This window comes from Panicum hallii, chromosome 6, assembly GCF_002211085.1.
Source record: "Panicum hallii strain FIL2 chromosome 6, PHallii_v3.1, whole genome shotgun sequence".
Classification (NCBI taxonomy): domain Eukaryota; kingdom Viridiplantae; phylum Streptophyta; class Magnoliopsida; order Poales; family Poaceae; genus Panicum; species Panicum hallii.
In genome coordinates, this window is record NC_038047.1 from 31,342,482 (window position 1) to 31,414,570 (window position 72,089).

Consider the following 72,089-nt stretch of genomic DNA (forward strand, 5'->3'; position numbering starts at 1 on the left):
CACGTATCCTGTTAAATGGAGAAATTGGTCCTTTCTTCCAAACTAGAAAAGGATTTCATAAAGGTGACCCTTTATCAGCGATTCTCTTAAACATCGTTGCGATATGCTGGCAATTCTAATCAATAGAGCTACGACAGAAGGTCAGATAGGTGGAGTGTGGTACCTCACTTGATAGATGGCAGCTTATCCATTCTAATATGATGACGATACTATCCTTTTCATAGAGCTTGATCTGGAGAAGGCTTATAACACGAAGCTATTGCTTTGTGCCTTTGAGCAGTTGAGAGGAGTAAAAATTAATTTGCATAAGAGTAAAATCTTCTACTTTGGAGAGGCTAAGAAATTTGTGGATCACTATAAGGAGCTTTTTAGTTTTAATTAGGCGCCTTTTCCGAAGGAAGCAGATGGGGAAGCCGGAGGTCTAAATATACTCGGGTCTTGGGTACCAGTCTCTTAGCACTCGGCAACCCCTGCCCACGTTTAGGGAAAGCGGGACCAGTCGTCAGCAAAAGTGCAAAACCACTTGGCCTTAGGGCTTTCTAGACTCTGAGGTTATCAAATCGGTGGATTAGCCAGGTAGAAAGGCAAACTAATTCTAGGAATCTTTGACCCTCAAACCAATTATACTAATTACTTCGGGGCTCCGGGGCTACAACCTATGTATGCACTTCTTTCAATGCAAACCATACATGATTCGGAGGCACATCTTATTGATCCTCAAACCAATTATACTAATTACTTTGAGGCTCCGTGGCTACAGCTTGTGGAGGCACCTTGCGGTGTAGACCATTTGGGTGTATGATGGTCAAAGATTTCAAGGAGAGCAGTTCATGACTTAGTCGTAATATAGGAAGGAAAGCCCTAGGATAAAATGACTTGAATCATGTCAAGATATTATGATGCAATCTCGAAGTGCTCGGGGGCTGCTGTGGGGGATATACACCCGGATTCAACAAGGAAGTCCTATTACCGTATGAGGTGGGAGGTCGGACTGACTGGTGAGGAGAGTATGATACCAATAAGGGTATCTCCAAGAATATAAGGGAAGATTCTAATCGGCATGATTTGTTATAATCTATTTGGATTCTTTGCTTTGTAACCGACTAGGAGTTAGGTACGATAATGATTGTAGCGCTACCCCGAGGCTATATAAGAATGTAGGGGCACCAACAGAAAATCCCAAGTTACACAATAATCAATAAAATTCACAGAACACATGACGTAGGGTATTACTTCTATCTCGCTAGCTCAAACCTATCTAAAGGCTTGCTCTCTTGCTCTTGTATCGCCATCAATCTCAGGTCTCACCATTCCCCTCCTGATCAATCTACCACCGTGGGTATCCCCTTGGTGGATTGCCGGTATAAACACCAACATTCACTACGTGAAAACATGTATATTGGTAACGGGCATAGATGACCTTTGGTCACGGGCAAACAGCCGTTACCGATCTGACGTTACAAATGATCGAACAAAGGTAACGGGCAACTGCCCGTTACTGATAACACGTGTTTGTAACGGGCATCTAACAAAGACCGTTACCAGATGTAGTTACCGGTCATCCTAAATGGCTGTTTCTCTGGGCCCACAGGGACTTTTTGTAACGGGCAGAGACACTCAGCCCGTTACAGAACCCAAAGAAACGTAACGGTCTTTTCCATGCTACCCGTTACAAATACATTTTTCCACGTCTCTTTCTGGGCCCACTGGTCAGTATTTGTAACGGTCTGTAAGTAATGACCATTACCTTTAAGAAGTATCCGTAACGTCCTTAAGCTAAGCCCGTTACAAATGTTACACATAACGTGCCCTGAATCGAGGCCCGTTACCTTTGGACCATATCTGTAACGGTTCTTTCAGTATGTATCGTTCATTAGTTAACGGCCGTTACTCTCGGATCTCACTATGTATCGTGCTTTAGTTAACGCCCGTTACTCTCTGATCAGTTATTGTAACGCACTTTAGTTAACGCCCGTTACCTATACGTAGGCCACCCCTACAGTAACCAGTTCTTTTCTGGCTGCATCTTGGAACCAGCTAGGATTTGGCAGCCACCAGCAAGTACACATCACAAACACATTCTCATCGCATATATACACAAGCAAGTAGATATCACGAATATACACAAGATCACATCATTCCTCATCAGACATGCAACAAGTTTGAAGCCCTGAATGCAACAAGTTTCAAGTTTGTGGCTAACAATGAACTCACGGTGCATCATAAATAGAAGGCGCTATAGAAGTTGCCCTTTGGGTCGAGGGTCTCCTTAAGAATGAACTCGCATAGCATCTCCCGGACCGGCTTTAGATCTTCTATAGAAACCGTTAGGGCAGCGTTGAAATCCTGCAAAATACAATCATTATGAGAATACAAGTACAAATCAGTTTCTAAAATCAAATGAACAATATGAGCAGAGACAAGGCTGAGCAGTATATACTTACAGCAGCCTTTTTCATTATAGGTATGTCACCGACTAGTTTTAGCATATTGAATGCCACATAGAATCCACACAAAAAGGTCCCCGATGGCTGTTGAGCGCACTGCAAGAAGGTACCAAAATGACAAGTTAATGCAGTAACCAAATAGGTATGAAGGGACCATAAAAAAACCTCAGTCTTACTTTAACATCTATCCTGTGCGTGAGTTTAGGTTTGGTTTTTGGCCTTTTCTTATTTGCTTTCACCATTTCTTCCATGCGCGCATCAAAGGCCCTGCATGATCAGCAATACCGATTAGAAACAGTAAGAGATCGATATTTCGTGAACAAAACCTACAATATACTGACCAATTCACAATATGTCGGACGTCCGTGAACTTTCGACCGGGAAATAGTTTAGCAGAATCTAAATACCAAACCTCTTTGTACTTCATAGAGATGATCACTGTTACCCAGTGGCCACAGGTGTTGTAGGCACCCACCACATAGTCGTTCTTCATAGTATTTTTAATTGCTTGTGTTACAGTGCTAGGCTGGTGAGAAATCACTGTGGCGGTGAAAACCTGTGGGTCCAAAAACGCAACACTGCACTGCATCTCTGCTGCATTCTGCATCATTTTCCTACAAATAATCCAATTGTTAGCATGCATGAACTTTGTGGTCAAAATTAAAGAAATATATTTTTTTATTTGAAGGGACTTACAATGTCCACAACCTCAAGAAGCTAACATCCAGAGCACCTAGGGTTATAAGGTCGTACACGTCATCGAATGCAATGTTTAACATTAAATCACCATCACCTTCAAAGTAGGCTTGAGGCACCTTTGCTGGAAAGCCAAGTTTATCCTTACTGTTTTCCATGACGTAAGCATGCAACCTGGCACAATTTGGTCCAGCAGCATCTAAATCCGCTTCTGACAACATAGGCACACCAGGCTTGTATTTTGGATTCTGTGTTGTCCAAATAGCGTTAACAAGCTCATCTTTAGGCAGAGGTTTCCTGGCCTGCTTCTCCTCCCGTGGTGACTGCTGCTCAGGCTGAGATTGGCTGCGCTCTCCCTCCTTCTGTTGTAGAGGCTCCGGTTGTGGCTGATGCTTAGGCGGAGATTGCCTAGGCTCCTCCTGTCGTCGAGGCTCGTGTTGTGACTCCTACTTCTCCTGCTGCTGCTGCTGTTGCATTTTTTTGCTGATCTGCTGCTGAGCCTTCTCTTGCGGACACTGAGCTGCAGTACCTGCATCTGATGCTGTACCCCTGCTACCTGATGCGGTTACAGAGTTGGGCTGTCTCGTCCTGGGTGGTATAAGGATCCTGTACTTTGACCATTGGATCCTTGTACCGAGAGCCTCACCTAAGGTTGTTATCTCATCCCCCCCTACTGGCACAGGCAGACGGAAGTGACTCGTATTGGACCACACATAAGTAGGTTGCACCACTGCATACCCTTCCTGCACCGGTACACAATGGCAAGTCTCTTGATATGGATAGACAGTGGCTACTGCGAGCTCCAAGTTATGCCCGGTGCCATCCAAAAGGCTGCACTTGGTTGGCTCTGTCAGCTTATCTATTGTGTCCAGCATAGATGATCAACTGTCAGCTTCGTTCTCGTTGAATGGCCCATGGTCTTCCCCGCTGCCATGCACATCTTCTTCCTCACTGACACTCGCATCTTCTTGCTCGCTGCTATCGATGTGTGTTGGTTGGGTAGGATACAAAGCATCCGGTATAACCACGCCTGCTTGTCTTAGCATGTTGATTACTCTGATGGCTGTTTCACCAACTATCTTTTCCTTCTCCGCATCAGACCTCTCCTTCGTCTTCTTCCTCTTCTTCCTGTACATTCCAGCAAACTCTTCACCAAACCCTTTACCCCAGCCAACTGAACTAGACACGCCTCGGACCCGACCTCGATGCTCTGGATTCTCAAGTGCCGCGGTGAGGATATCATTCTCCCTAACCCCAGTGAAAGAACCATCACTAGCCTTAGATGCAAGGTCTTTCATCTTATTTGCTAGCCCCACCACCGCAGGGTTACTGAATGTTATGTCCCCGCTTCCTTCACTAGTGCCTTCACTAGTGGTCATCCTCTTCGCCGCCCTTGCCCGCAGATATGACCTCGAACGTCCAGGAAATTGGTCCCAACTGCTTCCTTGTCCAACTTCAGATCCAATGAATTGTGGGTTCCATGTGTACATGCAACAAGAGGATAAAGCAATCACTTAGTATGATTATCACAGCAAAAAACAATGTACACTCTAAATAAGCTTCAAACAATTCCATGGCCTGATGATTGAGTGGACCATGTGGTGCCACCACGCCGGGGATTACGGGGCACAAGCGATATGAAAGAAAATCGCCCATGCCCAAACCACTCAGGTGGATTTTGGTTGGCTATGCTTACACGGTTCAACTGATCATTAGGCCATGCTACCATCGAGACCTTGCATACACACATCATGACACCAACAATAAGAATATATATGACAACACAGCATAGGAAAGTATCACTACATTATAAACCACTGCGATACATTTCGCACTGACTGAATGTGGCCATCAACAATCATCCATCAAAACCACGGTCCATCAAATAAAAATGAACTATTAAGGCATGCTCAACTAATGCAGGTAATTCCAGGAGAATAATTCTATGTGCATTGACCCTAAACAACAACAAAGTAGCATATCTCCCTAATCCAACTTGACAGGAAGAGCACATTGCGTGGCCGAGCAGAGAGAGGGCGTTGGGGGTTCAAGCAGCAGTAACCTCTATCGCGAATGGTGGTTGGGAGGGGCTGGATCCGCGTCGCCTCGTTGCCGAGCGAGGAGAATGGCGGCGACGGCGAGCGAGGACAGTGGCGGCGGCGGGCTAGGGTAGGACCGTCACGGCGAAGGCGAGCGAGGACAATGGCGGCAAAGGCGAGTGAGGAGACTGGCGGTGATGGCGGGCGAGGAGAGTGGCGGCGGCGGGCGAGGGTAGGAGAATGGCGGCGACGGCGAGCGAGGAGAATGGCGGCGAAGGCGAGCGAGGAGACTGGCGGCGACGGCGGGCGAGGGCAGGATGATGGCGGCGACGGCGAGCGAGGAGAATGGCGGCAACGGCGAGCGAGGAGAATGGCGGCGACGGCGAGCGAGGAGAGTGGCGGCGGGCTAGGGCAGGAGAAAGAGCGGCGAAAGGGATTTCTTTGAAATATGTATTGTCCCCTGATGACCACTTTGTAACGGGCTTTGTGGTAACGCCCGTTACTGATGTCAGACCATAAGTAACGGTCGTTGTAGTAAAGCCCGTTACTGACGTATACCTAGTAACGGGCTTTGTGGTAACGTCCGTTACTGATGTGAGACCATAAGTAACGGTCGTTGCAGTGAAGCCCGTTACTGACGTATATTTAGTAACGGGCGTTTTGGTAACGTCCGTTACTGATTGCAGATACAGAATTCAGCAGACTACAGCTCACTTGCTGAACTGATGCAGAATATGTACAGAATTTATATATATCTAGTGCAGAACATATATAGTATGTCAGGAGAATATATAGACATCATATATTACAAAAATCATTCAAATTCCACCAATACACAACCTATATTACAAAAAGGATTGAACTTCCACCAACACACATCCTACATTACAAAATTAGGATTTAGCAGACATCACTCTGATGGCTTTTTCTTTGATTTCTGGATATGGATTTTTTCATGATGGTCGGTTCGCAAGTACGGTGTTTTGTCAGTTGCCACGAGTCGGGGCATGTATGAAGTGTCAAAGGATGGAATTTCATCAAACTGGTTGTATTCCTCCTCCTCAACAACATTGGCAATCCCAACAATCCTTTTTTTCCAGGCATAACCACACACCAGTTCTTCCTTGCAAGGTCAGGTACATAGAACACTTGCTCAACATCCTTGGCGAAAACAAACGGTTCATCTTTGTAACCAAAGACCCGCAGATCAACACTAACAAACCCATATTTATCCTTGCTCACACCTCTCTTCCCATTGACCCATCTGCACCGAAACAAGGCTACCTTGAAACCTACATAATCAAGCTCCCATATCTCCTCTATTTGACCATAATATGTGGCTGCCTGCATGTCATTGTCGACGGCCCGTACACGCACACCACTATTTTGATAGACGCTCTTGGCATCCTAGGCCATGGTGTAGAACGTGTATCCATTGATATCCATTGCTTGGTATGTTGTAACAGTGAATAATGGCCCCACTGCTAGTTTCGTTATCAGATTGTCGGTTACAGCTGCGCTGCATCTCTGGACATAATCTCGGAGCCACCAGCTGAAGCATTGCATGTGCTTCTTTGCAACCCAAGCCTCACTACGGGTAGGGTTTTCTTCACGTAGTTGTTGGTTGTGCTCGTTGGCAAATGGTGTAATCAGGTCAATCTGTTGTATCACGGTGAAATGAGCCTTGTTGAAGGCATCTGGATCCGGAGTGATTGACTTTTTCCCCATGGTCCCAACACCTGCAAGCCTACCTTCATGCCGTGAATGAGGCACACCAATGGGGTTTTGGGGGTCCATATAACCCATGGCCCACTCCACTGCTTCGATGGTCCCATAGCCACGAACCATGGCTCCCTCCGGAAATGACCGGTTATGTACCAATGATTTGAGGAATCCAAAGTACCTCTCATATGGAAACATCTGATGAAGGTAAGATGGGCCAAGGAACCAAATCTCCCTCGCGAGGTGTGCTGTTAGATGGATCATGAGATCAAAGAATGTTGGTGGGAAGGTAGCTTCAAGCATGCATAGGGTCTCGAAATGCCTCCTCTCTAACTTCAATAGTTCTTCCTCATCAATCACCTTCTATTCTATTGCATTGAAGAATAAACACAAGCTCGTGACCGCGTCGCGAACCTGTACTGTCTTGATACCTCTAAGTGCAACAGGAAGAAGAGCTGTCATCAACACATGGCAATCATGAGATTTCATCAAGTTGAAATTCATTTTCATGTCCTTCACCAACACTAGCCTCTTGAAGTTCGATGAGTAGCTTGAAGGTACTTTCAAACCATGCAAAAACTCACAGAATTCTTTTCTCTCTGTCTTTGACAAGGTGGTTGCAGCGACGGGAAGGTCCGTCCCCGTGTCTGTTTCCTCTGCATAGAGCTCCGGCCTAATGCCCATATCTTTAAGATCCTCCCTTGCATTTTTATGATCTTTTCCTTTCAACTTCTGTTGCAGCAATGTTCCACAAACGCTACACACATTCTTCTTGACGTGCATGTTGTCAATCGAATGACGCACATCCAACAGCTCCCAATACTCTAGCTCCCATAGAATTGATTTCTTGTTCCAAATTCCTTTCCCATCTTCTTCTTCTTCACCATCTCGTTTCTTTCTTTTGCCAAGGATTTTTTCAGTCATTTTGGGTAACTCCTCGATAGTTTTGATGTCCTTGACTTGCAAGAGGACCAGATCTCCAGTCACATGCAGAGGCGCCGCTCGATGCTCCTTTTCCCCAATAAATTGACAATCCATCTCCCGGTAGGGATGTTTCTTGCTGAGGAAACGATGGTGCCCCATAAATGCGAATTTCTTTGAATTTCTTAGCCACAATGAGCAAGTTTCTTCCAAGCAGTGCGGGCAAGCTGCACCTTTCCTTTTACTCTGGCCGGAGAGGTTGCGATGAGCCGGGTTGTCGTTGATGGTGGTGAACAACATGGCGTGCAATATGAACTCCTCACGCCCGAACTCATCCCAAACCTCCTTCACACCAGGCTTCCAAAGTGTCTTCAAGTCATCAACTAGTGGCCTCAAGTAGACATCAATACGGTCGCCAGGTTGCTTTGGCCCAGAGACCAATATTGTCAGCATCATGTATTTCCGTTTCTTGCATAGCCAGGGTGGAAGGTTGCACATTGATAGCACGACAGGCCAGGTGCTATGTGTTGAACTCTGGTTACCGAAAGGGTTAACGCCATCTGTGCTCATAGCGAACCGAAGGTTTCTGCAATCATCAGCAAACCACTTAAAGTGGGAATCAATGTTACCCCATTGTGCTGCATCTGCGGGGTGCCTAAGCTTGTCATTTTCCTTCTTTCGGCCTTCCTTATGCCAACGCAAGAGTTGGGCCTCCTTTCTTGTGGCGAACCATCTTTTCAACCGGGGAATGATGGGAAAATACCATGCCACCCTCACAGGACCCCCTCTGTTAACCTTCTTCTTGCCTCTGATCTCCACGGGCACGTTCCCGTCATCAGCATTATCATCTCCACCATCTTTTTTCCTCTTGTACCGATCACACCCACACTTGGGGCACTTGTCAAGGTCTACATAGTCTCCATGGAACAATACACAACTGTTCTTGCATGCATGAATTTTTTCAACCTCTATTCCCAGAGGACAGATTATCTTCTTTGCCTCATAGACAGACTCGGCTACTTGGTTTCTCAGGTAGCATGTCTCTAAGCAGATCCAATAGTTGTTTGAAACTTTTGTTGCTCCAACCATGATCTGCCTTAAGCTGCAGAAGTTTTAGATCACCAGAAAGGCGAGAGTACTTCTGGCAACCAGGATAGAGGGGTTTCTTTGAATCTTCAATGAACTGCTTCAGCCTCGCTAATTCAGAAGTTGTGTACACTCCTTGAAACTCAACATCCCGCACCATTTGATCAACATTGTGCACACGTTGCAACACCTCACCATCATCGAAGCTCGTAACTTCTTGATCAGTCATATCATCAGGCCTCCTAACAAAGGGTGGGAATGGTTCATTTTCCTCAAAAACTCCACCTTCATCAAGGGCTTCATCATGGCATCGCGCTGCCCCTTCATTAAGGCCTTGACCATGGTGTCGCGCTTCACCTTCATTTAGGCATCCTGCTTCGACTTCATTAAGGCCTTCCTCACCATGTTTGTTCCAACACGTGTAATTTTTTGTGAAACCACGTGTGATCAAATGATGAAAAATGTTGTCCCGTTGTCTGAACTTCTTCTGGTTGAGACAATCTATGCAGGGGCAATACATTGACCCCGGTTATGAAATTGTCCCAATCTCGGGGCTGTCTGTACATCCAAGCCCGATCAGCAGCTGCCATCCACAAGTTCAATGAACAAGGGCAATTTCCATACATCAAATGAGCATAATTCATCACCAAAACCGATGAGTAAGAGGATTAGGACAGCAAAGTTCAATAAAAGGGGGCAATTTCCACCTTAAGGAGGACTGTCTATGAGCGCGTCCGAGGAGGAGGCGGCGTCGCGGCCGCGGCCGCGGCGACGGAGTGGAAGAAGGTATGCTGCTTTGGACGACGGCGACGGCGCGGAGGACTCCGCGGTCGACGTCCGCCGGCACCTTCGGTGACGCCGGCACGGAGGCAGCAGCAGCAGGACATGTCCAGCAGCAGCACCGCCGCGCTCCAGCTTGACGGTGGTGGAGGAGCGCGGCCGAGGAAGCGCCGGTTGCGGCGACGGCGCGGGAGGACGCCCCCCGGCTGCTGCGCCAGTCACTTCGGTAATGGGCATCAACGGATCACACAAGTAACACCGCTCTATCGGTAACGGGCATCAAATGGTCATCGGTAACGCGCGTTACTAAAGGCGACAGGTTGGTACGATCACTGCCCTATCTGTAACGGTCCTTAAACGACCGTTACCGATACGACAGTGATCGGTAACGGACACTAAGAGACCGTTACCGATAGTACACTTTTCGTAACGGACGCACTTTAACGATCGTTACAACATTTTGGTGTAACGGGCCTTCATCACGGCCGTTACCAGAAGACATCATCGGTAACGGGCGTTGTGGTGGCGAGTTCGGGGTCAAGCCTGCAGCGCTTATGGGTAACGGGTGCCAAACAACAACCGTTACAGATGTTGCGTGTTGTAATGGGCTACAAGGGTCCGTTACAAATGCTGCGTGACCTATTTGAGGTTTTCACGTAGTGATTATTTTTTTTGCTATACAGGTGTAGCCCGTGGTTTAAACCTGGTAGGGATATAATATTATCCTTACTCATTTTTAGTTAGGGACGATGGAGATACATAAAGAAACTATTATTTAGAGTTGACACAAGTATCTACTTTTGCTGCCAGTTGTGTAACTATATTGGCAAGTACGTTACTGCATGTTAGTGGTTTCATAGGTCGTCTCATGCATGCAGGATTTTTGCTTATGTGAAGGAGGAAGAGTGAGGTGAGAGAAGAAGGTTGTTGTTTCGTGCAAAAACTGCCTCATCGGCTAAATTTTAGGAGTACGAGACAACTCCATTATTTTACCATTATTATTTCCATGCAACTCAAAATTTTCTTTTTTATGCACAAACTAAGGAATAATAGTAATAGTATAAGACTACTTAGGAGACATCTATTGTACAAGTTGTCAATTGAGTACTGTCAAAATTACATGTGACATTAATGTAGTTGCCCTAACAAGGATATTTAATCCCTATATGTATCTTTAGACACTACACCAAATCCGGTCATTTTTGTCGGCCATTTCTATTTTCGTCGGCCCAAAGGAAGCCGACGAAAATATATAATTTATTTCGTCGGCCACAAAAGGCCGACGAAATTAAGGAAAAGTGACATTATTTTCGTCGGCTCTGTGTGGCCAACGAAACAAAAGTTCCTAATTTCGTCGGCAGGAATCTGGCCGACGAAACAAAGGGACCGTTTTCGTCGGCCAGTTACTGGCCGATGAAAATAGATCTAATTTCATTGGCCTAGCGGCTGACGAAAATATTGGTGCCCTAATAGCGCCGTTGGATCTCTATCTAGCTCCCACACGCACAGTAGATCGAGTACGCGTCTTCAATTAGATCTCCATCTCCCCCGGGACTGAGCCCCCAGGCCCACCGCCCCCGCCGTCACCGCCGCCGCCCCGCGCGGCCGCCGCCGCCTCCGCCTCGGCCCCGCGCTGGCCCCGCCGCCGCCTGCGCCGCCCCCACGCCCGCTGCCGCCTCCACCCCGCGCGGCCGCCTCGGCCCCGCAGGCCCCCGCGCGGCCGCCTCGGCCCCGCAGGCCCCCGCGCGGCCCTCGGGCGCGCAGCCCCCGCGACCGCCGCCGCCGCCGCCGGCTCGTGCGCGCGGCCGCCGCGGCCGCCTCGGCCCCGCAGGCCCGTGCGTGGCCCTCGGGCGCGCGGCCCCCGCGGCCCCCGCGCGGCCCTCTGTAGCAGTATTTTTTACTCTGCACATTTTTGGCTCAAGATCATGTTACTAGCTCCATACATTATATCAGAACATCCAATTAGGCAGATCAATGCACCATAGATACATTTACAAATTAAATATTTTCACAGATGCTCCCACAAATTTTTAATATTTGGGTCAATATTTCAGCTTTTTCAACCTAAAGGAAAGATCAAAGACACTAGTCTGGCTAGATTGAGTATAATAACATATATGAAACTAAGTGAATTGGCACAATTTTATATCTCCATTACTTGTTGCAGAAGGTCGCCGCCGCCGCCGCCGCCTGCCTTGCGCCTACCTTAACTAGAAAAAGGTCACTGCCGCCGCCCCCGAGGCCCCACGCCGTGCCCCCGTGGCCCGCCACCGTCCCCGAGGCCCCATGCCGTGCCCCTGCGGCCCACTGCCGCCCCGCAGGCAACCGCTGCCGCCCCCGAGGCCCCACGCCGTGCCCCCGCGGGCCACCGCCGCCCACAGGTATGCTTGCCCGTTCTGTTTCATGCTAGTTTTGAACTGACCGAATAACTATTAAATTTAGTGATGCATTGTTGTCCATTACTCTAAGGCCAGAAATTGTATTACTCTTAAAATATTTGTGTTACATTTTCTTGATAATTATTGTTTGCTTAGTATCGTTAATGAAGTAACATTTCTCACTTTCATTATGAAGTAGCTAGTTTGAGAAAATGAGAGACGATCGAAGTTGGATGTATGATGGTTGGACAAGTAACGGAATGCCTACGCGAGAGTGGATGGTCAACACACAAGCTTTTGTTGATCATGTACTTTTCTTGTCTCCTGGCGGTGGTTTGGCAAAGTGTCCATGTAACAAGTGTCAGAATTGTTCTCATCAAGTCAAGATTGATATGGAGCGTCACCTATACAAGTGGGGTTTCATGCCGAATTATGAGAGGTGGTATGAGCATGGGGAGTCACAGGAGCAGGAGCCATACAACCTAGTTGATAGGTTTGAAGAAAATGAAGATAGGATGGATGCAATGATGGATGATTTTGTCCAACAGGTTGAGAATGCTGCTGAGGTACCGGAATATTTTGGTCTGCTTGCGTCATCAAAAGAACCATTACATGGGGCCACCACTTTATCACAGCTTGCTGCTGTGACACGGTTAATGGCTATAAAGTCCAAGTACAACTTTTCAGTAAGTTGTTACAATGATCTTGTTGACTTAATTTTGGACATGCTTCTGAAACCTCACAAGTTCCCGAAAGACTTTTACTACTCAAAGAAGTTGTTAGCTGGTTTAGGGATGCCGTGTAAAAAAATCCATGTGTGTGAGAGCAATTGCATGTTATTTTGGAAGAACAATGAAAATATCAAGTACTGTTCGGTTTGTAAGAAGTGCAGATACAAGAAGGTGGTGAAAAAAGATGGAAGTGTGCAGATAACAAGTGTGCCCGTTAAGGTGTTACGGTACCTACCATTGAAACCAAGGCTTCAACGGCTGTACCTATCTTAGAAGACTGCAAAACATATGAGATGGCACAAAGAGGGAATTCGTAATAATACAGGATGCATGAGCCATCCTTCTGATGGTACGGCTTGGAAGGTCCTCGACCATTATGATCCAAGTTTTGCAAGTGACCCCCGGAATGTGCGTGTTGGGTTGGCCACTGATGGCTTCACTCCCTTTAACTCAAATGCTGCCCCCCATTCATGTTGGCCAGTGATAACAATTCCATACAATCTTCCACCATCATTATGCATGAAAGATGAGTATGTGTTTTTGACGCTCATTATACCTAGCCCTGACAATCCCGGTAAGCGTTTGAATATGTTCATGGAACCATTGCTTGATGAGCTGCATGACTTGTGGAATGGAGTTAGGACATATGACAGCAGTCGGAAGGAATACTTCAATATGCGAGTAGCATTTCTTTAGTCTATTCATGATTTCCCTGCATATGGAATGTTCTCGGGATGGAGCACGCACGGTCGTCTATGTTATCCGATATGCATGGGTGCTACAGATGCTTTTCGTTTGAAATATGGTGGCAAATTCTGCTTTTTTGACTGTCACCATCGGTTCTTGTCTCATGATCACCCGTTCAGGACTCAACGAGATGTCTTTCGCAAGGACACAATCGTTACTAAGGGTCCACCCAAGCGTTTGACCGGTCAGGAGATTGTAGCAAGCCATTGTCGGTTAATTGCCACAGATGATGGGTTTGAAGGTGTCAAAGAGGAGCATAATTGGACTCATATAGCTACTATTTGGAGCCTTCCTTATGCTACTGCTCTGATCCTTCCGCATAATTTAGATGTAATGCATCAAGAGCCCAATGTTGCTGAAAGTATAATTAGTATGGTTTTTTATTTGAAAGATAAGACTAAAGATAATTTCAAAGCTCGGCAAGACTTAGCTGAAATATATGTTCGGCCAACCCTTAATCTGAGACCCAATCAAGCTGGCCATATGGGGAAGCCACGTGCTAAGTACTATCTTAAGCCTGCGGAGAGGAAAGAGGTTCTTTTATGGCTGAAGAACCTTAAATTTCCTGATGGATATGCAGCTAATCTGAAACGGGCGGTGAACATTGTAACTGGAAAAATGAATGGTTTGAAGAGTCACGATTACCATATCATCATGGAAAGGTTGTTGCCTATGATGCTGCGTGGGTATCTCCCTGAAGACGTTTGGATAATGTTGGCCGAGTTAAGTTTTTTCTACAGGCAATTATGTGCAAAAGAAATTAACAAGAATACAATGAGAAAACTGAGTAAGGAAATACCTGTCTTAGTATGTAAGATGGAGAAGGTGTTTCCCCTGGGTTTCATGAATGTAATGCAACACTTGTTAGTGGATTTGCCTTATGAAGCTGAGGTGGGTGGCCCCATACAATACAGGTGGATGTACTTTGTTGAACGAGACTTAAAGAAGCTCAAATCAACCATCGGAAATAAAACACAAGTGGAGGGATGCATTGCCGAGGCATTCTATCTTAAGGAGATCTCACACTACACGAGCACAAATTTTGCAGAAGAAAATAACATTAATGCTCATATACCGTGCTACCACACCTCGAATGAGACACCGAGGAGCAATCTCAAGTTGTTTCAGTGGACTGGCAAGGCTGTCGGTGCTAGTTCGGTCTATGAAATGTGCATACAAGAATGGAATACTACATTATTGTATATGTACACAAATATGGAAGAGATGGAAAAATATTTTGTGTAAGTATCATGATATATATATCTCATATGTGAATCACGTTTAGCGATGTACTTGTGCTAAATAAATAATATGTAGGTTGTTTGATCAAGAACAATGGAGATATTCACGACAACCAACTGCTAAACAGCTCGAAACCTTAAGGCGTGAGGGTTTACATGGTGGTCCTAATTTTGTCACATGGTTTAGAAGACATGTAAGCATCCTTACTCTAACTACCTTATTTATATAACTCGTTATGAGTTAACAAAATTTTAAAACTTGTAGTGCATGAAGGATAGCAGTGTCCATGATGATCTAAGACAGTTTTCACATGGAAGCACGACTGTAAGGAGTTATGGTTGTTATGACATAAACAGATTTCGGTTCCGTTCAACCAAGTTTGAAGCAAAAAATCCACATGCTGCCACAACAAATAGTGGAGTTGTGACCACCGCGAGTACCTTAGATGGTTCTGTCACGGAGTATTTTGGTGTCATTCAGAATATAGTGGAGCTGAAGTTTGAAGGTTCAAAAGATTTAAGAGTTGTGTTATTTTACTGTGATTGATTCAATAGTAAATTAGGTTCTGGCGTAAAGCATAACAAAAAACTTGGTTTAGTGGAGGTGAACCATAAATTGCGACTTTTTGGTTACAATCCATTTGTCCTCGCACATCAAGTTGAGATGGTCTATTATATATCGTATCCATGCCATTCGGAAAGTTTAGAACCATGGTGGATTGTTCAGAGAGTATGTCCTCCAGGTCGATTGCCTATTCCTGGAGATGAAGGTTACGATGAATGTGAGCTTGATCGTACTGTTCCTGAAGCATTTCAGGAAGATGAGTGTAATGGAGCATTTGAAGTTGATATTGGGATGGCACTTGACAGATTAGATGGTGACACCGGTGATGTAATAGTTTCTGAGGTCGGAAAGAAAAAACGGCCACGTCGTCCTAGTAAAGTATTGTTCACAACATATGAAACGCGGCATGGTACTACACATGGTGGCTCCGTAGCTGAAGAAGATGACCCCGAGGAATTTTAACATGTAATGTGATGTCATATGTAGTTTTTCTTAATAGTGTTTTATTTGCTAATTGTTGTTATGAAACTTGTTATTATTTATTTACCATTGCTTTATATGATATTAACTAACCATATTTTATTTTTTTAGGATGAGGTCATTTGTGCACTCTCTGAAGGGGAAGGAAAAGAAGGATGTATCCTCATCTTCAAGGAGTCAGGGAAAGAAGAATGATGGCTCCGCATCTTCGGATAGGCCTTCTCTCTTTAGAGGCGGCAGTTCTCATCTGAGCCGAAGAGGTGCACTTCAGCGATGTCTAGATGAGGCTATGCAAGTAAGTCATATGTAGTTTGCATGTGTAATTTAATTTTTTTAATAAAAATAAATACATACTTGTATTTGAACAGCAAGAAGAAGAAGGTAGGGGTGCGGATGAGGAAGAATATGTCGCGAATGTGGATGGCGATGGAGATGGAGGTAGTGGAGAGGGACATGGGTGCTCGGACAGAGAAGAGGTAGAGGAGGAGGAAGAGGAGGAGGAGGAGGAGGATGAAGAGGCGGATACTGCTGCACAACCTGTGTTCAGGTACTTACGATCATTTCATGAAAAATTTTGTATGAGCTAGCTAACTAATACACCACATTTAGATTTAGAGGCAACAATATGATGACTCCTGCAGCAACCAATCCGGCAAATCGTCGACAGATTAGGCCACATGGGGATTGGTAAGTAATATATTTTATTGTTGTGATTGTTTTTATTTAATATATTATATAGTTCAAGTAAGAAACATGATGGATATCATGTTCTAATTGCAGGCAGTGGGACGATATTTGTTGTGAGGGGAGAAATAGGTTAAGACCTGTGAATGCAACATTGGGAACACTTTGTCGGTTTCACTACCCAGGAATGGTCACAATTGGAGGTGTGCTTCAGCCTGCATTGAAGTGGGAGCATTATAAGCTGCAATCGGATGATCAGGGCGTCACGACGGTAGCGAGAGTTTGGAATGAGTTCTGGGTACTTTTTTATCATAACTTGTCTAACTTGTATAACTACTATCTATTTGATTCATTTATGAGTTGTCTAATGAATTAATTTTTCTTTTTAGCAGAGGTATCGTTTGCCGGAGGGGGAGGAGCAGTGCCTAAAAGATAGGGCTCGTTCTGTGTTTGAGAAGGCAGCGACGAAGGTGGTAAGGGACATGATGTCCAATGCTCTTATACAGTGCGTTTGTTTATACTACAAGAAAATAAAGCTGCAAGACATGAACAAGAAATTGGGTGCTTCTGAGATAAATCTTCGAGAGGATGAGTACCTTGAAGTTGATATTAGCGGTTTGCCTTGGTTGAGAAAGTGTCCGGATGCTTGGCGAGCACTTTGTGCTTATTGGGCTTCACCTAGCTTTGTGAAAAAATCTAGAATGAAGAGAGCTAATCGTCAAGCAGGACCACGGGTTACACAAAGATATGGGGCTGATGGACATCTTCGTTTGGCTCGTCGAATGGTACGTGTTTATTATTTCAATTTGTTTATTATGTGCTTACTTGCAATATCACAATTTCTTCTTTGTTAAGAGGCACAAAGTGGGGTGGCACCAAGCTATATTGAAACATACATTCGAGGCCACCACGGCGCAGATCCTACACAGCCAGAGTTGCTTTGCAGTGAGAATGCCACACAGACTCTGGTTAGTAAAATAATTTGATTTTAATTAAGCGATGATTCGAATATAATCTTATTATTGGTTGCCTGAATGGTAGATGAGATATGGTGATGAAATGGTGGCACATCATGGGGATGAGTACGATTGGAGGAGGAGTGATGTGGATGTCGGTGCCTTATACTCAAGCGGGGGAGGGAAGAAACATGGCAGGTTCAGCATGTTGAATGGCGTTATTGATACAAGTGGTGCTTTGAGTGAGGCAAGGTGTTACCAGTCCACTCAGAATTCTCGGGGCTACCAGCGGGAAAGTCAAAGGGAAAGTGTACTGCAGGAGGAGATAAGACAGCATAGAGAGGCGATGCAGAGGCAAGAGGAGTGGGCAAGGCAACAACACGAGTACATACAAGGTTTTTTCGCTGAGCAACGACAGATTTAGGTACTATGCAAGTTTGATATTTTTTCAAGTCCTTATGCACTTTTCATGGCTATAAAGATATTTAATCTACTATCGATTTTTAGGAAATGCTAGCGGCTACCCTTGGCTCATAATTTAATTTGCCACCTCTTCCTTCGCCTCCTCCTCCACCGCCGACTTTTGTACCATATGTGCGTGTACCGTCTCCACAAGTGGTAATTATATCGTATAACTAGCAATGCTCAAATTGTCTTACGTATGCGTACTAAATAGATTTAACTTTTTCTATAATCAGGGTTCGACGAGTACTCATCCTCGAGGAGTTTCTGCCAGCCCGTCCACGCCACCATCGGCAGCGCGTAACATTTCTGGAGGTGACTGCAGCAGCGGACATAATATTACCCCTCCTCCTTGATTTGTGTTTTCGCGTTGTAGGCTCTTGCACTTGCCATGTAGGCCTAGCAGGGGAGCGTGTCGAAAGTCTAGACATCGCATTACTTTCGGTGGATAACTTGCTTTACTGTGCTTATAGATATGTTATGGATATATTATAACTGTTTATGGATATGTATGTTAAGTAACTGCTTTGGAGGTTATCGACATCACGTGACATCGTTTCTCGTTCTTTAATTGTATTTATTGGATGTATTTGGTAATTGTATGTTGATGTATTTCATAATTCTGATTGTTTGTTGATGGATTATGGATATGCATAAGCAGTTAGCTGCATCTGCTTTTTGTCGATAATTTTGATATGTATCAGGTAGCTGCAGCTGCTGTTTGTAAGAGATGTCAGTATTTTCGTCGGCCATGGCCGATGAAAATAATTGACACTATCCAGTATTTTCGTCGGCCAGACTGGCCGACGAAAATATCCTCAGTATTTTCGTCGGCCGCAGCAGCCGACGAAAATAACTCTGAAGATTTTCATCGGCTCAAATGGCCGACGAAAATAATACAATTAATTTCGTCGGCCAGTGGCCGATGAAAATACGTGATATATTTTCGTCGGCCCAGAAAACCGACGAAAATAGTCACAGTTATTTTCGTTGGCTGCTTCGGCCGACGAAAATATGACCTTCTGACGAAAATACACTTATTTTCGTCGGGGGCCGACGAAAAAGAGCCTATTTTCGTTGAGTTTATTTCGTCAGCCTATTTTCATCGGTTGGCCGATGAAAATAGCTATTTTCGTGGGCAATTGGCCTATTTTCGTCGGCTAGCTATTTTCGTCGGCAATTGGCCTATTTTCGTGGCTTCTGGTCGACAAAAATATCCTATTTCCTGTAGTGAGATTACTATTTGTATGGAAACGGGTAGGAACTTACGAGCTAGCTGTGATTTAGTTCTGTAGTAGTGTAGGTGATTGATTAATCGATGAAACTATTGTCTTAGAATTCGCAGTAGGAAGTGTAGATGACAGGAACAGAGATAGAGATTCTCTGCATTATAGTAACATGATAAAATAGTTCTTAACTACATGGGAATATCAATTTTGTATGCACAAATTGAAGCGTCAGAAAGATGCCGTCCCATATAAACTGATACAAACTGGAAAGGAAAACTGAGGTAAAGAAAGGGAGAAGATGGGCGTTTGCTGAAAGCCTGAAACAATCTACAAAACAGCAGTTTTATCTCAGATCCATACATCTGTTGAGACTACCTGCATGATCTACTCCCTGGCATCTACGCAACATCGCAGCTATCTACGGCCTACGAAGCAATACTATTTATTCAATTCTGGAAACCTGGGGGGAGATGCCGCTGAGGAGGAGCTAGGACTCAAACCCCGGCCGGTGCAGTGATAGCACAGCCGGTGTGCAGATACCAGATAGCAGAGAGTCCTCTAAAACTGGTAGTACCATGAGAGTCTTTACAGCACCCAGCAGCACTCTTCATTATCTGATGGACCTTCTGGCCCTTTCGGCTGAACTGATCTGCAAATAGCTCAGTCACCGCAACAGAAGAGCCTGACGACGCACCATCTGATGATGCACAGCCTAGCTCGGCTCTCCTTCAGAGATCTGATAGACCTTCTGCCCCTTTCGCTCCTCCTATTCCCATTTCCTGCCCCCATGTCTAATCGTAGGAGTGTACAGCTAAACAATGGATGGTGATGATATGCGGATGCTAAGTTCCTTCTTTACGTTTCTCTGAATTGGACATGGGACTATATATACAGCCATGTACAGGTACGGATGCTGCAGCATCGTCATGGGAGGAGGTCAGCTGAGGAAACAGTGTCCTTGTTGATGATACGAAGGAGCAAGAAGATCTTGAGAAGAGCGAGATTGAAACGGGTGCCGACGGTTCATTTAACCTGGCTAATGGCTCCGTCGAACAACCCGTACCAAACGTACGGATCATGGAATTTTCAGATCCCGACGACTCTCTCTGGCCATGCGTCTGTGGTATTGGTCGCGAGATTCATCCGTACCCGACAGCAGCAACGACGGCTCTTCTCGGATGACGATGCTGATCGTATCAACAGAATCAGTGTCAGGTCTCTTGCTTTTGGGAATGCACATGCTGTTGTGTTGTTTTTAATCTTTTAAGGGATACTTCAGCCTGTGCCCGCGTTGCTGCTGCCGTTGTTTTGATCATGTCTGTGGTTGCGGAGAAGGAGACGATCTCTTGTTGTCTACTTGGACGGGTCGATCTGTACGGTACTGATAGTGCTGCTCATGTGGACATCCAATAGTTGGAGGCACCACGTGCTTCCGTGAATCATTTGTGTCTCTTATCTCTTAACGACCTGTAGTGGGTGCTCTATGCCTTTTTCCAGTTACAAGGAAGATGCACAAACATAGGCTAGGAGACAAAAGATCCGTATATACTACATTTATGGAAACCACAGTTTGGTTTTCAATAAAATAGACGTATGGTCGGTGCAGAGAACCGACGGAAATATCACAGTCGGTTCAGAAATGTTGCAGTGAAATTTACGCTCACTATAATAGACCCCTTTGTGACCACCATCATTTTCTGGTTGATCATAGACGACTAGCTTAAACTGTTTAGCGATGTGTACTGAGAATATTTCAGATGGTTTTTTCGTTGATCATAATTTATTATTACTTAATGCATACATCAATTTCACCGTCTACAGCGTTTGCGATATGAGGCGATATCAGCAACTTTATCCGGTGGACTATTAGGACATAGTCACCAATACGAGGATTGGATTAAGTCACTACAAGAAAATATTATAATTTCGTCGACCAGAAGCCGACGAAAATAGACCTAAAACCGTCAAAAATAGCTATTTTCGTCGGCCAACCGACGAAATTAGGCCGACGAAATAAAATAGACGAAAATAGGAGCTTTTTCGTCGGCTGCCGACGAAAATAATGGTATTTTCGTCGGCCCAGGTGGCTGACGAAAAAAATGTCACTATTTTCATCGGCTTTAGCGGCCGACGAAAATATATTATTTTCGTCGGCCATCAAAGCCGACGAAAATACTGGTTCTACTTAAAAAAAACAGCTGCATCAGCCCATCTCATTGGGCATCTCATTGCAAATACATTGAACAGATGATGAGTGATGCAGGAACTCTCGCAGACGATTACCACTGCCATCTCATTGGGCAAGAGAGCCATTCGCAGATCCTGTCCAGATCATCCCATCTGCCGACATTGTAAATGCTTCTATTCTTCGAGTGTCATCTCCAAAACCTGCTTTAACAGCAACTCTCCGGACTGCATCAGCTGCTCCCAACAAAGCATTTCGTGATCTCTGCAAGAAACAAACAGGACTACGAGCTTTCTCTTTCCTTGGAGAGGAGAATAAGGTTTGCTTTGTTTCATAGCTATATGGATCCTGAGCAGATAAGCTGTCAAAACGGGTATCAACTTGGCCGTCAATATTGAACACTTTTAGAAGCTCCTTAGTGCGAGAATCCCTGCACAGCAAAATACATAACAGTATTTTATAAATATAGAATAGCTGGGCTAATATCAACCAAATGCAACAAGATAAATGAACACATGAAGAGTATCAGAGTGCAAATGAGAGGTCTTACGCTTTTCTTCTCTCTGTGAAACGAGTGACTTCTCAATCGCTTCTCCATACCATACTTTGATAACTCCCCCTTCAGATCCAGACCACAAATCACCTATAAAACAAGCATTAAAAATCAGCATAGATAATGGCCGTGCAGCATCTGCAGTTGGAAACAGAAGCTGTAGAAAAACAATGCAGAACCAGATTAGTTGATGACGAAACGGAAGAGATTATTGACAAAGACAGTTCACTAACAACAAGCACTGACCTTTATTGGAGCATCAAAAGATTTAGCCACACTGACCATAACTGGAGTGAAGAACACCCAGAATGACCGAAAGAAGCTACTGCCCCAGATGTCAAGCACACCAGTACACATCACCAAAAAATTAACAGGCGGCACGAGGCACCACATGGGGGATCAGATCAGGAACAGCAGTTGGCAATTTGGGTACAGTTCACTTTTTCCATAGCACAACCTTGCAACCAGACCATTACACAATCATCTCAATAACAAAGGAGAAAGCACCAAGTAAAAAGAAGGGCAGAGAATAGCTACTTAGCTAGGTATCACCAGTGCTCTTCCAAGAAGAGGAACCGATGAGTCCATCTGCAATTAGCAGGTGAACGATTTGCAGGAGCAGTCCATGGGCACGTGCAGGTTACAACCCCGGAGCATACTTGGAGGGGTCGTCGCGGCGGGGCGGCGAGCGGCGGGCGCGGGCGCGCGGGGCGGCCGCTGGGGTGGGGGGGGGGGAGGGGCGGAGGGCGCGGGGGCGCACAGGGGCAGCGGCCGCGGGCAGGGGCGAGGCCGGCGGCAGGCGCGGCGGGCCAAGCCTAGGGGCGGCAGCGGAGCGCGGGAATGGGACGGCGGCCGACCGCGGGGCGGCGGGCGCGGGCGCGCGCGCGGGGCGGCCGGGGGGCGGAGGGCGCCGCGGGCGGGGCAGTGGCGGCGCAGGAGGCAGGGAGGAGGCAGCGAGCGAGTGAACGAAAGGATGAAGTCATAAAGGGCGGCGGCGGCTGATAGGGTAAGTTATTTTCGTCGGCCAGGATGGGACGAAAATAACGGTAGTTTCATCGGCTTAGGTCAAGCCGACGAAACTACTGAACACTTTAATTTCGTCGGTCCACTGGGCCGACGAAAATAGAGATAGTAGGCCACTATTTTCGTCGGCCAGGCATCTGCCGACAAAAATAATTAATAATTTCGTCGGCCCAGTAAAGCCGACGAAAGTATACATTTATTTTCGTCGGTTAGCCGTGGGCCGACGAAAATAAATGTGGCCGACGAAAATGATCTATTTTGGTGCAGTGAGTTATACTCATCATCGTTAAAAGATCCTATTCACCAACGACACCATAATCACTAACTCACGCCAAGAAGTAGTAATATTCTATCTCACATACATACACATGCAAGCTAAGCATAGCATTTCATATCAAGTATAAAGCGTGTAATAGGATAAACAAGGTAATTAAGTACAAGTAAGACTATAAAGGTGTTATCGCTATAATTTGACTGGATCAAGGGATGGGCCGAGAGCAACATGGGCTGAAGGAAATCATCGTAATGGTCTGCAAATAGGCTTCTGTGCGAACATGTCAAGGGCCAGGATGACCATTTATCTAGTAAGGATAGTTTAAATATAGTAAGTTAGAGATTGTATCGTAATCAGTTAGGGTTAGTTAGAAGAGATCAAGTCTCCGGACTATAAATATGTATCGTGAGATTCAATAAAGGAATCAATCAAGCATTCACAACAAACTCTCGGCGTATCTGTCACACCCTAAAATATTTAATTTTAGGATGTGACTATCTTTTACAATATGTTCATCTATCAATAGAATTTTCTGAGAATTTTAAAGATTTTTCTGGCAATTATTCTATTTATCTGAGAGCTAGATCCATTTATTTTATTATTTGGAAAGCTCTAAAATTCTTTTTCATGAGTCCCAAATATTTTATTGCGAATCCTCATGAATATATTTTTCGTGGTTTGAAATATTTATCTGGACTTTTCTAGATTTATTTTGAACTTAAAAATATATTCTGGAAAATATTTATATTTTTTATTTTCATCGCAGTCGGACCGAGCCGTATCTTTGTTGTATATCCTTTTAACCTTGTCCTCTCTGAATCTTTAAGATGTCCCATCGAGTTCCTGATCCTCTAACCATTCTTCTCGATCAGATCATGCTTAAAAACGACGTCTCGTGGCTCGTCTTCGGTATTTTTCCGACGATGTTCGATCACCATCAGCTCCAACGACTCGGCCTGATCCTTTTCTTCTCTTTTCGCGCTCCCGAATAAATGGTTCACGTTCAACCAGCCCTGTCAGCTTGTTTTCGCGTTCGGCCTTTACCGGAACCTGTTTCGGCCCATAACCGAACTCATTCAGCCATTCTTATTTCCTCTCTCCGTTACCTCTTCTTTCCTCTCTTTCGTTAAATCGTGGGACCCGCTAGTCAGCCCAATCTCATTTCCCATGGCCAATCCGAACTCAAGAATGAGTCCCAGCCCGATGCGCCGTCGCGTCCTTATCCTCGTTCGAGTTGGAGCCCAGCACGATATCTCCAGGCCTATTTAAACGCGTCTTGCACCTCCTGTTCCCCGGTAGCCGGCCCTAATTTTCTCCCCTGCGTCGGCTCCTGCGTGCCCTATAAATTCGCGCGTAACCCTAGCCTCCTTTTTCCCTGTTGCCTCTCTCTCCCCGGGTGCCCCTGTTGCTGCTGCCGGCCCTAGCCCCCGTGCATCCTCTCCCTCCTCCTGCGCATCCACGAACAGATGCCGTCGCCGTTGCCCCTGCCTCCCTGCTGCTCGTGCCCCTGTGCAGCTAGCACCGCACGTCGCCATGCCCCTCCTTGTGCAGCCTGCAGGCCGGTCCTGCCGTGCGCTGCACCCCCTGCTGCCGTGCTGCTGTGGCCCATTGCGCACACCAGAACGCCGCCAGCTCCCGTGCGTCCCCTCCCCTCCAGCGCCGCCCCTGCCCCTTCCCTCTCCTGGCGCAGCACCGCCCCCTCCTGCAGCTGCAGCCCCCCTGCCCAGGTGCGTAGCAGACAGCCACCAGTGCAGGAACGGAACAGAGACAGCAGCCAGAAACGAAACAGACAGCCGCCGCCCATCTTCTCGAGTCAAATTCGATCTCTACGATGCGTCCCCGCGGTAAGTAAGGTATGGAACGGAATCCCCTCGTCGTCCTCTTTCTTTTCCCTCACTTCCCGCGACCTCTCGTGCCCTAAATCGCCGGCAAGGCTGATTCAAGCTTTTTGCAGATTGGTCCCTGGAAGATTATGTAATTACCGTGAAAATTTCCGTGTCTTGCAAAAATTGCAGAAAACCTCCTAGATCTTTTCCATCTTTTCAATCCAGCCCCACCATGGAATTTTTCAGATCTAACCCTAATCTTTTTCTATTTTGCAAGCACTATTTTCTGTGTCTTGTATTTCTTTTCAGCTAACCCCTAAAGTCTATAGTTAATTGCGTATAGGTCCCTGCAGCGCTGTTTTATGCGTAGATTCCGCGTTTTAGATCCGTTTCGATCCGTTCTTTTTGCGTTAGTCTTCTAAAACCCTAAGCTATCGTTTAGTAGTGTTGTTGTGCCGTATTTCCTGTTTTTAAAATTAAATATCAATTTAATTTGAATAATATCCTCTCATCTAGTGTTCCGAAATAAAATCCAATTAAGTCTTTTCTCCGGTTTTCGTAATTAATGTTAATTTGATTAATATCAACTCAAATGTGTTTGTAATTTAATAATGTGTTTGTAATTTAATTTGTGTAGTTCAACTCGAATCATAAGGTTATGCGTTTAGATGTTCTCACAAGTTTTCTTTTCTAATTAATTATTTAATTAGTGTAATTTGTACATAGAGAATTGTATATAAAATTTGACTAAGTTCTACTTCGTCTTTAAAAATGCAAATATAATATGAGTTAATTATAATTAGGGATATTCTCTTTTGAATATCTTTTACATTGGTTTTCTAAATTAAAATAAATGAAAGCCTATAGTTCTTTTATTTCTTTCATAACATAAATCTCCCGATAGCTGTATCTTTTCAACCCTAGCTCCGTTTTCCGCGTTTCTTGCGCTCTCGTGACCGTAGCAGCGAGCCTTATCCTCTAGTTCGCTCTTTTAAAGCTTTCCTTTTGTTTGTTGTATCTGTTCTTAGTTGTTCTTGTTTGTTTGCTTGCTTGTATGCTTCGGTCGGATGCTTGTGTGACGTTAGAAGGAGCGTGATCCAAGAGCTTTGAAGAAATAGAGTTTCAAGAACAAAAATTGAAGACTCTGAGCAGCTATTCTCTAAAAGAAAGGCAAGTGTTTCCTTGATCATGCTTTTGTCCTAATAATCACAATAAATACAACATTTTCTTTATATGCATGCATGTGTCCTAATATTGATGGATCCTAATTAAGGATATGCCTAGTCTTTATGATCATTCCTTGTCAACCTGGGTTTTATCTTTATTGTTGGGTAGCTATTGCTTAGTTGCTTCAACTGGTTATGGTTTGGGAATAATATATAATCATGATGGCAACAATGATGATGTTACACCTGTTCTATCCATGTTCATGCACTATGCGTTGTTAATACAAGATTATATGTTTAATCGGAACATGGAGAACCACCCAGGAAAACAGTGCAACCACAATACTATATGGCTCTGGTCTTGGCTGATTAATTAGAAACACTAGCTTATGACGATCTTACCGAAAGGGCAAGAGGGGTTGCATCGTCGGGGTATAGCTCGGTCCTCTTGAGGGTATGATATGGTCCTGGGTAAGGCGTCTACCTCATTAGGGAGAGTTATGACCGCTTTGGCTTGAAACCTCAGCGGACTGTCATAAGTTAGGGAATCTTTGTAAAGGCCTCGTAGTGAATCCCTTGCCACTCACCTCGGAAGTGTTTGAGAGGCTAGCTACCTCGGGCAAATCGGGAGACACGAATTGTGGGTAAAGTGTACAACCTCTGCAGAGTGAAAACTGATATATCAGCCGTGCTCACGGTTAAGAGCGGCTTGGACCCTCACATGATAATTGAACTTGAAGATGAATTAAATCGTGGACCATGGCTATGGTTATGGTTATTGTGGACCATGTATATGGTTGTGGTTATGCTTATGCTGTATCTCTTCTCTCTCTTTTAATGTGGGTTTTTGGTATGAACTTATACCTTAGTAATCAGGTGCTAATAAAACTTGACCAACTAAAATTGCTTATCGCAGTAAGCCAGTCAGCCTTTCCTTGATTTTGGCCTTCATGTCATATAATTCCCAACACTTGCTGAGTACCAACCATAAGTGTACTCACGCTTGTTATAATTGCTGCTCAGAGGAGAAAGTGATCTGAAGTCTTTTGAAGATGATGCTGAGTTCTAGGCCTGCGCAACCCCCCGGTCGATTGCCTGTGAAGTTTGGAGTCTTCGTTTCCAGGATAAGCTGTATAACTCTGATAATCTTTATAGTCTTTTAATTCTCTTTTCGTGATACTGTTGCTGATTATTCACTGATGAAGTCACTATATGTATGGAACTTGATCCTGGCATACATATAGTTATGCATTCGGTTTTGTCCTTTAAAAACCGGGTGTGACAGTATCGCCTCCCCTTTCCCGAGGGTTTCTCCAGGTAACTGTCATGCTGCGCCGATCATGCTCCGCATGGTCGGGGCAGCATTGCGTTTATCTGTTTATCTTTGTGTTTCTCGTGCTGAAGCGTTGTTGATGACGAGTAACACTAGCTATCTTAAACGATCATGTACTGCATTGGTTTTGAATAGTATATCTATGCTCTGCTTGCTGTTCGTAATCGTTTAGCTGCCCTTGTACGCGATCCCAGGTGCAAGGGCAGCACCTTGCTCTGTTCTTGCTTAGTAGATCTAATCTGTTATGGTGGTTCTTTGTACTACAAGGAATTGGTTTAATATCCGTATGATTAGGCCCTTCAAACGGGTTAAATATTCCGGCTGCATGATTGGTGCTTTATGGTAATCTAAGGAGGGATTGTTTCGGGAATCGACTTGTTAGTTGTTTTTTAGGCCTCTTTTTATGTTAGCGTCTTGTTACCTTTCATGTTCGTTAGGCTTAACCACGTGTAGGATGTTCCGGTTATATGGTGAAGACTTTTACTGTCGTAGATTGGACTAGCTTGGTGATTACAGAGCATGCTTTTATCTTTTCTATCGGATTCATACAAGGTATTCGAATATTAATAGATCCGATCTGTTAAACGAGGCAATCGGCTTCTTTTAGCCGATTCTGAGAGTTACCTGAAGCGTCCCCCCAATCAGGGAAGACTTAAAAGTGATGCTTTATCAGTCCCAGGAGGCTGATAACACTTTTATTACATCAGATGGTACATCACTGTACAACTCTACGCGGTAATGGGCAGTGAAGCGCCACTATCGCGAGGATCACAACTAAAACCCACACTACTACACTAGCTACGAAAAGAGGGTCATCAGAGTCTTGTGCCATGCGGAACTCCAGCGGTGGCCCTAACCACAGGCAAGACTGGGTGCAGGACGAAACCCTACTCGACGTCTTCGGGGAGGTAGTCTGGATCTTCTGCTGTAAAAAGTAAGAGTGGGGTGAGTACAAACGTACTCAGCAAGTCCAATCACACCCACGGAGGGGGTATAACAAAAATCAATGCACAGGACAGTCCAAGGATAAAGTTATGGTTCATTTGCGGAAAACTCGGTTGTATGCAAAGGTTCGTTCAAAAACATTTTCAAAACAAGTTTTCTAATACCAAGGAGCACGTGATGTTGATCCACACAGGATCCAAGTTTTAAGCTGCTACCGGACTCCCCGTCCGCCGTAGCACACGGCACAACTGCCGGACACTTTCCAAACAACCCACACCAGTCCAACCATTCCCAGAGAGAAACACTAGTTATGTGACCACACCATAACTTACCCAATACCGTGAGCATGGCTATTCGAATAGATTTTAACTCTGCAGAGGTGTGCAACTTTACCCACAGGTGGGGTACCACAGCACGATCACCTTTAGTGTCGGTGCAGATCCCAACAAAGCCATTACCCACCTTAGCTAGACCTGACTAGCCACCACGGGATCCATCAGGGGGTCATTCGACCTATCTCCGAGGTTTAACCGGGGCATAAGTCACACAGAGCTTATCCCTTCTCCTTGATCACCCGTTGCTCTCAGCTCTCCTGATGGCTATCAGACTAACTAGTGGGATTTATGCTAAGCCGTTGCCCATACAACGGTCAAGTGGTTTGCACGACAGGAAGCTAGGTGAGATGACACATCAACTCGGTCCTTAGGGGTGACAAGATGGACATCTCCCTTCCTTGCTCAACCACACAGGTACGAGCACACCAATGGCAATTCACACAGAAATGCCATCCATCCCGTCTAACTCATCTTTCAAACCACATTTTATCTCTTCCCACGCGCACACACACACACACATTTTTATTTATAAAACAGACGGTCAAGGAATAACCATCACAAAATAAGGGGTGGTTATCCTACCATGTTTTCTCAAGCAGAACCATGCATTTTTATAAAATAGGCCAATGGGTTGTGTTTATAAAAACTAGGACAGAAACATGCATCAAAGGGCGGGATTGAACTTGCCATCATCAAATCCTTGCGGGAGGTCCTGATCGAAGCACTGTCCCTCGGGTTCGGGGTCGCAGAACTGGTCCTCGTTCGCTTGATCACAGTCGGGACCTTCCTCGTTCACTCCGTGTCCTACGACGCAAACAAACAGGCACCCAATCAATCGAACGAACTAAAAGCTTTTATCATTGAGTTCGAGTCGGAAACAGATCAGTTATGGGGATAGGGACGATATTTTTGGGTGGTTTCCTGATGGCATGGTCGAAACCATAGTAGAAAGGCGTGGTAAAGTTTTGGGTCGATCGGAGATCGTTTGGTACATAAAATGATAAGTTAACGGGGTGTTAGGGTCTAAACAAGGCCCTAGGGGCTCATTTGTAAATGGTTATGAAACGGAAAAGGGCTTGGTTATAAATTTTAGAAACTTTTGGGGCATAACAGAAAGGTGCAAGGGTTTATTAGATTTGTATGGTGAAGGGTGTATTTCGGATTATCAGAAAGGACAGGGTTTCTTTTGCAAAAGAATGTAAAAGGTGGAAGGGCTCTTGAAGGAATAGGGGAAAGGGGAGGGCCTAGGGGCAAGTTTCCCCTTTCTTCTTCCTCCCATCGGCAGAGAACAGAGGAGGGGAGGGAAGGTCCGGCGCCTGGCCGATTTCGGCGGCCCAGGGCGCGGCGGCAGCCGGGGTTAGGGGCAAAATAGAGAGGGGGGCAAGGGGATTCCATCCCCGGCCTCACCTTGGACTGAGATGGAGCGAGGGGGCGTGCCCACGGGAGCAGGAGGCGGCGGCGCTAGGCGGCTCGGCGTGGCGGCGTTGGGGGCTAGGAAGGCGGCGAGCGGTGGCGGTGGAGGCCGTGGGGGAAGGGTGAGCGGGGCGAGGGCCTATTTATAGGCAGAATGAGGCGGTGGGGAGGAGGGGGCCGTGCGGTGGCCGGTCATCGAGCTCGGCGGGTGCCATTAATGGCGTTCGGCCGCTTGCGGCCGTCGTGGAGCGGCGTGTGGTGCACGTGGCTGCAGTGCGAGGCACAGTGCGGAGCACGGCAGTAGCAGCGCACGCGGCGGGTGGCGCGGCAGGCGACGGGCGGCGCGGCCACGCGCAGGGGAGGGCGCGCACGTGCGGGCACGGCGCGGCGAGGCGCGGGCCAGGGGTGGGGGTGCGAGCGGCGGGCGGCACGGCATGGCGCGCGGCCACGTGGTGCGCGTGCGCATCGTGGAGGTAGGCTGGGGCAGGGGCTCGCGCGCGGCGCGGCCAGGACGGCTGAGCGGCATTCGGGCACGCGACAGGGGAAGGAAAGGAAGGAGAGAGGGAGAAAGGAGAAGGAGGGAGGAGAAAAGAAAAGAAAGGAAAAAGGGAAAAGAAAAAGGGAGGGAAAAGGAACAGAAAAGGGAAAGAAAAATAGGAGAAAAATAGGAAAAGAGGAGGAGAAGGAAAAGAGAGGGGAGGAAAAGAAAAAGAAAAGGAGAGGGAAAAAGGAGAGAGGGAATTCGTGCCGGCGCTATTCGCGGCGGCCGCTACGGCCGGTCGGCCACGCGAGGGCAACGGGTAGGCGTCACACTTGGTGCGAGGAAAAGAAGATGGGACAGCGGTCAAGTTCGGTGTCGGTTGTCAGGATGGCGGGGAAAAATGGAGAGGGTTAGGGCTAGGGTTTGAACGTGCTTTGGCGATGAACAGGTTTTTAAAACACTCTAGCGCGTGATTCATTTTGGTGAATTTTCGGGATGTTACATTACCTGAAGGTCCAACCTGGTACAAAGATAGGTCCGACCCGGTACAAAGGCTCCATCAGTTCTTCTAGTCGATCTTGGGAGTCATTTTAAGAGCCGGTCGCGGCTCGCACTAATGTTTGACTTGGCTGTGCATGCAGGAAATTAATTGATAACGACTTCTACACCTTCCTGATCAGGTATAGGTCAGGTGGCACGCCTAGCACTTCACCAAGCCAGGGCGTGTGCCAAATTTCTGGGCCGTTGACCAATGGACCGAGACCCACCAGCAGTCCCGGGAGCCTCCCGGCTCCTCGTGTTGCCTGTCGCTGCTCGCCGGTGGGTTTTGACCGACAACAGATTCTGGCACGCCCGGTGGGACCTAATCGACTTCATCAACCCCATCGACTACTTCATCGCTGTGGCAGAACCAACCTGAATTATACCGGCTCAATTACGCGAGTCCATTCCTGAGGGCTCCAACGCGCTTCAAACAGTATAATCCCTTGGCCTGTCGGGTAACGTCCCGATAAACCACCGATACACAGGATCAAATAAGGTTACCTCACACGAAGGTGAGTCCAGAGATACAATCACCATCACATTACCTGCAAAACATATAACTAGCAAGGCTGAGTATACTAATACTCAGCAAGGCTTACCCGGGATTGGGTATACTTTAGCCCATAACTAGCCTTATGAAGGCTTATAATGGTTCTGGGTTTAGTTTCAGCTGAAAAACAACTAAGAGTAGATCCTTATTTTCAACTTTTAGCTTTCAAGTTCTATGTGATTATCCATTCTAGATAAGCACTTATGACTAAGCAAGCAAGGTAGAGCTCTTTATATCAATCATCAGCTTTACTCATCATCTAGTTGCTCTTGTTACTCTGTGTGATAAAGGGATCAAGCAGTCTCAATCTTCGTGAGAAGCGGACGATTCTGAATCGAATTTAACCTTGCAAGGTAAACCTAACACACACGCTTGGAACATCCAACGATAGTTCCGAAGCAACCGTTTGCCTTTCATTCCGACTCATGGACAGGTCCACCACAAGCGACTGCAGGACCATACGCACTTCCAAAGTGCAGCACGTACGTTTGTAGCGCGACTACAAAACCCGTACTCCTGGTTGCCCTTGCAACACGTATTCCCACACATCGAACCTAAGTAACCAGAAGAAGCAAGACGAGTGGTGGGAGGTATGTCCACTCCTCGGGCCGATTGGTTACTAGGCTTACCGCTTACCATATTTCGCGGCATGTGGTTAGTACTTTCAAACGCTTAACCACCGCTACCACACACTGCGACCTTATCCAATTCAACAACACAGACGGGGTATCACCTCAACCATGATACCTCATAAAACTCCCGTCCGTCATCCTTATAGTGATAACAGGAATGTAAACATTACAACTCCTATATCGCGCGAGTGACAGGGAATCACCCGACTTCTACCGGTCCTATTAGCATAGCAGCTAGTCGGACTCAAGTGCTACTATTCAATATATTGATTCCCAGGGAAATGCAACTAGAGTTTCAAGCAATTCCTAAGAACTTAATGCATAGAATATGTAAATAGATATAGATTGCAGTGTAATAAAATAGTAGGTTATGTCCGGGGCTTGCCTTTATCGGTGGGGCTGGGGTCAGTCAAGTTAATAGCGTCCGAACTTTGGTTCGGGCCTTCAGAGAATTCCCTGACGAAGTTCTCGGGGTCTTCAGAATAACCTCCGTCTGGTTCCGGGATTAGCTGGTAATTTCCGTTGGCGAGAGTGGTCGAGTCTACATGATATGCAAGATGGAGTTCAATGGATGCATACACTTTCATTTCAATTCACGATAAAGTTGCAATCCAAATAAGAGAACATTACATTTCAACAAACAACCTAACTACCCTGTACTTGGCAGTCATTTATCGGGTATCAACCAAACTAACTAGTTACGTTAAGCAACAGGGTGGGTTACCCTAAACATCTATACTAACTTCATTAGGTAGCATGTTTGGTTATCTTAAGCAGGGAACTAATTATACTTTATACTACGCTTACTTCAACTAATTATTATAAACACCCCTAGGTTTTACTTAATTATGGCTTACTTTGATTAATTAGACAAACTCTAAGTTAGGAATATAAACTAAATTAACCTAAGTAGGTTTAATTAAGATAACATTATCCTAGATTTTTCAGAACATTTTGTGCAATAAATAAATCACAACAATTAACTTAATTAAACAACATAGATAACTTGAATAAATTTTATAGAACATTTTTCTTCAAAACTAAGGTTACCAAAATTATTAAGCATTGCTTTAGCATAAATACACTTACTGTGAATTTATCAAGATTTTTATATTAATAGGAACTATGCCACACAATTTAAACAAGAACAATATTAAAAGAATAAGATCCATTTATAAATGTAATTCTATACTAGGTCTGGGGTTTAAATTTTATAGCCATGTTCTATTATACAAGAATAACATTCTAGAATATTTTCATAATATTACATGAACTAGAACTATTGTTCATGAATTTTCTTTAAATCTAAGCTTAAATTCATAGCATAAGTTCTATTAGGCTTCTGGCTCCCAAACTTTTGCCATGAACTACACATGCTAAAAGAAGGCTAAGGTAAAAAATTTTAGCTATAAACATGCAGAGATGTTTTTAGAATTAATTCATGATGTTTTTATCAACATGAAGCAAAGATAGCAAAACACCCTAGCTAGAAAGCAGATCTGGGTCTACCAAATTTACATCAAGCTATTCAAGACATACACGGATTACGTGCCAAAATTCAGCTATAGCATAGCTAAGGATCAGAAGATCTAATTAACATACCCATTTGCTTTTATTTATTATACAGCACAAAACATACAATTTCATGGCATGATCATAATACAAAAGTTGTATAATTTGACATAAGGATGCAAACACAATTTGTTTGACATTTTCTGATTTTTCTATCATTTTCTATGAATTTCCAAAGTTCAGGACATTGAAAAGGAGAAAGAATCAAAATCTTTCATATAGGCCCTCGGAAAGAGTTGAATCTTCGCAGATACACCCTTCTGCCATGGCCGGCCGGGGCAAGCTCGGTTTTGGCTCAAATCCGGCGAGGGAAGGGCTCGGATGGCAATGGAAAGGGGGTGGGGAGTGAGAGGGCACCGAGACGCACCCGTTTGAAGGCTTGGTCGGGCTTGGGGAAGTTGGGAAGGGGGTCGCCGACGGTGACAGTAGCGGCGGTGGTGTGGTGGTGCTGGGAGCAGAGCTACGGCGAGAGAGAGAGGCGCAAGGGGGTGGGGAACTAGCTTCAGGAGTTTCGAGGGCAGCTATTTATAGGGAGGAAGAGATAAGGGAGGGGCGCAAGGCCGAGGGCCACGGCGGCGTGGAGGTGTCGGCCGTGCAATGGCTCGGGCGGGCGGCGGCAGCGCGTGGCGGCGCGGGGAGGGGCCACGGGGGCGAGCTAAGGCGGTGGGCAAGGCTACGGGCAGCGCATGGAGGTGAGGGGGCAAAGGGGAGCGGTACTGGAGCTCGGATTTCGAAGAAACAGTGGCGGCGGCGGGAAAACAGAGGAACAGGCAGAAGGTAGAAGATGTCTGGACTAAAATGTAAATTTCAGAAATTCCAGGGACCTTCCTGTAGACCAGCGATTACTTTTAAGCTAGGGCTCAAACGAAAAAGTGTTCAAAATGAAAGTTGTAAAACTTTTCAAGCTCTATAACTTTGTTTTAGGGTTTGAAATCAAAAACTCAAAGTATGCAACTTTATTTTGAAACTTTGGACTAACTTTAAGCTTTATAAAGATTTTGTCCTTGTTAATGTATTTTACACATAACTTTGGGCCTAAACGCAAGTTTTCAGGTAAGTCATGATTACTTGCATTCTTATAATTTGGCCCCTAGTAACTTTGAAAGTTACTATTGTAAATCACCTATTTGCATAAAAGGACTTGTACTTTTATAAAATTACATAAATACCCTTATTTTCACCACTTTACCCAAAATTCCTACACACTTCAACACACACATTTCAAATGAAACTTTTGGATAAATATATATTTTTACAAGGGACAAAATAAGAAAATATGTTTGCAAAACTACCCTTCACTTATTTTGAAATTACCTCCTATCCAAATACATTTTGCAAAAACAACCCTAAGTTTTTCTGTAATTACAAGAATACCCTTTTTACTTGCACTTTAAATTTTCAAAAGCTTCACACAAACACACACAAGCTTTACACTTAACAAACACATATTTCACACTAACAAAATATAGGTCTAGCATTACAAGAACACGAACTGTCACAGCCTGCCCCCCTAAAAAGAATCTCGTCCCGAGATTCGGACGAAAGACTCTGAAGGGAAGAGAAGTAAATCACCCATCAAAAGTGGCAAGAAGCAATCACACCAGAGAAGATTGAGGTTGATGACGAGAGCATGACGAGATGAGTATAACGAGAGCATGAAGAGATTGTACATAGATGAGTTTGACAAGATAAGAGAGGAAAAGGTGATCAAATTCTCATAGAGCTAAGATCACAACATAAGGACGATAAATGTCGGCGACATTCATCACAAAACTCATGGATAGCAAGTAAAGATAGTACGAAAGATTGAGTTACGAGTGATGTTTGATACATTTCTGCTCAGAGTTTATTACCTGAATGATTTAGATGATATTGATTGTGAAACATGCCTATTTATACCGATGCAATCAAGGAATAATGACAAAATGCTCCAACCATGATCGTGATGCACTGTTGAGATGTATGATTGCAATGATGGTGCGACACGAGGATGGAGAATTCCATGCACGATCAAGATGGTGCATAAGACACAATGCAATTACCATGATGCTGACCAAATGATGCATACACCATGATGCAAGGATGATGATACTTGCAATGTATGCACGTATGAAATGCATGAAGTATGATGCATACCCTCATGAGTTGATGATGCATATGACTCGCACTCTACAACCGTTCTATCGTAACGAACACCTGGGTAGGTCTATATCCTTGGGCGAGAATCAAAAGTTAGGACACTAGTAAGGTTGTACAAGAAGAGATTGCAGTGGGGTTACGTCACATGTACCTAGTCACCAGTGCGCTCCTAATGGCTCAATCATGTGACTGTAGTGCACATGAGGCCTTAGGTTCCGACACGGCATCATGGTCATGTGATTAAACACCACCACAAAAGAGGAATAGCAACCCTATAGTGCCAACAGCAACAAGATAGATCTTAGGAAGCCGAAGACAACCTAAAGCTGTACTAAAAGCACACCCGTTAGTCAGTCTACGGATTTCTGATAACGATGCAACACCATGCGCTAACCAAGATGGTATGTGTTATGATGCATGACTTTTGCCGGGAGAATTGTATTCAAAAAGTAATTATGGTCATACATCTTTTTAGTTTATCCAAAATTATCTGAGCAAGAATTGAAGGTGCAACTTTTAGATGTTGTAACCAGAATAGCCCACGATATAAGGTACAACATTAGGAGAGGATAGATGGATTACTGAATGATGGATTGAAGGGTTTACTGACAGTTATCAAGGTTTAACCATCAAAGGAGAAGCTCAATGTTTCTATCGAAACAGATTCAAAGCAAGATCAAGGGTTTGAGTTGGCTGTCAAGCTAAGATCAGCGATAAGGTCCAAACATGACCCAACCCACTTGATTCACAAAAGACTTTCTTAACTCTAAGTTAGCCTAGCATATTACATTAACTCCTACAACACAAAGTCTAGGCAGGCATTCAGAAACAAGCACATGTTTCAGTACATCAACGTAACAAACAAGGCAATCAGGTCAATCCAAGATGTCATGATGTATGCACGTTCTACACGTCCTCACAAACAAAAATAACTACCAAGTAATCTTGGTCTTACGTGGTTAAGTACGGTGGCATCATATAAATACGTCTCTCCCTATCATATCTAGTCGATAGATCCTAACCGTTCAGAACCTATCGAATCGTGGTTAGCATTCCTGCAGAAAACCACAAGATATATATATATACCGAACCTTTCATGCCAGCATGTCATGAAAGCGTCCCCAAACATTACTGTTCACTATAAAAACAGCATCTGTACAATTACCGCCATACAGACAACGTTAACATACGTTATGGAGGTAACGTATTCACGGGGGTACCGCAAAATGCGGGGGTGTTGCTGTTCATACCCTGTACCTAACTATATACTCCCAATGTAGTCAACCAAAGTTGGTACATTGGCAGCATCTCAAGTAGGCCACTGCTTGAGAAACAGCGTTCGGTTCGCAACACCGACGGGAAGGCCAAGCTCCCTCAGTTGGCTGAGGATCCTTACCTTCTTACCTCATCGTCGAAGATGTCGTTACAGAAAGTAAAGTTGGGTTGTGCATGAATTTAAGTTTTGACAGAAAAGTAATGCTGGTAGTTAAGGTTATATATATATACTATAGCCACCTCTAATTCCCTCATAAGCATTACCCTAGGGCTTTACGTACTAAGCTCAATCCTTAACGAATCAAACACGACTTTGCCAAACATTTTGCTGGTCAAATTTTTATACTGAAAGCATTTTTAAGGTAAAATGTATCTCTAGGGTAACCTTATAGCTCTGATACCAGCTGTGGCAGAACCAACCTGAATTATACTGGCTCAAGTACGCGAGTCCATTCCTGAGGGCTACAACGCGCTTCAAACGGTATAATCCCTTGGCCTGTCGGGTAACGTCCCGATAAACCACCGATACACAGGATCAAATAAGGTTACCTCACACGAAGGTGAGTCCAGAGATACAATCACCATCATATTTTTACATCATAGGGATTTACATTACAAGAGTTTTCAAAAGCAGTACATTACAAACTGCTAAAGTCATGGTTTTTGGCAGCGGAAAATATACGCGATGATTACAACACGTCATCAAGACGGATGTCATGCTAAGCCCGGGCACGACATCACTCGATATCACCAGTGCTGGCCGGGGACGGATCCCATTCCACGGACCAACCTTCTGAAAGATCACAGGGCCAAGGCAAAGGAAGAGTAGGGTCTTCAAGACATTACCTGCAAAACATATAACTAGCAAGGCTGAGTATACTAATACTCAGCAAGGCTTACCCGGGATTGGGTATACTTTAGCCCATAACTAGCCTTATGAAGGCTTATAATGGTTCTGGGTTTAGTTTCAGCTGAAAAGCAAGTAAGAGTAGATCCTTATTTTCAACTTTTAGCTTTCAAGTTCTATGTGATTATCCATTCTAGATAAGCACTTATGACTAAGCAAGCAAGGTAGAGCTCTTTATATCAATCATCAACATTACTCATCATCTAGCTGCTCTTGTTACTCTATGTGATAAAGGGATCAAGCAGTCTCAATCTTCGTGAGAAGCGGACGATTCTGAATCGAATTTAACCTTGCAAGGTAAACCTACCACACACGCTTGGAACATCCAATGATAGTTCCGAAGCAACCATTTGCCTTTCATTCCGACTCGTGGACAGGTCCACCACAAGTGACTGCAGGACCATACGCACTTCCAAAGTGCAGGACGTACATCTGTAGCGCGACTACAAAACCCGTACTCCTGGTTGCCCTTGCAACACGTATTCCCACACATCGAACCTAAGTAACCAGAAGAAGCAAGACGAGTGGTGGGAGGTATGTCCACTCCTCGGGCCGATTGGTTACTAGGCTTACCGCTTACCATATTTCGCGGCATGTGGTTAGTACTTTCAAACGCTTAACCACCGCTACCACACACTGCGACCTTATCCAATTCAACAACACAGACGGGGTATCACCTCAACCATGATACCTCATAAAACTCCCGTCCGTCATCCTTATAGTGATAACAGGAATGTAAACATTACAACTCCTATATCGCGCGAGTGACAGGGAATCACCCGACTTCTACCGGTCCTATTAGCATAGCAGCTAGTCGGACTCAAGTGCTACTATTCAATATATTGATTCCCAGGGAAATGCAACTAGGGTTTCAAGCAATTCCTACGAACTTAATGCATAGAATACGTAAATAGATATAGATTGCAGTGTAATAAAATAGTAGGTTATGTCCGGGGATTGCCTTTATCGGTGGGGCTGGGGTCAGTCAAGTTAATAGCGTCCGAACTTTGGTTCGGGCCTTCAGAGAATTCCCTGACGAAGTTCTCGGGGTCTTCAGAACAACCTCCGTCTGGTTCCGGGATTAGCTGGTAATTTCCATTGGCGAGAGTGGTCAAGTCTACATGATATGCAAGATGGAGTTCAATGGATGCATACACTTTTATTTCAATTCACGATAAAGTTGCAATCCAAATAAGAGAACATTACATTTCAACAAACAACCTAACTACCCTATACTGGGCAGTCATTTATCGGGTATCAACCAAACTAACTAGTTACGTTAAGCAACAGGGTGGGTTACCCTAAACATCTATACTAACTTCATTAGGTAGCATGTTTGGTTATCTTAAGCAGGTAACTAATTATACTTTATACTACGCTTACTTCAACTAATTATTATAAACACCCCTAGGTTTTACTTAATTATGGCTTACTTTGATTAATTAGACAAACTCTAAGTTAGGAATATAAACTAAATTAACCTAAGTAGGTTTAATTAAGATAACATTATCCTAGATTTTTCAGAACATTTTGTGCAATAAATAAATCACAATAATTAACTTAATTAAATAACATAGATAACTTGAATAAATTTTATAGAAAATTTTTCTTCAAAACTAAGGTTACCAAAATTATTAAGCATTGCTTTAGCATAAATACACTTACTGTGAATTTATCAAGATTTTTATATTAATAGGAACTATGCCACACAATTTAAACAAGAACAATATTAAAAGAATAAGATCCATTTATAAATGTAATTCTATACTAGGTCTAGGGTTTAAATTTTATAGCCATGTTCTATTATGCAAGAATAACATTCTAGAATATTTTCATAATATTACATGAACTAGAACTATTGTTCATGAATTTTCTTTAAATCTAAGCTTAAATTCATAGCATAAGTTCTATTAGGCTTCTGGCTCCCAAATTTTTGCCATGAACTACACATGCTAAAAGAAGGCTAAGGTAAAAAATTTTAGCTATAAACATGCAGAGATGTTTTTAGAATTAATTCATGATGTTTTTATCAACATGAAGCAAAGATAGCAAAACACCCTAGCTAGAAAGCAGATCTGGGTCTACCAAATTTACATCAAGCTATTCAAGACATACACGGATTATGTGCCAAAATTCAACTATAGCATAGCTAAGGATCAGAAGATCTAATTAACATACCCATTTGCTTTTATTTATTATACAGCACAAAACATACAATTTCATGGCATGATCATAATACAAAAGTTGTATAATTTGACATAAGGATGCAAACACAATTTGTTTGACATTTTCTGATTTTTCTATCATTTTCTATGAATTTCCAAAGTTCAGCACATTGAAAAGGAGAAAGAATCAAAATCTTTCATATAGGCCCTCGGAAAGAGTTGAATCTTCGCAGATACACCCTTCTGCCATGGCCGGCTGGGGCAAGCTCGGTTTTGGCTCAAATCTGGCGAGGGAAGGGCTCGGATGGCAAGGGGAAGGGGGTGGGGAGTGAGAGGGCACCGAGACGCACCCGTTTGAAGGCTTGGTCGGGCTTGGGGAAGTTGGGAAGGGGGTCGCCGACGGTGACAGTAGCGGCGGCGGTGTGGTGGTGCTAGGAGCAGAGCTACGGCGAGAGAGAGAGGCGCAAGGGGGTGGGGAACTAGCTTTAGGAGTTCCGAGGGCAGCTATTTATAGGGAGGAAGAGATAAGGGAGGGGCGCAAGGCCGAGGGCCACGGCGGCGTGGAGGTGTCGGCCGCGCAATGGCTCGGGCGGGCGGCGGCAGCGCGTGGCGGCGCGGGGTGGGGCCACGGGGGCGAGCTAAGGCGGTGGGCAAGGCTAGGGGCAGCGCATGGAGGTGAGGGGGCAAAGGGGAGCGGTACTGGAACAGGCAGAAGGTGGAAGATGTCTGGACTAAAATGTAAATTTCAGAAATTCCAGGGACCTTCCTGTAGACCAGCGATAACTTTTAAGCTAGGGCTCAAACGAAAAAGTGTTCAAAATGAAAGTTGTAAAACTTTTCAAGCTCTATAACTTTGTTTTAGGGTTTGAAATCAAAAACTCAAAGTATGCAACTTTATTTTGAAACTTTGGACTAACTTTAAGCTTTATAAAGATTTTGTCCTTGTTAATGTATTTTACACATAACTTTGGGCCTAAACGCAAGTTTTCAGGTAAGTCATGATTACTTGCATTCTTATAATTTGGCCCCTAGTAACTTTGAAAGTTACTATTGTAAATCACCTATTTGCATAAAAGGACTTGTACTTTTATAAAATTACATAAATACCCTTATTTTCACCACTTTACCAAAAATTCCTACACACTTCAACACACACATTTCAAATGAAACTTTTGGATAAATATATATTTTTACAAGGGACAAAATAAGAAAATATGTTTGCAAAACTACCCTTCACTTATTTTGAAATTACCTCCTATCCAAATACATTTTGCAAAAACAACCCTAAGTTTTTCTGTAATTACAAGAATACCCTTTTTACTTGCACTTTAAATTTTCAAAAGCTTCACACAAACACACACAAACTTTACACTTAACAAACACATATTTCACACTAACAAAATATAGGTCTAGCATTACAAGAATACGAACTGTCACAATCGACTACATCGACTACTTCATTGATTACTTCAACTGCATCGACTACAACCGGCTGCATCATTTTCTTTAGCTACATCGACTTCCATTGTCAAGATGCTGAACGAGAACCCGATTACTTACGAAGAGTTGTCTGATGAGCACAAGCAGAAGTATGATGAAATAAAGGATTCTTTTGAAGCCAATCTCATCGGCTCATTTGAAAGGACCCGTCACCACGGCATCTGGTGGAAGAGATTTTCATCTGAAGGTGCACTTGATGAAGTGGATCTGTCTACTCCTACAGAAGAACGCACATGAGCTCTCCACCAGGAAGTCAACTACATGGTGGCTCATTCGTTACATCGACATTCTGAGAGTTTGGTGAACACCCTTGAGCGCGTCGCGGTACGTGTGGTATAGGAAATTATGAAACACCAGTACTCTCCAACAAGACCTGCTTTAGGAAGTCACAAAGGGGAGTTGCCTTCTCAAGCCAGGCCACCAATGCCTTACATGTTTGCAGCTCCAGAGCAACATGGTTCTCCAGCATATGTCATATACAAGATGGGTGGTGACCTTGCTGATCACCAATTCTTCAGTGAACCCCCAAAGGAGGTACCACATGGGTATGTTTGTGCGTACATACCAGATAGCGGTAGTCAGGCGCAACCTACGTAGAGGACAACTGGAGGAACATCTGTAGTCGATGCCGACAAACAGGCATGGTTGGCTACTTATGCGACAGGGCCGAGTCATGAAGGTACGCTGTAAGCATCTAGGCCCTCAAGGTATGTTTCGGTGATTAATGACAACCATTATTGTGACTAATGAGTTTGTGCAGCTTTATAGATCATTATCGCTCATTTGGTTATATGTCAAAAGAGGCTCCTAATTTTCATTATTCAAAAAGGCGATCTCGGCATTCAACTCAATAATATGTCAAGACTAAGGATCTTTCTAGTCCTAAGTGTCATAAGGTTGAGAAGGACACTTAGGTTAGTATAGGTTTTATAGTTTTGTTGTGATCGCACTATTAAGAGGGGTTTAGGCTTAGTAACTTGAGCATGGACATGGTCATTTGAAAATGGATGCACACAATAGTCACTCAGGTTTCCAGAAGCTCAAATAAGTGGTCCTCAACTTATATCTCAAGAATATTTGGATTTCATTCAAGACTCAAGTCAGAAAAGACAAAATCAGGAAAATCCTTAACACCGGTTTAACCGACGCCTCAACTTTTCTATACGTCGGTTAAACGGTGTCAACAGAGTCTGAACAAGTCTATACACCGGTTCAACCGACGATATTTGAATTTAACGTCGGTGCAGTTGTCCAGAGACTTGGTTCTTCAGTTGATCAGTGGATAACTACACTCACCGGTTAAACCGATGCTACGACGGTTAATCTGCCCAAGCTGTAACGGCTAGTTTTCAGAAGGGGTAGTTTACATTCACCGGTTAAACCGATGATGACTATTGGAGGGACGTCGGATTAACCGGCGCTACGCAGTTTTCTGGCAGCTTTTTCTCCAATGGCTCTATTCGTGTGAGCTGCCTATATATACCCCTCCAATGGGTCATTCTACCACTCTTGACACCAGGAAACATCCAAACACTCATACTATAGTCAAGAGCCACTTTGAGTTTCATCATTTCACACACTTATTCATTCAATCATTCAAGAAGCAAGATTAAGGACTTGAGTAGAGAGAAGCTTGTGTGCATCCGTTCTTGGTGATCGGTTCTTGCTTAAGTGAAGGCCTTAGCTTGTTACTCTTGGTGATTGGCATCACCTAGGCGATCTTGGTGATCGAGGTGATTCTCGCGGAGCTTGCCAAGGATTGTGGGAGCCCGGAGAAGAAGATTGTACGTGGCTTGATCTCCACCACACCGGGATGGTGAACGAAGACTCTTAGTGAGCGCCCTCGTCTTGGTGACTTGGGAGGTGACAATACTCTTTGTGAGTGTCACAACGTGGATTAGGAGTGTGTGCCAACACATCGATACCACGGGAAAAAAATCCGGTTGTCTCTTGTCCCTTATTACTTATTCAAGCATTATCTTTCATGCAATTCATTCATGTGCTAGATTTAGAGATCACTAGTTAGCTCTACCTTGCTAAGGCTTTACCTCTTTTTATCTATCCTAGCTTGCGTAGGTAGTTTAGTTACCCGGTTGGTGAATTGGTGCCTTTCTAGTTTTGCACAGGTTAAGATTGCTTTATCTTGTTTTAGAAATTGAAAAAGGCCCAATTCACCCCCCCTCTTGGTCCATCGATCCTTTCAATTGGTATCAGAGCCTCGTTGCTCATTTGGATCATTAGGCTTCACCGCCTAGAGCTATGGCCAAGATGGGTGGTTCGCCGCCTCACTTCGAGGGCAAGAATTTTGCCTATTGGAAAGTTCGCATGGCCGCATACCTTGATACGATTGCCCCCGAAGTGTGGTCGGCAACTAAAGTCGGGTTCACCGGAGCTCCCACCCCCGAACAATTAAAATGGAATGCTAAAGCTAGAAATGCAATTTTCGAAGGTATTAGTGAGGAGGTCTTTGCTAGAGTAAATGGCATGGACCTAGCAAGTGATATTTGGAAGGAGCTCATTGAAATTCATGAAGGTTGTACCAAAGTTCGTGAGCAAAAATATCACTTGTTTAGAGCTAAGTATGATTCCTTTAAAATGCTAGCTCATGAAAATTGCAATGATATGTATTCTCGCTTGAATGTCATTGTCAAGGACATTAATGCACTTGAAATATCCAAAATTGACAGTGCATCCATCAATCGCAAGATCCTCATGCTCCTCCCGAAGCCCAAGTATAACATCATCAATGCTATGCTTCAAAAGGAGGACCTTGACACAATGGAAGTAGGAGAACTTGTGGGAGAAATTCGCGCTCATGAAATGAGCATTCTTGGTATGTCCGAAGAGCCAACTTCAAGCAAATCAATTGCTCTAAAGACCAAGACAAACAAATCCCGCAAGCTCAAGATGATCAAACAAGATTCAAGCTCAAGCAATAAAGAAGATGATCGTCATGAAAGCTCATCCGATGTTGAAGATGATGGAGAACTTGCTCTCATGATGAGAAAGTTCACACGCTTGAATGAGAAGATCAATAAGAAGGGTTTCAACTTTGATTCCAAAAAGGGAATGTTCCGGCCAATGGACGTCAAGAACAAGATTTGCTACAATTGTGGCGAAAAAGGTCACATCCGTCCAAATTGCTCCAAGCCGGACAAAAGAAACAAGGACAACAAGAGTAAGCATCGCCATGATTCGAGCGATGATGAAGAAGAGGAGAGGAAGAACAAAAACAAGAGATTTGGGAAGAAAAAGACCCATGACAAGAAGACCAAGCTCTTCCCAAAGAAGAAAGGGCACACCAAGAAAAGTTTCTTGGTGGAAAAACAAGAGTGGGTGACCGATGTCTCATCAAGCGAAGACTCAAGTGATGAAGAAGACATTGTCACTATCGCCCTCACCAATGAAGAACCATCTCTATCTCCGCCTCCTATGTGCCTCATGGCAAAAGGTAACACCAAGGTATGTGAGGTAGATAGTGAAGATGATAGTGATGAAGAGCTTGATCCTAATGAATTCACTAACCTCATCAATGAGTATACATCCGTCATCAAGAGGGAAAAGGGCAAAGTCAAAATTCTTGAGAGCACTCATGCCAAGTTAGAGCTTGCCCACTCCGACTTACTTGGTAAGTACAATGACTTGCTCAAAAAGCACAATGAGTCACTTGTACTTGCTAAGCAAGTTGAAGAGAGCCACAAAAAGCTCAAACAAGAGCATAGGGAGTTGGCTCACAAGTATCAAGAACTTGAATTTGCCTATGAAGTTATTGACCCAAGTCTTGAGAAATTTGCTCATGAAAAGGTCAATGCTTCTACTTCATGTGATGACATACTCATTGATGCATATGCCACTAATGTTGTGCCCAAGCTTGCCTCTTCTAGGGAAAAGGAATTGATGGATCAAGTGGCAAGCCTCAAGACTAGTGTGGAGAAACTCTCAAGAGGAGAATACATCCACAAGGAGATTCTCTTCAACAATGCCCGTGACTATGGCAAGAGAGGTCTTGGTTCATTTCCGGAGCCAAACATGGCTACAACTCCTTCTCCGGAGATCAAGACAAGCTTCATCAAGGAAGTGGGCTCATATTGCCAACATTGCCAAGTTACCGGGCACCACACTAGGGAGTGCACTTTGCCATCACGTCCTCTTCCTAAATTACCCAAGAATTATTCATCAATGTTCCAAAATAACCATTTTCTCTTGAGTAAAGTGAAGGGCAAGGTGAAAGCCAAGTTCATTGGCAAAATTGCTAAGGAGTCGAAGAAGAAGCTCCCCAAGCAACTTTGGGTCCCAAAAGCTCTTGTCACACATGTGCAAGGCCCAAAGCTTGTTTGGGTTCCTAAAACTCAAAAATGAATTCTCATGTGTGTAGGTGAACTACAAAGCCGGTGGAAAACATTGGGTACTTGATAGCGGTTGCTCTCAACACATGACCGGCAATGATAGCATGTTCACCTCTCTTAAAGACCCCGGCGATTATGAACATGTCACTTATGGTGATAACTCAAAAGGGAATGTTTTAGGTTTGGGTAGAATTGCAATTTCAAAAGATTTATCCATCTCAAATGTTTTGTTTGTAGAAGCACTTAGTTTTAATCTCATTTCTATTGCACAATTATGTGATCTTGGACTAACGTGTGCCTTTGACAAGAATGGTGTTGTAGTGACTCATGAAAAAGATAAGTCATTGGTATTTACGGGGTTTAGGCATGGCAATATCTATTTGGTGGATTTCTCTTCAAAGCAAACAAGCACCATGACTTGCCTCTTCACCAAGTCATCTCTTGGGTGGCTTTGGCATAGAAGAATTGCTCATATTGGCATGAGCAACCTCAAGAAAGCCCACAAGAGAGGGATGATCACCGGCATAAAGGACGTCACTTTTGACAAGAACAAGCTATGCAAAGCATGTCAAGCCGGGAAACAAGTTGCAACACATCATCCTATCAAGACGATGCTGTCTACCTCCAAGCCGCTCGAGCTACTACACATGGATCTCTTTGGTCCAACTTCATACAAGAGCATTGGTGGTAACCTCTAAGTAATTGTTGATGATTTTTCACGCTACACTTGGGTCATGTTTCTAGGCGATAAGGGTGAAACTCCGGAAATCTTCAAGACATTTGCAAGAAAAGCTCAAAGGGAATACAATTCCCCAATCGTGAAGATCCGGAGTGACAACGGCACCGAGTTCAAAAATATGAAAATTGAAGAATGGTGCGATGAAGAAGGAGTCAAACATGAGTTTTCCGCCACCTACACGCCTCAACAAAATGGAGTGGTGGAAAGAAAGAACAAGACACTCATCACCCTAGCAAGAGCAATGTTGGATGATTATGGCACGTCCGAGAAGTTTTGGGCGGAAGCAATCAACACGGCGTGTCATGCATCCAACCGAGTGTATCCTCACCGACTCCTCAAGAAAACTCCATATGAGCTCATCACCGGGAGGAAACCAAATATATCATACTTTCGAGTCTTTGGTTGCAAATGTTTCATCTATAAGAAGAAAAGGCTCGGCAAGTTTGAAAGCAGATGTGATGAAGGTTTCTTTCTTGGTTATGCATCAAACTCCAAAGCATATAGAGTATTCAATCAAACCTCCGGGTTAGTTGAAGAAACATGTGATGTGGAGTTTGATGAATCTAATGGCTCCCAAGAGGAGGTTGTTGGCTATGAAAATGTAGGGGATGAAGAGATTGAAGAAGCCTTAAAGAAGATGTCCATTGGGGATATCAAGCCGGAGGAGGTGCATGAAGACAATGATCAAGGGGGAGGAACTTCCTCATCTTTGCCAAACACCTCCACGACACCCCAAGTGGATGAAGATCAAGATAAAGTTGATCCACTACCTCAAGAAAATGTGTCAACGCCAACACCCCAAGTCCAAGAACAAGAAGAGCAAAATGTTCCACCACAAGCACAAGTCACTCATGATCCACCCCAACAAGCATCCACACAAATACCGCTAGTGAAGCATGGTCGCATCTCCAAGGATCATCCAATCGGTCAAATCATTGGTAGTCCTTCCAAAGGAGTAAGAACTCACTCTAAGTATGCTTCATTTTGCGAACATCACTCGTTTGTTTCTTGTATTGAACCCACTAGCATAGAGGAAGCACTTGAGGACTCAGATTGGGTGGTGGCCATGCAAGCAGAGTTGAACAATTTCACCCGCAATGAAGTTTGGGTCCTCGAAGCTCCTCCGAAAGATAAGAACATCATCGGCACAAAGTGGGTCTTTTGAAACAAGCAAGATGAACATGGGGTGGTGGTACGCAACAAAGCAAGACTTGTGGCAAAAGGGTTTTCTCAAGTCGAAGGTTTGGATTTTGGTGAAACTTTTGCTCCGGTCGCAAGACTTGAAGCTATCTGCATCCTTCTTGCTTACTCTTCACATCATAATATTAAGTTATATCAAATGGATGTGAAAAGTGCTTTCTTAAATGGCTTTATTAACGAACTTGTTTATGTTGAGCAACCTCCTGAGTTTGAAGATCCGAGGAATCCGAACCATGTTTATAGGTTGCACAAGGCACTCTATGGGCTCAAACAAGCTCCAAGGGCTTGGTATGAGAGGCTTCGTGACTTCCTAATCATGCAAGGCTTCAAGATCGGGAGGGTGGACACCACTTTGTTCACAAAAGATGTCAACGGGGATCTTTTCATTTGTCAAATTTATGTTGACGATATTATCTTTGGCTCAACTAATGATTTACTAAGCCATGAGTTTGCTACCATGATGTCTAGGGAATTCGAGATGTCCATGATTGGCGAATTGACTTTCTTCCTTGGTTTTCAAGTCAAACAAATAAAGGAAGGGACATTCATCTACCAAGAAAAATATACTAAAGATATCTTGAAGAAATTCAAGATGGATGAATGCAAGCCAATTAAGACACCCATGGCTACAAATGGGCATCTCGACTTGGATGTGGACGGTAAACCAGTTGATCAATCCCTCTATCGTTCTATGATAGGGTCTTTGCTTTACCTTACCGCATCTAGGCCCGATATAATGTTTAGTGTGTGCTTGTGTGCCCGTTTTCAAGCTAACCCTAAGGAATCACACCTTTCTGCTGTGAATATGATCCTTCGGTATCTCAAGCACACTCCTAGCATAGGCTTGTGGTACCCCAAAGGCGCTAGCTTAGATCTCTTGGGATACTCGGATTCGGATTTTGCCGGAAGCCGTGTGGATCGCAAGAGTACCTCCGGGGGTTGCCACTTGCTTGGGCGTTCTCTAGTTTCTTGGTCGAGTAAGAAGCAAAATTCCGTGGCTTTGTCCATCGCGGAAGCGGAATATATAGCAGCCGGTGCATGTTGTGCCCAAATTCTATATATGAAGCAAACCCTTTTGGACTTTGGTGTGAAACTAGGAAGAATACCACTCCTTTGTGACAATGAAAGTGCCGTAAAAATTGCCAAGAATCCGGTTCAACACTCTCGCACAAAACATATTGATATTCGCCATCACTTCTTGCGTGATCACGAAGCCAAGGGGGACATTTCCCTTCAAGGAGTGAGATCCGAGGAGCAATTGGCGGATATTTTCACAAAACCTTTAGACGAGAGTACTTTTGTTAGGCTAAGGAATGAGCTAAATGTGTTAGATGCGGCAAACGTCATGTAAGTTGCTATGTCATATAGAATAATGCATACATATAGGACACTTGTCTAACCATGGTAAGATAGTGATGAGCAAGGGTTTAGCTAGAGGTGGTGGTCCACTTGTTTTCCTCTAGGCTTGTAGAAAGGCTCATCATGATGAAGCTTTCCGTGGGATCAAACTTGAGAAGTAGAACATAAATTCTCGCTATGCATTTCTTGTCATATAGATGTGTACTTCATGTTTACCTTTCCTTTGCATGTGGTTGTAGCTTGCATTATCATTGCATGCGTAAGGGTCACAAAGGAGATCACTTGATGAAAATGAGACTTGCTTTACGTGCAAGATCTTAATTCATGAGAAGTGAAAAGAGTAAAGTGTTAGGTGCGTTATTGCCTAGTGAGCAATGTCATGGTGAGTTTGAAGCTTTCTTTCTTCAATATTCCTACGACATAGCTCATACATTTTAATTTGGCGCTTTGTCTCTCTTGCGACTTTTCCTTAATTTTGGAAAGAAAAATTATTTAAGCGAGTAAGCTATCCTATTTACTTTGAGGGGTAAAGTCGCCTATGCAAGTCCATTAACTTGAGTTTAGTTGAATTTTATAAGTTCATTGGACTTAGCATAGAAGAGTGCGCTGAGAGAGGGTTTTTGGGTTCACCGGTTAAACCGACGTTCAATGGATCTATAACCATCGGTTTAACCGGCGTTACTAAGTTTCAGGTTCAGCTCAGACATTTCAAGCGTTCAACCGGTGTATACAAAGTTTGCAGCATCGGATCAACCGGTGAACATATCACGATTCAGACCTGAAAATCAACTGTTGTTTGTGTCGTTCAACCGACGAGTTCACTTTTCGGACCATCGGTTCAATCGGCGTACTGATAAAGTTTTGGCAGTGTTTCTGGTAAACTACACCGACGCAATAACCCGGTGTTCAAAACCTAAGCGTCAGATCAACCGGCGATAAGAAAATCTGCGGGGTCCACATGTCATATATCTCTCTTGCCCGGTCGCCGCCGCCTGCTCACTTTCGTTCTTTTCGCCGTCCCTTCGACTTCGCCCTCACCTCCACTCCGCCGTCCGTGCGCCGCCGTCCGCCACCCGCGAAACCGCGCCGCCACCATCTGCCGCGTGCGCAACCGTGCCACCGCCGCCTTGCGTCGCCCGTGCGCCGCCTCGCATTGCCGTCCTGTACGCGCCGCCATCTGCCGCCCGCACTCAACCGCGCCGCCGTCCACCGCCCGCACGCAACCACCGGCCGCCGCCCGCACACACACCTTCACGCCACCACCCGTGCGCCGCCAACACCACATTGCGACGCCGCACGCCTTGCATTGCCCCTGCGCCACCGCGTCAACATCACTGCCCTGTCACCGCGTCTTGTTACTGTCAGGAGATCGAGATGGGTCGTGACAAGAGGAAGGGTAAGGAGATCGTGGTCGAGGAGCCCGCTCGCAAGCGGACTCGTGCAGCGAGAGAGGCCGAGAGGGCCGAGATGGTGGCTAAGGCCGCCGAGGAGCAGGCATCAGGTCGTGCTCGTCCGTTCACGATTCGGGATACACCAGCCAGAGGCAGAGGCAGAGGCATGGGCAGAGTCCGAGGTGCCAGGGCCACCAGAGCTGCGACAGCAGCAGCAGCAGAGTCTGATCAGTCGCTTTCAGCTGCAGAGACGGATTCAGATACAGAGACAGCGCAGTCCGAGCAGTCACAGGGGCAGGGCACACAGTCACCAGCTCTACGACGTTCTGGCCACACCCGGCAGACGTCCCCCGCAGGTGATACTTCACCAGCGACCGAGCGTCGCACTGGACCGAGGACGCGAGGAGGTCACCAGCCACAGGAGCCTCGCAGGTCCACCGCAGCAGCAGCAGCAGCAGCAGCTCGTCGAGCCGAGGCCCTAGCGGCCGAGCGCGCAGTGTTCCGCATGGACACTGTCGTGCGTCTGGAGCCAGGTGTGCTGCTCCAGAACTTGACCAAGGCCAATGCGGCGAAGGTCAAGAGGCTCAGGTGGAGTGTACAGGAGGAGGAGTGGTTCCCGGTGACATGTGACAGCAGGGTCGATCGTAGATTCTGGACACTTCTTCAGGCCAGTTTCTACGAGACCTATCAAAGGCGGGGCCACAGGATCTTCCCTCACAGGGTACTTGACTGGGTTTCTTTGAGGACAGCTGCAGGGGGAGCCGATGTCAGGGAGCACTTTGCTCATTTCAGGGGACTGTCCAGGTTGCTTTCGATTGAGAGGAACAGATATATTGAGGACTGGGTCAGAGTTTTTTATGTTACAGCATGGATTGCCCCAGAGCGCAGAGCTGTACATTTCATGTTTGGAGGCCAGGTCTTTGGTTTGTCCAGAGCGACACTTGCAGGGATTCTTGGAGTTGACCTGGTTGACGTCTCCCTGCACGAGATGGTCTATGGTGATGCAGATCCACCGCGCAGAGCTATGATTGGCGGGATTGCACCTTCTCACGAGGCGATCTCTCAGTGCTTCTGCCAGCCCTTCCCGGCTTCCTACGCCAGAGTTCCTAGCCTGCTGACCCCAGAGGCTTACGCAGTTCACATGGCACTTCGGAGGACTTTGCTCCCGAGGAGTGGCTACCCAGAGGGGTTCACAGGTCTGCAGCAGCTACTGCTTCTTCACATTCTCACTCACGAGCCGTTCGATATTGTTGATTTCATTTTGGCTGAGATTGAGGATGTTATCACTGACGGGATGGGCGTTGTACGACAGTTTCCTTATGCTCACTGGATCAGTTTCATTTGCTCTATGATAGTGCCAGCTGAGTCACCCGTCAGTGCAGTCTACAGACAGGACGAGGTTCCCTGGTTCCCCGTCTACCGCCCGACAGCTCCCTCAGACAGGAGGAGAGGCAGACAGGCAGATCGAGCTGCCATGGCACGCCTGTCACCTGAGGTACAGGCCCGAGTGGCCCAGGAGGATGAGGCATTGCTAGCCGCAGAGGCACAGCTTCCCGGAGGAGACGATGAGATACATTGGTCCGACCTAGAGTCAGACTCCTCCGAGGATGAGGAGTACTTCCCTGCACCTGCTCCAGCGAGTCACGATCACGAGGCAGGGGGTTCCGGAGAGCCAGCTCCAGTGTCAGCTGCTGCTGCTACAGTCTCAGAGTCACAGGTGTCTCAGCCGTCTGAGCTCACCGCACTTCTGCAGCAGCTGGTCACACAGCAGAGAGAGGACCGTCGCGCCCAGGAGGAGGCCAGGAGAGCTCATGAGGCCCAGCTTGCAGAGATACAGAGAGAGGCCGCCCGAGAGCGAGCTGCTACAGAGGAGCGTTTTGTCGGCCTCATTGATAGAGTATCTCAGAGGACAGACGCTCAGTTTCAGCAGATGCAGCAGGGCATGATGGCGATGTTCGGGATGATCTCACAGCTGTACTCCCACACCGGACTCGCCCCACAGCCGCCAGGTCAGCCAGGCCTTCAGGGCGTTGGAGCACCTCCACTTGCAGTCACACCAGCTCCAGCCTCTACTGCTCCAGCTACCTCAGCGACCCCGGAGATCATGTTCTCGTTGTCAGCACTACTTGGGTCTGCGAGTCGTCCACTCTTCTCTCCACTGCCTGCGACCTCACTCTTCCAGGAGTCACCCTCAGCAGTGCAGTCTGCCGGCCTCCCCGTCGTTCCACAGACACTACCTTCAGGGGGAGGAGGAGAGGTCTCTTTGGTTCAGCAGTCGTCACAGCCGGCAGCATCAGCACTCACTACTTCAGATGTGGACACATCTTCTGTTGAGCCGGCTACTACTTCCACGGATCCTCTTCCCGGCAGTGCTAGCACCAGAGCCTCGACGACCGCTACACCTCCAGTCAGCTCAGCGCCTGCCGGCAGTTCAGATCAGCAGCTCCCATCTGTCACTGAGGATCCACCGTCCGATGACGACGACGACGATGACCCGAATCGATTCCTTGCAGTACCTCATCAGCCGGATCAGTAGCTCTCCTTTTTTGTGCTTTGATGCCAAAGGGGGAGAGTGAGTGAGAGTCAGGGGGAGGGTAGCATTAGAGAGAGCTCGTGATCAGGACTTTGATGTTTCTTATTGTATTATATTTGGTGTCAGTTCATGGATATGTACATTTGTCGTTTGAGCATGCTGAGCTTTTGAGACATATCTATGGATTTCGTTTGAGCCATTGAGTTCCTTGATTCTCTCTTTTCGAGTTTGCTTGTGTTTATTCGTGCCTTATCTTTCTTACTCTCTCGTTATCTATGTTTATGTTGTCATCAATCACCAAAAAGGGGGAGATTGTAAGCATCTAGGCCCTCAAGGTATGTTTCGGTGATTAATGACAACCATTATTGTGACTAATGAGTTTGTGCAGCTTTATAGATCATTATCGCTCATTTGGTTATATGTCAAAAGAGGCTCCTAATTTTCATTATTCAAAAAGGCGATCTCGGCATTCAACTCAATAATATGTCAAGACTAAGGATCTTTCTAGTCCTAAGTGTCATAAGGTTGAGAAGGACACTTAGGTTAGTATAGGTTTTATAGTTTTGTTGTGATCGCACTATTAAGAGGGGTTTAGGCTTAGTAACTTGAGCATGGACATGGTCATTTGAAAATGGATGCACACAATAGTCACTCAGGTTTCCAGAAGCTCAAATAAGTGGTCCTCAACTTATATCTCAAGAATATTTGGATTTCATTCAAGACTCAAGTCAGAAAAGATAAAATCAGGAAAATCCTTAACACCGGTTTAACCGACGTCTCAACTTTTCTATACGTCGGTTAAACGGTGTCAACAGAGTCTGAACAAGTCTATACACCGGTTCAACCGACGATATTTGAATTTAACGTCGGTGCAGTTGTCCAGAGACTTGGTTCTTCAGTTGATCAGTGGACAACTACACTCACCGGTTAAACCGATGCTACGACGGTTAATCTGCCCAAGCTGTAACGGCTAGTTTTCAGAAGGGGTAGTTTACATTCACCGGTTAAACCGACGATGACTATTGGAGGGACGTCGGATTAACCGGCGCTATGCAGTTTTCTGGCAGCTTTTTCTCCAACGGCTCTATTCGTGTGAGCTGCCTATATATACCCCTCCAATGGGTCATTCTACCACTCTTGACACCATGAAACATCCAAACACTCATACTATAGTCAAGAGCCACTTTGAGCTTCATCATTTCACACACTTATTCATTCAATCATTCAAGAAGCAAGATTAAGGACTTGAGTAGAGAGAAGCTTGTGTGCATCTGTTCTTGGTGATCGGTTCTTGCTCAAGTGAAGGCCTTAGCTTGTTACTCTTGGTGATTGGCATCACCTAGGCGATCTTGGTGATCGAGGTGATTCTCGCGGAGCTTGCCAAGGATTGTGGGAGCCCGGAGAAGAAGATTGTACGTGGCTTGATCTCCACCATACCGGGATGGTGAACGGAGACTCTTAGTGAGCGCCCTCGTCTTGGTGACTTGGGAGGTGACAATACTCTTTGTGAGTGTCACAACGTGGATTAGGGGTGTGTGCCAACACATCGATACCACAGGAAAAAAATCCGGTTGTCTCTTGTCCCTTATTACTTATTCAAGCATTATCTTTCATGCAATTCATTCATGTGCTAGATTTAGAGATCACTAGTTAGCTCTACCTTGCTAAGGCTTTACCTCTTTTTATCTATCCTAGCTTGCGTAGGTAGTTTAGTTACCCGGTTGGTGAATTGGTGCCTTTCTAGTTTTGCATAGGTTAAGATTGCTTTATCTTGTTTTAGAAATAGAAAAAGGCCCAATTCACCCCCCCCCTCTTGGTCCATCGATCCTTTCATACGCACTCGGCCCTAGGAGTTCATACGGTGGATCAGATTAGTGCCATTTTGAGAGATCAATTTGGCATTCTCCCAAGAAGGCGAGCGATCGGCTACACCAAGCCGTATCCAAGTGAATACGACTTGATTCCTCTGCCGCCCAAGTACCGGCTGCCCGAGTTTACCAAGTTCAGCAGAGCGGAAGGATCCAGCTCCATAGAGCATGTGAGCTGGTATCTGGCGCAGCTAGGGATGATTTTGGTGTCGGATCCATTGCGAGTGAGGTTTTTCTCGCAGTCTCTCACAGGGCCGGCTTTTGGATGGTACACATCATTGGGTCCTGATTCTATCCGCACCTAGAAGCAGCTAGAGGAACAGTTCCATATACAATATCATTCAAAGGCTGCAGAGGCTGGGATTGCTGATTTGGCACAGGTCCGCCAGAAGCGAGGAGAAACGGTGGCGGAATACATCCAGCGTTTCAGAGGAGTTAAGAACCGGTGCTACTCGACTCGGATTTCAGAAAAAGAGGTAGTGGAATTGGCATCTTTGGGATTGGTAAAACCGATTAGAGATCTGGTTTTCCAGCTGGAGTTCAACTCTTTGGCACATCTGGTACAAAAGATGACAGTATACGAGCAACGTCACCCAGAATTATACCAAGACAAGTTCAAACGCCAAGTAGTAATGGTTGACGCTGAAGACTCCGAAGACTCTGGGGATGACCAAGAGATCGCAGTTGTGGAGTGGGCACGGGGGGCAAAGCCCGTGCCCTGCAAGTGGGTGAAACAACAAGGTCCTTCGAAAGGATTTGATTTTGATGTGAGCAAAGTCGAACAGATATTTGACTTACTCTTGAAGGAGAAGCAGTTGAAGTTCCCTGAAGGTTGCAAGATCCCAACAGCTCAGGAGCTCCAGGGGAGATCATACTGCAAGTGGCATAACTCTTTCACTCACGGTACCGGAGACTACAAGGAACTCTGGCGGCAAATACAATCGGCTATTGAGCAAGGCAGATTAATCTTGGGGCAGTACGCCATGAAGGTTGATACTCAACCATTCCTGAACGTAAATATGGTGGAAGGGTACGACCGATCAACATGTCGTCAGCTGGATTTTACGCTCGGTATTAATATGGCAGGACATACATCACATCAGCATGCAAGGAAGCAAGAGGCCGATTCTTGTGATCGGCCCCAAAAAGAATAAAGGGACTATATCACCGAAGAATAGGTCAGGCACATTAGGAATCAACGACCAGTTTTCTCTCATCTTCTGAGAAAATACCAGTATCAGTATCAACAGCGTCTCCAACGCGAGACTGAAGAAGAAGAATATGAGCGGCGCACTGGGAAACGCCTCATTGGCACTACCCGTTCTTCAGATACTGTTGGGATTCTGGTATGAAATGACTACCCACCCTTGAGGATTGCCCAGAATGCAAGTCCTAGAAGTGAGATGCAAGAAACACCTCAGTTTTTCATCATTTGGGACTAGAGCAGCCCCGCCATGGACAAGCCGAGTCAACGCGCACAGGGGGAAATTTAGAAGATGAGGAAGACAAGTATCACCGACCATGCTGGTGCCCTGACGGGCTTAACCGGTCCCAGAAGCGGAGAGTGCAGCGGTTGCGCAGCCTGGAAGAAGCCGAGGCCCAATATTTGGAAACACTAAGGAAGGCGCGATCAGATTTGGCTGAGAAAGTTCACCGTCCCCAAAAAGCAGAGATGAGTACCTCTAAGAAGGTATGGGGACCCAAGAAGCCGAAAGCCGATGTGAAGACATCGGCTGATGCACACATGGTGTTTGTTCTCCCTGCAGAGTTTCATGCACTAGGCCATGAGGAAGTGCCAGTGGCTCAGCTTGACTTGGGGCCACGGCCAGTCATATTTGAGAAGCCCCGAGAGAAGAATTACAGGCACCTGAAGGCTTTATATCTTAAGGGGTACATAAATGGCCAGCCTGTCAGCAGGATGCTAGTCGACACAGGAGCGGCGGTTAACATAATGCCGTATGCAGTGCTGCGCCGGTTGGGGCATTCTGTTGGAGATCTGATTAAAACCAACATCACGTTAAGCGACTTCAACGGACAAACTTCGGAGGCACAAGGAGTCCTCAGCGTGGATTTGACGATAGGAGGCAAGACCGTCCCTACTTTGTTTTTTGTTGTCAACAGCAAGGGCTCGTACACCGTCCTGCTTGGGAGAGATTGGATCCATGCCAATTGCTGTATCCCTTCTGCGATGCATCAGTGTCTGATTCAATGGGATGGAGATAAAGTAGAAGTAGTCCATGCGGATGATTCTGTTGAAGTTTCACATGCTGCCATGAGTGTCTGGGACGCAGAAGACCAGGAGCCTATCTCAGGGATTAGCCTGGAAGGTTGTGACCGCGTGGAAGCTACAAAAAATGGGGTGAGGCTGGTTTTATCCACCGGCCTTATGGAGTAGAAGGGGTGCCACAGTTAGTCTATACCAAGGTAACAGGAGAGGCCGATACCTGCGATCGGCCCCAAAAAATAAGAATTGAACTGTTTTTGTCATCCATGTTACATTATGAAGAGGCCCGCTCGAGCAGCCGGCCATGTGTTGATTGTAAAGAGGTAAAAATTAATGAAAAGAACAAGTTCAGACATAGCAGCGCTTTCCATCCGCGTATGGGCAATGTATTTTGACGGGTCGGTCTGTGGAGATGGCTCTGGCATAGGTATTTTGTTTGTTTCGCCTCGGGGGCCAACATATTCCTTTTCAATCAGATTGCCAACACCTTGCACCAATAATCTAGCCGAGTATGAAGCGGTGCACAAAGGTATGGAATTACTTCTTGGGGCTGGAGCAGAAGTAGTAGAAGTTTTTGGGGATTCAAAATTGGTCATCTCTCAGCTCACGGAGACGTACCGATGTGAGAGTGCATTGTTGTTTCCTTTGTGCAGACAATGCCAGGAGCTAATGGCCCAGTTCAGATATATAAATTTCTACTGGATACCAAGAGTACAAAATTCTGAGGCCAATGATCTTGCCCAGATGGCTTCAGGTTACAAGGATACGACGGATGGTGCTGATTTCCCAATAAACCTGCTGGATCAGGGGGATTGGAGAGCTGATATCTTCAATTACTTGAAGGATCCGGCTCGGGGGGCACCTAAGAAGATACGTTACAAAGCTATGAAGTACGTCTTGATAGGGGACGACTTGTTCTACAGGACTCTAGAGGGGCTACTATTCAAGTGCTTGGGGCTGATTGAATCCAATCGGCTTCTACATGAAGTCCATGAAGGTATGTGTGGTACTCATCAATCAGCCCACAAGATGAAGTGGTTGATCAGACGCTCGGGATATTATTGTCCTGATATGCTGGAAGATTGCTTCAAGTATTATAAAGGATGCCAGGCCTATCAGAGGTTTGGGAAAATACAAATAGTGCCAGCATCAGCAATGAATCCTATCATCAAACCTTGGCCATTCAGAGGATGGGGCATGGACATGATCGGTAAGATTAATCCTCCATCGAGTAAAGGCCATCAGTTTATTTTGGCCGCCACAGATTATTTCACCAAGTGGGTAGAGGCTGTTCCTATGAAGTCAGTAACGTCGAGGGACGTCATCAATTTCATCAAAGAACACGTTATTCATAGGTTTGGGATTCCTCAGACTATTACAACGGATGGAGGGTCAGTGTTTATATCTGATGAATTCAAAAAGTTCGCTGCCGACACAGGGATCAAATTGATCAGGTCATCTCCATACTATGCTCAAGCAAACGGACAAGCCGAAGCGTCCAACCAGAGCTTGATCAAGCTGATCAAAAGGAAGATTGATGAATACCCACGGTGTTGGCATGAAGTATTATCAGAAGCATTATAGGCTTATCATGTGTCATACCACGGGGCAACAAGAACTTCACCATATCATTTGGTGTATGGGCAGGAGGCCGTGTTACCATGGGAGATTACGGCCGGTTCAAGACGAATAGAGTTTCAGAATGATTTGACTGCTGAAGAATATGCCGCACTAATGAGCGACAATGAGGAAGATATTACAGAACTCATGCTTTGGTCGCTGGAGAAGATCAAGGAAAATAAGGCCAAGGTAGACCGCGCGTACAATAAGAAGGTTAAACCGAAGGAATTCCAAGTTGGAGATTTAGTATGGGAAGCGGTGCTACCATTAGGCACTAAGGATGCGGCATATGGTAAATGGTCTCCGAATTGATATGGGCCTTATAGAGTTGATCAAGCTCTACCAGGGAATGCGTACATGCTTGAAGAATTGGATGGAGTTAAATTTCCGGTAGCTATCAATGGCCAACACCTCAAGAAATATTTCCCGAGCATGTGATGCATCGGGCTGCAAGTCGACATGACCGGGTACTTTGTGGTGCATTAAGTCTGCTTGATCGGGTACTTTGTGGTGCATTAGGCTACAGGCCGGTATCTATCGGGTACTTTAAAAGCCAGTGCAGTGCATTAGGCTGTAAAGTAGAACGAGATGAACAAGTCAGATATCTCAAGAAAGAGCATTGCAGGTCCGTGCATGGAGCTAAAGATTGAATAGCCGATGTTAAGCCATCGACTTTAGAAGCAATAATTAAAACCTGCAAGTCCCGGGGTTTGATAAAAAACAGAGAACTCGATTGCAGGTGTTTCTTGATCTTTAAAGAATAGGTTCGACTTCTTTGCGGGTTTTTCTTGACAATTATATTTTTCGATTTGATTCGAGCTCGGGAGGAAGCAGTGACAATAGGAGCATGTCTGAAAGCCGGTTTTAAGGAACAGTCAGACAAGTCATCTTGGCATACAAGCAGATAGCAAAAGAAAAGTAGGGACGGATCTTGGCAGAGTACTTTTGATATTGGCGAACTCATTTAAAGGGTGCTCGAGTTCTCGAAGATCTCTGAGATATTTGAACTCATTTGAAGGGTACTCGAGTTCTTGAAGATCTCTGAGATATTTGATCCGGAATAAAGGAAAGGGTTGGGATTGGATCGGACAATCCAAGGAGAAAGACCGATGCGATGCCATCGGACTTTTGGATTTTCAGGTATTGGATTACTGAATACTGAAATGAAAGGGTTCATCTACAAGAAATTATTACAAAAGAAGCCGATATACCGGCTCTGAGCATAATGGCGGACGACCCTACGAACTACCACCAGTAAGTCCCTAAGGACTTGCGGCGCTTATACAGGGGGGACACGCTGGTGTCATCATCGCCACCGCTATCACCGCCGCCGTTGCTGCTGCTGTTGCCTCCATCACCGCTGCTATGGCTGGCGTCGTCGCTGGCGTCCCCATCGTATTCTGAAGTCGACGATCCACCGCGCAGGAACCCTCCTGCTGCCGAGTCGTCGTTGGTGGAAGTGTCCTTGGCATCTTCTTCTGAGGAAGAGAAGAAGTCATCATCCCAGGAATATTCATCGCCTTTGTCCAGATTCCCATGAAGGAGAATCTGGAGGTCCTCATCGTCGGTCAGGGACTCATCATCCTCTGACCAAATGCTGAAGTCCCACTCCTCTGCGTCCCAATGCAGAGGAGCGAGAGCCTCGTATGAAGCTATCGGATCAAACTCCGGCATTGCCTCCCTGGAGGTTTCAGAGTCAGGAGAGGTGATGGAGATTATAGAGGAAGAGGAATTGGAGGAGGCAGAGGAAAAGGAAGCCATCGTCGGGGGATGCAGAATATGCTAGCGCGGTTAATGCACGGAAGAAGAAGATGAATAGAAGTAAATCTGCCGATGACAGTTCATAAGGGCAGAGATGGAAGGCGAAGCGGCGCTGTGGTGATTTCCGAGAGAGAAGTCAAAGGATCGTGTCCGGTGGCATTGGAAGGCAGCGCGCGTGTACAGGCCTTGGAAGCCGAGAGGTCGCATCCGATGGCATTGGGGGCGGCATGTGCGTGTACGAATCTGAGAAGTCGAAGAGGCGATGGTTTCGGAATTATCATTGCCAAAACCAGGGGAGCATGTGTTATCGCCATAATTTGACTGGGCCAAGGGATCGGCCGAGAGCAACATGGGCTGAAGGAAATCATCTAATGGTCTGCAAATCGGCTTCTGTGCGAACATGTCAAGGGCCGGGATGGCCATTTATCTAGTAAGGATAGTTTAAATATAGTAAGTTAGAGATTGTATTGTAATCAGTTAGGGTTAGTTAGAAGAGATCAAGTCTCCAGACTATAAATATATATCGTGAGATTCAATAAAGGAATCAATCAAGCATTCACAACAAACTCTCAGCGTATCGCCTCCCCTTTTCCAAGGGTTTCTCCAGGTAACTGTCATGCTGCACCGATCATGCTCCGCATGGTCGGGGCAGCATTGCGTTTATCTGTTTGTCTTTGTGTTTCTCGTGCTGAAGCGTTGTTGATAACGAGTAACACTAGCTATCTTAAACGATTTTATACTGCATTGGTTTTGAATAGTATATCTATGCTCTGCTTGCTGTTCGTAATCGTTTAGCTGCCCTTGTACGCGATCCCAGGTGCAAGGGCAGCACCTTGCTCTGTTCTTGGTTAGTAGATCTAATCTGTTATGGTGGTTCTTTGTACTACAAGGAATTGGTTTAATATCCGTATGATTAGGCTCTTCAAACGGGTTAAATGTTCCGGCTGCATGATTGGTGCTTTATGGTAATCTAAGGAGGGATTGTTCCGGGAATCAACTTGTTAGTTGGTTTTTAGGCCTGTTTTTAGGTTAGCGTCTTGTTACCTTTCATGTTCGTTAGGCTTAACCACGTGTAGGATGTTCCGGTTACATGGTGAAGACTTTTACTGTCGTAGATTGGACTAGCTTGGTGATTACAGATCATACTTTTATCTTTTCTATCGGATTCGTACAAGATATTCGAATATTAATAGATCCGATCTGTTAAACGAGGCAATCGGCTTCTTTTAGCCGATTCTGAGAGTTACCTGAAGGTCCAACCGGGTACAAAGACAGGTCCGACCCGGTACAAAAGCTCCATCATTTCTTCTAGCCTATCTTGGGAGTTATTTTAAGAGCCGGTCGCGGCTCGGACTAATGTTTGACGTGACTGTGCATGCAGGAAATTAACTGATAACGACTTGTACACCTCCTGATCAGGTATAGGTCAGGTGGCATGCCTAGCACTTCACCAAGCCAGGGCGTGTTCCGGATTTCTGGGCCGTTGACAGAGGGACCGGGACCCACCAGCAGTCCCGGGAGCCTCCCGGCTCCTCGTGTTGCCTGTCGCTGCTCGCCGGTGGGTTTTGACCGAGAACAGAAGGTTAAAGTAAAGCGTTAGTATACTAGTTTGCAATATCTAATAGGTATTCAAAGATTGGATGCATGGACCGATGGGCGTGACCATGGTTGTTCATTGTACTCCTCGTAAAATGTGTTAGTATACTAGTTTAAATGTCTAATAGGTACTCAAAGATAGGATGCATGGGCGTGACCCTTGTTGTTCGTTGTACTCCTCGTAAAACTTCGGGTAATCTTGGTCTTGAGTCAACTCCTCGTCTGCAGGTCCTAGAAAATAATTATAATAAATAACAAGGATCTAATTGCAAATAAACTCCAAAAAGATTCATAGAAGATCCAAATAAAACCAAATCCTATTCTAACACATTGGACATGACGATTTTAGAAGAATTATTATGGAACTAGTTTCATATTTTTCTGAGCTCTAATTAATTTATTATGTATTTCTAAAGGAAAAATCTATTTCTAAAATTAATAAATGACTTTTGAAAAAGAAAAACACAAGTGGTGACACGTGGCAGCACCAGAGACCGCCACATGTTATCAAAACTAGTTTTCTTCTTTCTTTGAGGATGAAAAGCTCATAGAACCAACAAAAAAGCATTAACAGACAAGATGTACCCCCGAAGGTTTTCACATCCTAGAAAAACTTGGACAATTGAATGATAGCATTAGGTGTGAGTTAATGCAGCTTCACATTGCATTGGTTCGGTATCTTTGGAAGAAATGTCGACGTCGTAGGGAATGAGAAGTCCAGCCACAAACAAATCGCAAAATACGATTGTCTCAACGTCGAATGTGAGGCTCCGATCCGGAGTAGTTTCATTGGTAAGGGGCTGACGCACACCTTCATGAATATAAACCTTTGTGAACATAGAAGTCGATAAGGTTGAGACTAGTGATGATCCGAATTTCATGGTAGGCTTAGGAATGTCGTGAGCCATAAGATGAGAAAAATCGGCTTTCAGTTGAGAAAGATCTTCGCTAGAGTCATTAGACTCTAATTTGGAATGAGAAGGGGACTCCTATTAACTTAGCACAAGTTTTAACACGAACCATGACTATGGAAACATGCACTACTAGAAAACGGTCTATCGGTACCAGCACGTTAGTGCCGGTCAAGAACGAGCCGGCACTAACGTGCCTCAACAATGTAAGGCGGGCACGTTAGTGCCGGCTAGAAATACCAGCCGGCGCTAACGTGCCATCCCCCCAACTGTCACACGGCTGCCACAACGGTCGAAACACACGTTAGTGCCGGTCGGCATATCTAGCCGGCACTAACTTGGTCAATTACAAGTTAGTGCTGGCTGTATGCTCTAGCCGGCACTAAACGTACACAGTTAGTGCCGGCTAAAGCCACTAGCCGACACTAACTTGCCCCGTATATACCGGCCACTCCAAACCCAGCCCTCCATTTCATTTGGCACTCCTTCTTCCCGAGCCTTCAACCGAGCTCTTCTCACTCATATGGCGTGTTACAGGGGAGGTGCTGCCCATTTTTCCCCAAATTTGTGAGGATTTCACCCATCCAAGTGCACCAAAGGTTAGTGTCTTCTTCCACTCTTCTTTCACGGTGTTTATTCTTTGTTTCATGCTTTCTAGATAAAGAAAATAGTGATTTTAAGGTTGAGGAAAAATGAGCATCATTTTCCGATTTGTTCATTAATTTGAGCAAAATAGAATCGATTTGTTACTTTTTAGAGAAGGTTTTCTAGATAGTTTGACTATGACACATTTAGAGTAATTTTTTTGAATTATTTCACGGGACATGTGTATATGTTACTATACAAAATTTTAGAGATTTTAAGGATGAGGGACAATGAGCTAATTATTGATAAATTTCCTGCTATAGTGATAAATTTGGCTTATTTAGCTAATGAGCCAATTATTGAAATAATGGATCTAATTACACCGAAAATACGATTTTGTTAAAGAAACACTATATACCTAACTAGTGAAACAGAACAAAGTCACTCAAGAAAACTCGAAATAAAAGGACAGAACATACTTTGGGATTTGGATCATCAGCATCACATAAAGCACCAGCTAGAGTAGTATAGTTATCAGCTTCTATATGCTCCCAATTGTCACCACACACTGTTAGTAGCTTCTTCAATTATAAATATCCCGATGTATGTATAATTCGAAGCTTTGCAAATAAATCTTGAGTAAAACTACAGAGGCAATTCACTGTAGAACTTTTCAAACTGTATGGCTACTATTGAATGCAAGTTGATAAAGATTTGGTGTATTTCCACTCAATATACATATCCTAGATGTATTTCTTCCTATCCAACAAAAGGAATGATGCCATATCTCATTAGGTTGCTATTGCTCCCAAGTCCCAATCAATTCGAACTCAAATCAAAGCAATGGTATGGCATATATTATGAAAAATTGCACAATAACCTTAGATGTCACTACACTGAATAAATCCAAATGGCTGCAAACAAAACTTTCTCAAAACGATATATATGGATATTATTGTCATAATGCAAGGAGATTTATGTACTTAATACATAAGAATGGGAGGGTGTGAAGTGGGCACATGATTGTATTATAAAATTTTTAAGAATCATCAAAATCCTTCCCAAAACCATATTTAGAGGTTTCGAAAATGACATCCAAAAACATATAGAATAGGTGATCTTACATAAGCTTGCAAAATTATCTCAAAAATGAGATTGAGTTTGATCATAAAATTTTGCAAGCTCCTATTGTATATGTCTGATTTTTTTTAGAATTTCCAAACCTTGGATATGCCTCTGGAGAGTTTCTCACAGTTTCACTCTCAAAGCTACTCCCTCCGTTCTGTTTCAAATTATCAGTCGTTTAGACTTTTCTAAATTCATAGTTTTTCTATGCATCTGCATATATATATATATATATATTACTTCTAGGTGTATTGTAAAACCTATAAATCTATAAAAAAGTCAAAACGAACGGAGAAAATACCACGGACAAAAGCAGATTTACATTTACATTTTTTTTGAATTACTTCATAGTAACCTGTTTTTAGGGATAATGAGCATGATTTTTTTAATTTGTACAGATGGACCGGCAATGGATGCACGGAAGCCGGAGCACCTCGGCGTGGATTCAGGGTTTAGATTCTTTTCTCAAGGCAGCAATGGCAAATAGGTCACCAAAGGGTTTAATGTGTTGTCCATGCAATGTTTGTGAAAATAAAAAGGAATTCCGGAAAAGAGAAACTCTATGGAATCACCTGGCCTTGAATGGTTTCATGAGTAACTATAGCCTTTGGACTAAGCACGGCGAAGTTGGAGTTATGATGAAAGATAATGAAGAAGATGACGATGGTGATAACAATCTTCCAGATTGGGCATGGGTTCATGAAGCAGGTGGCTTTCAAGATGAACCAATGGACGAGGGTGAAGCAAATGTTGCACAAGAGGAGCCACCTGACGAGCTAGGTCAGGCGTTGCTTGATGCACAGAAAGATAGTGACACTGTGAAGGAGGCATTAAAGTTTGAGAAGATGTTGGAGGATCACAAAAGGCCGTTGTTCCCTAATTGCAAACCGGAGCAGAAGAAGTTGGGTACCACGCTAGAGATGCTGAAATGGAAGGCAACTAATGGTGTCACCGATAAGGGATTTGGTGAGCTATTAAAGATTGTAAAGAACATGCTTCCTGAGGGTAATGAACTGCCGTCAACAACATACGAAGCTAAAAAGATGGTTTGCCCTCTTGGATTGGACATGCAGAAGATTCACGCATGTCTTAACGACTGCATCCTGTATCGCGGCGAATACGAGAACTTGGAAGCTTGTCCTGTTTGTAGCGCATTGCGGTATAAGATCAGGCGAGATGATCCAGGTGATGTTGATGGGGAGCCGGTAAAGAAGAGAGTTCCCGCAAAGTTGGTGTGGTACTTCCCTATAATACCACGTCTGAAGCGCTTTTTCAAAAACAAGGACAACGCTAAGTTGATACGGTGGCACAAAGAAGACCGTAAGGAGGATCACAAGATCAGACACCCAGCAGATGGGTCCCAGTGGAGAAACCTTAACCGAGAGTATCCTCAATTTGACAATGACCCAAGGAATATAAGATTTGCTCTAAGTGCGGATGGAATGAATCCGTACGGTGAGTTTGGCAGCGCTCATAGTACATGGCCCGTGACCCTATGTATGTTCAACCTTCCTCCTTGGTTATGCCTGAAGCGTAAGTTCATCATGATGCCGGTGCTTATAGAAGGGCCAAAAGAACCTGGCAACGATATTGATGTGTTTCTGCAACCCTTGATGGATGATCTCTTACTGCTCTGGAAAGAAGAAGGTGTACATGTGTGGGATGAGTATAAATAGGAGTCTTTCAACCTCCGAGCTTTGCTTTTTGTATGCATCAATGATTGGCCTGCACTTGCAAAACTTTCGGGACAGTCGAACATGGGATACATGGCCTGCACCCACTGTTATGATGAAACCGATAGCATTTATTTGAAACACTGTAAGAAGTGCGTATACATGGGCCATCGCCGATTCCTTCCTACCGATCACCCCCTAAGAACCGAAGGGAAGCATTTCAAAGGAGAGCCCGAAACTCGTCGTAAGCCTCTGTTCCGTAATGGAAAGCGTGTGTTCTCGATGATCAAGGATGTGAAGGTAGTATTTGGAAAGGGTCCCGGTAGCCAACCTGTTTCGAAGGATGACCAGGGACATGTTCCAATGTGGAAGAAGAAGTCTATATTGTGGAACCTACCTTATTGGCAAGTCTTACAGGTTCGCAACGCAATTGATGTGATGCATCTGTCGAAGAATCTTTGCGTCAACCTACTAGGCTTTCTGGGAGTGTATGGTAAGTCAAAAGACACATTGGAAGCAAGGCGCGACATGTGGATGCTAGCTGGACGACAAGGCTTGCAACCCGAGAAGAGAGACAAAGGACGCCACTATTTAAAACCTGCCAGCTATAATCTGAGTAAAGAGGAGAAGGAAAGCATGTTCGATTGCTTGAACAGTATCAAGGTCCCGTCTGGGTACTCCTCAAATATACAGGGCATAATAAATGTGAAAGAGAAGAAAATCCAAAACTTGAAGTCCCATGACTGCCACGTTCTGATGACACAATTACTTCCGGTTATACTGAGGGGTGTTCTACCGGAAAATGTGAGATTGGCAGTTGTAAAGCTTTGTGCATTCATGAATGAAATTTCACAGAAAGCAATTAATCCAAATAATCTAATAAAGCTGCAGAAAGACATTGTCGAATGTCTTGTCAGCTTTGAGATGGTCTTCCAACCTTCCTTCTTCAATATTATGACACACCTTCTAGTTCATATTGTGAGAGAAATAACTATTCTGGGTCCTGTTTTTCTACACAATATGTTCCCTTTCGAGAGGTTCATGGCAGTATTGAAGAAGTACGTGCGTAAACGTTCTCGCCCAGAAGGATGCATTGCTAAGGGCTATGGAACCGAGGAGGTCATTGAGTTTTGCGTTGACTATCTTCCTGATCTCAATCCGATTGGGCTCCCCATGTCACACCATGAGGGGCGACTAAAGGGAAAAGGCACACTAGGAAAGAAATGTAATGTGCACATCCCTTGTAGTGAATTCAGCCAAGCAAACTTCACGGTTCTTCAGAATTCATCCAAGGTGGCTCCATATATTGATGAGCACATGAATATTATACAGTCTGAAAATCCACAAAAGAATCTTTCTTGGATTACATGCCAACATATAAAAACTTTTGACGGCTGGTTTAGACGAAAATTATTGGGCAACAACACAGTTGATCAAGAACTTCAATGGCTGGCTAGGGGACCATCAATCACTGTCCAGCAATACCAAGGGTACGAAATCAATGGGTATGCATTTTATACGAGAGCTCAAGACAAAAAAAGCACCAACCAAAATAGTGGTGTCCGTATGTGTATAGTAAACAGTAATGGAGAAAAGAACAACTACTATGGTGTCATAGAGGAGATATGGGAACTTGAATATGGACCCATAGTTGTCCCTTTATTTTGTTGCGAATGGGTGGCTGGAGGAGGCGTAACGAAGGACCGGTATGGGATGACCATAGTTGACTTTAAAAAGATTGGATATAAAGATGAACCATTTGTTCTAGCCAAGGATGTGACACAAGTGTTCTATGTGAAGGACATGTCGAGCAAACCGAAGAAGAAGTCAGATAAGACGTCTGAAGCAGACAAGGCTGGAAATGAGCCGAAACGGCACATAGTTCTTCCAGGAAAAAGAAAAGTTGTTGGAGTTGAGGATATTTCGGACAATTCGGAAGATTATGACCAGATTGATGACCTTCCTCCATTCTCAGTTGACGTTGACCCTAGCATCCTCTTATCCAAAGAGGACACACCTTTCTTACGCTGTGATCACGCTCAAGGCACTTTCGTCAAAAGGAAGATTATCAATGTTCCAGTAGATAATGATAATGAGTAGTAGTTTTATATAAATTATGTATTGAATTCTCTCAATCAGTGATGTAATGTAACGCACCGCATCGTATTTATCTCAATTCTTGATACTATTTCTCCAATTATGACATAATATCATCTTCAGATAATATTATATTTTTGCATGGTATAAATATTATTTACATTCACTAATTTTGCATTACTAGAAGCATTGAAACATTAAATTACAAACAAATAATCAAGTAATATGCGAATTGATTACATCATTGTATAGGCTACTATTGAAAAGTTTTTTGAAGAATTTTGCATGGATCAAAATGAAATGTTTTCGATTTATTATTATTATTGTGTACATATAATTACTATATGTTGAATAAATTTACATTAATTTTGCATTGAAACCTTACTTCAATTACTATTATTATTGTGTACATATAATTACTATAATTATTGTGTAGCTAAAAATAAGATATAAATTTTTGTTATATTATTCTAATTATTAAGCCTATGTTGAATAAATTTATAAATACTACAAATTTAGTGTAAATGGGAACTGGCCACGCCAGTTCCCGCGCGCCAATTCCCGCGCGGAGGGTACACGTTAGTGCCGGCTGACATTACCAGCCGGCACTAACGCGCCCACGTGACGTCAGGTGAGCGCGTTAGTGCCGGCTGGTATTACTAGCCGGCACTAATGTGCTCAAGATAGTGCCGGCTAGTGTTACCAGCCGGCACTAACGCGCTCACCTGACGTCACGTGGGCGCGTTAGTGCCGGCTGGTAATGTCAGCCGGCACTAACCGCGCCACCCCCCAACACAAATTAGCCCCTTCGCCCATTCAGATCGACGTCGCCCCAACTTACCCGCCGCCCCGACGTCCTCGTGCCATTGCTGCCGCTGCCCGAAGCTCCGACCGCCGCGCCCGTCGTCGTCCTCGCGCGCGGCCCCTTCCGCGCAGCCCGGCCGCCCGGCTACCCCTGCCGCCTCGGGGTCCTCGCGCCACTGCTCCGCGTCCTCGCGCCCCATTGCTACCGCCGCCCGAAGCTCCGGCCGCGGCGCACCTCGTCGTCCTCGCGCGCGGCCCGTCCTGCACAGCCCGGCCACCCGGCTGCCCCTGCCGCCTCGAGATCCTCACGCCCCATTGCTGCCGCCGCCCGAAGCTCCGGCCCCCACCGTCGACCCCTCCCTCCGGACCTCCTCCTCGCCCTCCGATCGCAAAAATAGGTTCGAGGTGAGCACATCAACTGCAAAAGCATCTGGTTAATTGCACATCAACAATGTTTTGAGTTACGTGATACCCTGCACCTGTCTTTTAGGATCTTCATTTCATCATTTGCAAACTTAATAATATAGTGTTCGGCCAAACACTTAAATTTCTGAAAGCAGTTCTTCCAATAGATTATGGTAGGACCTCAATGCCAAATGGAACATATGGGTTTGCATCGGTGCTGCTGGGTCACATATGTACTTGTGATCTTGAAGTTCTATTTGATGTTGTAGACACCAATGTTACGTGTGGTGCATTTGGTTTTCTGATTTTATCTTACAACTATTAATTGATATTACAGGTTTTAACTTGTATGAGATGCAAGAAATATAGAATAATTTCATACAATTAACCTTATGTTTATAATTGGTTGGTGCCTTAATATTGCTCTTCTGGTTTGTTATATATAGTAAATTCCATGGTTGTTCCTTAAACTTGGACAAGCGTCTCATCTAGGTCTCTGAACTTAAGAAAAATAATTGGTTGGTGCATTGTGGTTAGTGAACATGAAAAATAAGCTAAATCTGTCAATCTGTTCTATTGGAAATGCTTACATATGGCAATAGGAGAATTTGTAACAGCTGAGGAGCTAGGATAGCTAGATTGTACTGTCTATAATAAAATGCTTTTGTGCTGTATGTCAAGATGAAAATAAGTGTTTTAGGCATGCCATTAAGCAATCAAAGGACCTAAAAGTATAGAAACATTTAGCATTATTGTATCTATGTTTTAAACTAGAAGAAGCATATAGTCACAATCAATAAGTTAGCACTATTGCATTAGGTTAATAACCCTGCACCAGCCTGACAGTTTTGTCACAGGTGGCTTTAACTTGTGGGCCAACTTGTTTCTTAAATATAGTGCGTTAATAGTAGGGCTGTTAAGAAAGCTCGAGGTTCGCCTTGTACTTGAACTCAACTCATTAATAGCTCGATTCAAGCTTGGCTTGTCTTAAAAACGGGCCAAGCTAGAGCCTGTCATCAAGCTCACGAGTCATGGGCTCCGGTCAGCAGAGTTCGAGCCTCGAGCTATTCAATGAGCCTTGTTAATTTTCTCAATCCACATTACATTGTGTTGGAATGCAGAGGCGCACAGCTTTTCAGAGCTCATATGCAGGGTCATTCATGTGATGGTGGTGCAAGGTCTAAATATATCCCATGTGTTAGAAGATAATATTTCCAAGTTTAGAAAATATTCTTTAGGGAACAAGTTGTCTCATGCTCATTATCAATCAATTAAGCAGCAAGTAAAATAGTTCATTTCTAAAAGCTACAATGATTATTTGTTGTTCTATGCAAAAAGCAAAACAGCGATTTAGTTTCTCTTTTTCATCTGAATTTATTTCGTACACGTCTATAGTCTTTTTCCCTTTCAAATACCCTAGTTCCTTTCAAGTTAAGCAGTATGACTCACATGTTGAATATTTGATCAATAAATTCTCCACGTCGTGATGTTTTTATATATGCCATTAGTATAAAATTGATTTGACCAATGTTAATGACCCCTTCCTCGCGTAACCATGTGCATAGGCACATATCTTTGGTGAAGTCTCTCTGACAGCTCAGGCCATCAGGGCAAACCACCTAATTATCTTGTTTTTTGAGCAAGAGATTCTCATCTTTTCATCCGCTTTACTAGTTCATTTTTATTACCTATCAAATCAGTACTTCTACTGAACACATATCAGTCATTTTTTATACGTATCTAGTTCATATTTGTTCTTATGATAAGATTTCTAAGGCTCTTAATTTTGCAAGCTCCTATTGTATATGTCTGATTTTTTTTTAGAATTTCCAAACCTTGGATATCAGTCGTTTAGACTCTCAAAGCTTGTT

The 72,089-nt window shown here is 44.8% G+C and overlaps 1 protein-coding gene, 1 long non-coding RNA gene and 1 pseudogene across 2 annotated transcripts; 1 reads left to right on the forward strand and 2 right to left on the reverse strand.

Annotated features, from left to right (window-relative positions):
• Window positions 1-6,589: 6,589 nt before the first annotated feature.
• On the reverse strand, window positions 6,590-9,140 carry LOC112898195. Its single transcript, XM_025966572.1, has 3 exons — window positions 8,846-9,140; window positions 7,319-8,733; window positions 6,590-7,267 (listed from the first exon to the last, which is right to left on the reverse strand). The coding sequence occupies exons 1-3, from the start codon at window positions 9,138-9,140 to the stop codon at window positions 6,590-6,592; spliced, it is 2,388 nt and encodes a 795-aa protein (XP_025822357.1).
• A 12,258-nt stretch (window positions 9,141-21,398) lies between these two features.
• LOC112897691 lies at window positions 21,399-22,212 on the reverse strand. Its single transcript, XR_003229716.1, has 3 exons — window positions 22,149-22,212; window positions 21,900-21,992; window positions 21,399-21,779 (listed from the first exon to the last, which is right to left on the reverse strand). It is a non-coding gene; the product is annotated as an uncharacterized LOC112897691 (long non-coding RNA).
• A 43,530-nt stretch (window positions 22,213-65,742) lies between these two features.
• The window catches only part of LOC112898196, a 13,767-nt pseudogene continuing 7,420 nt past the window's right edge, over window positions 65,743-72,089 (forward strand).

Bases quoted from the DNA above. Each gene is read 5' to 3' on its own strand.
- LOC112898195 (XM_025966572.1), bottom strand. From the start codon at position 9,140: ATGACTGATCAAGAAGTTACGAGCTTCGATGATGGTGAGGTGTTGCAA. The intron at 8,734-8,845 runs GTAGCCGAGTCT...GAGACTATGTAG, and splicing joins CATGCTACCTGAGAAACCAA to ACCTTGACAAGTGCCCCAAG. The intron at 7,268-7,318 runs GTTCGCGACGCG...GCAATAGAATAG, and splicing joins GAGGTATCAAGACAGTACAG to AAGGTGATTGATGAGGAAGA.